This window comes from Triticum aestivum, chromosome 1D, assembly GCF_018294505.1.
Source record: "Triticum aestivum cultivar Chinese Spring chromosome 1D, IWGSC CS RefSeq v2.1, whole genome shotgun sequence".
NCBI classification, from domain to species: Eukaryota; Viridiplantae; Streptophyta; class Magnoliopsida; order Poales; family Poaceae; genus Triticum; species Triticum aestivum.
The window spans coordinates 7585886-7648329 of NC_057796.1; the positions used below are offsets into that span (position 1 = coordinate 7585886).

Genomic DNA, 62444 nt, shown 5'->3' on the forward strand with positions numbered 1-62444 from the left:
ATGTGTGGGTTGTTAAGATATGCTCTATTATTAAAGCCTTACATGTGGAGGGTTCTTCTAGACTCAATTGTTTCTTATAGAACTAACATTGTATTGTCCTTTAAGATGGTAAGATAAATTGACACCTATAGAGCATGACACGACTCATCGAATTCCCTTTACATGTAAAGGATTGTAATTGCTTACAAGTCACTAACATATATCTGGTCCTAACTCTAGACACATCATCATCAGTTTGATCTTTGTGTTAAGGATTTTTATTTGATCATATCATTCTTTTGGCGGACTAAGTTTGCAATATTGTGCAAATATTTCAACGGGCCCACCTGGTCTCTTTTACTAAATCTTTGGGGCAGGAGGTTGATATTTATTTGAATTGTGTAGAATATTTACATTGGTAACCTATTGGAATTATTGTATGTTCGTTATACTATGACGACAACATATATAGTTTGGTTTACTGTGGTTCATGTTCAGGTGTACAATAATGAATTTACTATATCAAGGTACTTTATCAACCCAAAATAAAAAATTCCAAACATTTCAACATTTTTCATGAACAAACCTTTAGAACCTATTCGCGACTATCCTCCTAGATCATGGACAACCAGCATATTTCATTTGTAGGATTTTGACAAGGTCTTGATTGTTTCCCACATAAAATGTTCTAGATTGTTTCATGGCAACTTGTTTGTGCCCGACTATTTTCAAACTTCTTATCTAGGCCATACTTATGTTTTTCTGTCATTAATCTATTAACTGCTGAATGAGGTGGTCCCAAATGATAAAGAAAACTATGTTAGGAGTATGGGCATCTCTTTCAATAAAACCAGAGGATTTTATGATTATGATTTGGTTCGAAATATGTTAATGATATGTGCACTCGATCTGGGCCCTTATCCGATGAATTGAAAAGTGTTAAATGGCCCATGCATAAATCTATATTTGTTCACAAGTATCAGAAATCTGGAATGGTGACACTACATATTCAATTCAAATTTGAAAATACATCTGATCCCAGCTATAAAGGTCGCCATGTGTCTCAAAGGAGTCTCCATGGCAACTCTGGCCGTCTGCAATTACACTAGATGGCATGCTAGTCTGCCATCCATCGTGGGGATCCGCCGACAGGACAGGTCAGAGTTCCCGCGGTTGCAACTAGCAGGTTATTCATCCAATCTCTGTTCGTCAGTTAGTGCTCGATCCTAGAGTAAATGGTACTTGTATGGATATATAGTTGCAGAGAGGAATTTCTTTGCCTAGTGTTTGATCGGATTGCTAGCTGGATTGGTGGAGAAATCACTACTTCTTCGTGGTAGGGTAGCAGTGGACAATTAGTACAGACATACCTGGCAAAAAATTCTGGTGTGTTGAGAAGTATATTAAGTGGAGATAGTACTAGATCTGATGGCTGCCGGAGATAGTAGTAGATGTAATACTACACACTGGCACAGTATGAGGTCATTATATTGTTCTGTACAAAGTCTGTCACTGAGATGTACATATATGAGTTACAGCCGTATATATATTTCTTGCAAAATCCATGCTTCCTTGCAGGTGCCCCCGAGACAGAGCCTATTCCCTATTTGGTACGGTGAGTATTAAATCGAAACTCAAAATATGCATTTATCGATTTGTCAATCTCACATTATATGCATCTGATAGGAGAGGTTATCGTCAGAGGTTGTGGAACAATCTGAAGGACACTTGTGGTTAAGCAGCAACAGCAGCAGGTGAAGTGTTTCATGTCAGTCAGTTGGTAGTCAGACTGGCACTTGTTTAATTTGGATGATACAGTTTTTTATTCACTTTGGTAAATGCCAATGGACAATGACCAATTTGGATGATACACGTGAGGAATAGACTACAGAAAGACTAGTTATGTGGTCACCTGGGACTCTAGAGTGTTTTTAGGTGCCATGCAGTCTTGTTTTGCTGTTATAGACTTGATAAATGCTATGAGCTATTTTTGACAGCACCAGTGTCGTTTCATTGTTGGTTTAGCAGGTGCTTTGGCTAAAAGAAGAAAAGAAAAATGTTACGCACGCCTAGGTTATGTCATGATTGTTATTGGCTTTGACAAACTTTGACCTCTGTCTTCTTCAGATATCTGTATCAGTGCTGATGGTATCCCAGCAGTGCTGGTTACTGGGGAAGTGTATGCGGCATGTCGAATCATTCTTCCGCAGGAGGCCCCTAAAGCTTCAACTTGTTGAGAAACTGTCTGCACTCCGCAGTTTGGAACCTTGCGGCATGATGCTGTGAATTTCTTGGATAGTGGGCTTCCCTGATGGCTGCTCTGCTAGTGCTAGCTCAGGGAATGGCCTCTACAACTGAACTGTACTGCAGTCGGTCTTGACCGAGAATTGTTGGGGCCTATGGTGTAGGGCGACTGCTTGGCGTCGAGTTGAGCTGCAACGCTGAATCAAACCCTGGCCGACACAGACAATCAGATCTGGATTTGGTTTGCTGCTCGTCCTTTGGGTTCGTGCCCATGATGGGCAAGGTTCACCAGCAGTTTACTATCATCCATGGCGCTTTAACCCTGTGGTGTTCTACTTATCTGAACAACTTCTTGTTTTTGAAATGTCAACCGGGGTGTGTGTGTGTGTGTGTGTGTGTGTGTGTCACAAAAAGAGGAAGTCCTCAGTTTGTGATCATACAGCAGAGGTGAATAGAGGGGCAGAGGGCCACACAGTTTTTTTTTAGAAATGGAGGCGTACCCCCGGCCTTTGCATCATAATGATGCATGCAGCCATCTTATTAAAGAGTCTTGAAGTAGCACAAAGTCAAAAAAGTATTACAGCTCGCAAGCGAAGCGAACCAAAAAAAAAAGTACATGCCCAAAATCACTACCGGTAAGGCAAAGTAAAAGATAAGCTCCCTATACTCATATCCTGTTCTGCGACCGCCAACCGAACCGGTTGAATATAGCCCGTGCTACCATCTCCCACTGGTTGCACCCAGTAACCAAAGCCTCCCTGGAGTCCACAGGAGTGAGTAAGGACCACGTATGGATCAATGCGGTAGCTCTAAAGATGACCAGCAAGAAAGTTAAAATGTGTTGTCTGTTAAAAATCATATCATTCCTACAATTCCATATAGCCATAAAAGCGCACATACTCCAATCCGAATACGAGATACAGTAATATGCTCAACCCCAGCTAACCACATTCCAAACAACAATTCAATGTCAACTTGAGGATTAAAGTTAAAGGCTATATGGATCATTCTCCAAAGCAATTTGGCGAGTGGGCACTCAAGGAATAGATGTTGTATTGTTTCATCATGATCACAAAAACAACAACGTCAACAACCTACCCATCGCGTCTTTATTAAGATATCCTTGATGAGGATTACTTGCTTGTGGACGAACCACATAAATATTTTAATATGCAAGGGAACCTTAACCTTCCAAATATGTAACGATCTCGTGATTGGGCCAGAATTAATCAGATCCATGTAAAACGATTTCACCGTAAATGCCCCATTTCTAGCTAACTTCCAGTGCGTCCAATCAGGTTGGTCGGATAATTGAACATCTATCTGAGTTGTCATTTGATTAACGGGATCACATCATTAGGAGAATGATGTGATTGACTTGACCCATTCCGTTAGCTTAGCACTTGATCGTTTAGTATTCTGCTATTGCTTTCTACATGACTTATACATGTTCCTATGACTATGAGATTGTGCAACTCCCATTTACCGGAGGAACACTTTGTGTGCTACCAAACGTCACAACGTAACTGGGTGATTATAAAGGTGCTCTACAAGTGTCTCCGAAGGTACTTGTTGGGTTGGCGTATTCCGACATTAGGATTTGTCACTCCGATTGTCGGAGAGGTATCTCTGGGCCCACTCGGTAATGCACATCACTATAAGCCTTGCAAGCATTGTAACTAATGAGGTAGTTGCGGGATGATGTGTTACAGAACGAGTAAAGAGACTTGCCGGTAACGAGATTGAAATAGGTATTGAGATACCGACGATCAAATCTCGGGCAAGTAACATACCGACGACAAAGGGAACAACGTATGTTGTTATGCGGTTTGACCGATAAAGATCTTCCTAGAATATGTAGGAGCCAATGTGAGCATCCAGGTTCCGCTATTGGTTATTGATCGAAGACGTGTCTCGGTCATGGCTACATAGTTCTCGAACCCGTAGGGTCCGCACGCTTAATGTTCGGTGCCGATTTATATTATGAGTTATGTGTTTTGATGTACCGAAGGTAGTTCGGAGTCCCGGGTGAGATCGGGGACATGACGAGGAGTCTCGAAATGGTCAAGACGTAAAGATCGATATATTGGACGACTATATTCGGACATCCGAAAGGTTCCGAGTGATTCGGGTATTTTTCGGGGTACCGGAGAGTTACGGGAATTCGCCGGGGAGTATATGGGCCTTATTGGGCTTTAGGGAAAAGAGAGAGGGTAGGCTGTGCGCCCCCCAAGGCCTAGTCCGAATTGGACTAGGGGGAGGGGCTGCGCCCCCTCCTTCCTTCTCTTCTCTTTTCCCTTTCGTTGACTCCTACTCCTACTACTCGGAAGAGGGGCAATCCTACTCCCGGTTGGAGTAGGACTCCTCCAGGGCGTGCCATAGGAGGGCCGGCCCTTCCCCCTCCTCCACTCCTTTATATACGGGGGCAGGGGGCACCTCTAGACACACAAGTTGATCTGTTGATCTATTCTAGCCGTCTGCGGTGCCCCCTCCACCATATTCCACCTTGGTCATATCGTAGCGGTGCTTAGGCGAAGCCCTGCGTCGGTAACAACATCATCACCGTCATCACGCCGTCGTGCTGACGGAACTCTCCCGCAAAGCTCTGCTAGATCAGAGTTCGTGGGACGTCGTCGAGCTGAACGTGTGCTGAACTCGGAGGTGCCGTGCGTTCGGTACTTGGATCGGTCGGATCGTGAAGACGTACGACTACATCAACCGCGTTGTCATAACGCTTCCGCTTTCGGTCTACGAGGGTACGTGGACACACTCTCCCCTCTTGTTGCTATGCATCACCATGATCCTGTGTGTGCGTAGCAAATTTTTTGAAATTACTACGTTCCCCAACAGTGGCATCCGAGCCAGGTTTTATGCGTAGATGTTATATGCACGAGTAGAACACAAGTGAGTTGTGGGCGATACAAGTCATACTGCTTACCAGCATGTCATACTTTGGTTCAGCGGTATTGTTGGATGAAGCGGCCCGGACCAACATTACGCGTACGCTTACGCGAGACTGGTTCTACCGACATGCTTTGCACAGAGGTGGTTGGCGGGTGTCAGTTTCTCGAACTTTAGTTGAACCGAGTGTGGCTACGTCCGGTCCTTGAGAAGGTTAAAACAGCACCAACTTGACGAACTATCGTTGTGGTTTTGATGCGTAGGTAAGAACGGTTCTTGCTCAGCCCGTAGCAGCCATGTAAAACATGCAACAACAAAGTAGAGGACGTCTAACTTGTTTTTGCAGGGCATGTTGTGATGTGATATGGTCAAGGCATGATGCTATATTTTATTGTATCAGATGATCATGTTTTGTAATCGAGTTATCGGCAACTGGCAGGAGCCATATGGTTGTCGCTTTATTGTATGCAATGCAATCGCCCTGTAATTGCTTTACTTTATCACTAAGCGGTAGCGATAGTCGTAGAAGCAATAGTTGGCGAGACGACAACGATGCTACGATGGAGATCAAGGTGTCGCGCCGGTGACGATGGTGATCATGATGGTGCTTCGGAGATGGAGATCACAAGCACAAGATGATGATGGCCATATCATATCACTTATATTGGTTGCATGTGATGTTTATGCATCTTATTTTGCTTAGATCGACGGTAGCATTATAAGATGATCTCTTACTGAATTTCAAGGTATAAGTGTTCTCCCTGAGTATGCACCGTTGCAAAAGTTCTTCGTGATGAGACACCACGTGATGATCGAGTGTGATAGGCTCTACGTTCAAATACAACGGGTGCAAAACAGTTGCACACGCGCAATACTCAGGTTAAACTTGACGAGCGGAGCATATGCAGATATGGCCTCGGAACACTGAGATCGAAAGATAGAGCGTGAATCATATAGTACATATGATCAACATAGTGATGTTCACCATTGATACTACTCCATCTCACGTGATGATCGGACATGGTTTAGTTGATATGGATCACGTGATCACTTAGAGGATTAGAGGGATGTCTATCTAAGTGGGAGTTCTTAAGTAATATGATTAATTGAACTTAAATTTATCATGAACTTAGTACCTGATAGTATCTTGCTTGTCTATGTTGTTGTAGATAGATGGCCCGTGCTATTGTTCCGTTGAATTTTAATGCGTTCCTTGAGAAAGCAAAGTTGAAAGATGTTAGTAGCAATGATGCGGATTGGATCCGTGATCTGAGGATTATCCTCATTGCTGCACAGAAGAATTATGTCCTTAATGCACCGCTAGGTGACGGACCTATTGCAGGAGCATAAGCAGACGTTATGAACGTTTGGCAAAACTCGGTATGATGACTACTTGATAGTTTAGTGCACCATGCTTTATGGCTTAGAACCGGGACTTCAAAAATGTTTTGAAACGTCACGGAGCATATGAGATGTTCCAAGAGACGAAATTAGTATTTCAGACTCATGCCCATGTCAAGAGGTATGAGACCTCTGACAAGTACTTTGCCTAAAAGATGGAGGAGAATTCCTCAACTAGTGAGCATATGCTCAGAATGTCTGGGTACTACAATCACTTGAATCAAGTGGGAGTTAATCTTCCAGATAAGATAGTGATTGACAGAGTTCTCTAGTCACCATCACCAAGTTACTAGAACTTCGTGATGAACTATAATATGCAAGGGATAACAGAAACAAGTCCCAAGCTCTTCGTGATAATGAAATCGGCGAAGGTAGAAATCAAGAAGGAGCATCAAGTGTTGATGGTCAAAAAGACCACTAGTTTCAAGAAAAAGGGCAAAGGGAAGAAGAAGGGGAACTTCAAAAAGAACGGCAAGCAAGTTGCTGCTCAGGAGAAGAAACCAAAGTCTGGACCTAAGCCTGAAACTGAGTGCTTCTACTGCAAAGGGACTGGTCACTGAAAGCGGAACTGCCCCAAGTATTTGGCGGATAAGAAGGATGGCAAAGTGAGCAAAAGTATATTTGACATACATGTTATTTATGTGTAATTTACTAGTGTTTATAGCAACCCCTCGGTAATTGATACTAGTTCAGTTGCTAAGAGTAGTAACTCGAAACGGGAGTTGCAGAATGAACAGAAACTAGTTAAGGGCGAGGTGATGATGTGTGTTGGAAGTAGTTCCAAGATTGATATGATCATCATCACACACTCCCTATACTTTCGGGATTAGTGTTGAACCTAAATAAGTGTTATTTTGTGTTTGCGTTGAGCATAAATATGATTTGATCATGTTTATTGCAATACGGTTATTCATTTAAGTTAGAGAATAATTGTTGTTTTGTTTACATGAATAAAACCTTCTATGGTCATACACCCAATGAAAATGGTTTGTTGGATCTCGATCGTAGTGATACACATATCCATAATATTGAAGCCAAAAGATGCAAAGTTAATAATGATAGTGCAACTTATTTGTGGCACTACCGTTTTGGTCATATTGGTGTAAAGCGCATGAAGAAACTCCATACTGATGGGCTTTTGGAATCACTTGATTATGAATCACTTGATGCTTGCGAACCATGCCTCATGGGCAAGATGACTAAAACTCCGTTCTCCGGAACAATGGAGTGAGTAACAGATTTGTTGGAAATCATACATACTGATGTATGTGGTCCAATGAATGTTGAGGCTCGCGGCGGGTATCGTTATTTTTCCGCCTTCACAGATGATTTGAGCAGATATGGGTATATCTACTTGATGAAACACAAGTCTGAAATAGTTGAAAAGTTCAAAGAATTTCAGAGTGAAGTGGAGAATCATCGTAACAAGAAAATAAAGTTTCTACGATCTGATCGCAGAGACGAATATTTGAGTTACGAGTTTGGCCTTCAATTAAAACAATGTGGAATAGTTCCACAAACTCATGCCACCTGGAACACCACATAATGGTGTGTCCGAACGTCATAACCGTACTTTATTGGATATAGTGCGATCTATGATGTCTCTTACCGATTTACTGTTATTGTTTTGGGGTTATACATTAGAGACTGCTGCATTCACGTTAAATAGGGCACCATCTAAATCCGTTGAGATGACGCCTTATGAACTATGGTTTGGCAAGAAACCAAAGTTGTCGTTTCTTAAAGTTTGGGGCTGCGATGCTTATGTGAAAAACTTCAACCTGATAAGCTCGAACCCAAATCGGAGAAATGTGTCTTCATAGGATACCCAAAAGAGACTGTTGGGTACACCTTCTATCACAGATCCGAAGGCAAGACTTTTGTTGCTAAATTTGGCTCCTTTCTAGAAAAGGAGTTTCTCTCGAAAAAAGTCAGTGGGAGGAAAGTAGAACTTGATGAGGTAACTGTACCTACTCCCCTATTGGAAAGTAGTTCATCACAGAAACCGGTTTCTGTGACATCTACACCAATTAGTGAGGAAGCTAATGATGATGATCATGAAACTTCAGATCAAGTTGCTACTAAATGTCGTAGGTCAACCAGAGTAAGATCCGCACCAGAGTGGTACGGTAATCCTGTTCTGGAAGTCATGTTACTAGACCATGACGAACCTATGAACTATGAGGAAGCGATGATGAGCCCAGATTCCGCAAAATAGCTTGAGGCCATGAAATCTGAGATGGGATCCATGTATGAGAACAAAGTGTGGACTTTGGTTGACTTGCCCGATAATCGGCAAGCCATCGAGAATAAATGGATCTTCAAGAAGAAGACAGACGCTGACGGTAATGGATCTCCAAAGGCCGCTAACACTGTGTGTAAGCTCCAGCGATCCATTTATGGACTGGTGCAAGCATCTCGGAGTTGGAATAAACGTTTTGATAGTGTGATCAAAGCATACGGTTTTATACATACTTTTGGAGAAGCCTGTATTTATAAGAAAGTGAGTGGGAGCTCTGTAGCATTTCTGATATTATATCTGGATGACATATTGTTGATTGGAAATGATATAGAATTTCTGGATAGCATAAAGGGATATTTGAACAAGAGTGTTTTCAATGAAGGACCTCGGTGAAGCTGCTTATATATTGGGCATTAAGATCTATAGAGATAGATCAAGACGCTTAATTGGACTTTCACAAAGTACATACCTTGACAAAGTTTTGAAGAAGTTCAAAATGGATCATGCAAACAAAGGGTTCTTGCCTGTGTTACAAGGTGTGAAGTTCAGTAAGACTCAATGCCCGACCACTGCAAAAGATAGAGAGAAGATGAAAGATGTTCCCTATGCTTCAGCCATAGGCTCTATCATGTATGCAATGCTGTGTACCAGACCTGATGTGTGCCTTGCTATTAGTTTAGCAGGGAGGTACCAAAGTAATCCAGGAGTGGATCACTGGACAGCGGTCAAGAACATCCTGAAATACCTGAAAAGGCCTAAGAATATGTTTCTCGTTTATGGAGGTGACAAAGAGCTCATCATAAATGGTTACGTTAATGCAAGCTTTGACACTGATCCGGACGATTCTAAAATCGCAAACCGGATACGTGTTTATATTGAACGGTGGAGCTGTCAGTTGGAACAGTTCTAAACAAAGCGTCGTGGCGGGATCTATGTGTGAAGCGGAGTACATAGATGCTTCAGAAGCAGTGAATGAACGAGTCTGGATGAAGGAGTTCATATCCGATCTAGGTGTCATACCTGGTGCATCGGGTCCAATGAAAATCTTTTGTGACAATACTGGTGCAATTGCCTTAGCAAAGGAATCCAGATTTCACAAGAGAACCAAGCACATCAAGAGACGCTTCAACTCCATCCGGGGTCAAGTCCAGGTGGGAGACATAGAGATTTGCAAGATACATACGGATCTGAATGTTGCAGATCCGTTGACTAAGCCTCTTCCCCGAGCAAAATATGATCAGCACCAAGACTCCATGGGTGTTAGAATCATTACTTTGTAAACTAGATTACTGACTCTAGTAAACCCTTTGAGTGTTGGTCACATAGCGATATGAACTATTGGTGTTAATCACATAGTGATGTGAACTATTGTTGTTAAATCACATGGCGATGTGAGCTAGATTATTGACTCTAGTGCAAGTGGGAGACTGAAGGAAATATGCCCTAGAGGCAATAATAAAGTTATTATTTATTTCCTTATATCATGATAAATGTTTATTATTCATGCTAGAATTCTATTAAATGGAAACATGATACATGTGTGAATACATAGACAAACAGAGTGTCACTAGTATGCCTCTACTTGACTAGCTCGTTGATCAAAGATGGTTATGTTTCCTAGCCATAGACATGAGTTGTCATTTGATTAACGGGATCACATCATTAGGAGAATGATGTGATTGACTTGACCCATTCCGTTAGCTTAGCACTTGATCGTTTAGTATTCTGCTATTGCTTTCTTCATGACTTATACATGTTCCTATGACTATGAGATTATGCAACTCCCGTTTACCGGAGGAACACTTTGTGTGCTACCAAACGTCACAACGTAACTGGGTGATTATAAAGATGCTCTACAGGTGTCTCCGAAGGTACTTGTTGGGTTGGCGTATTTCGAGATTAGGATTTGTCACTCCGATTGTCGGAGAGGTATCTCTGGGCCCACTCAGTAATGCACATCACTATAAGCCTTGCTAGCATTGTAACTAATGAGTTAGTTGCGGGATGATGTGTTACGGAACGAGTAAAGAGACTTGCCGGTAACGAGATTGAACTAGGTATTGAGATACCGACGATCGAATCTCGGGCAAGTAACATACCGATGACAAAGGGAACAACGTATGTTGTTATGCGGTTTGACCGATAAAGATCTTCGTAGAATATGTAGGAGCCAATATGAGCATCTAGGTTCCGCTATTGGTTATTGACCGGAGACGTGTCTCGGTCATGTCTACATAGTTCTCGAACCCGAAGGGTCCGCACGCTTAAAGTTCGGTGACGATTTATATTATGAGTTATGTGTTTTGATGTACCGAAGGTAGTTCGGAGTCCCGGATGAGATCGGGGACATGACGAGGAGTCTCGAAATGATCGAGACGTAAAGATCGATATATTGGACGACTATATTCGGACATCCGAAAGGTTTCGAATGATTCGGGTATTTTTCGAAGTACCAGAGAGTTACGGGAATTCGTCGGGGAGTATATGGGCCCTATTGGGCTTTAGGGAAAAGAGAGAGGGGAGGCTGCGCCCCCCCCCCCCCAAGGCCTAGTCCAAATTGGACTAGGGGGAGGGGCTGCGCCCCGTCCTTCCTTCTCTTCTCTTTTCCTTTTCCTAGACTCCTACTCCTACTACTTGGAAGAGGGGGAATCCTACTCCCGGTGGGAGTAGGACTCCTCCTGGGCGCGCCATAGGAGGGCCGGCCCTTCCCCCTCCTCCACTGCTTTATATACGGGGGCAGGGGGCACCTCTAGACACACAGGTTGATCTGTTGATCTATTCCAGCCGTGTGCGGTGCCCCCCTCCATCATATTCCACCTCGGTCATATCATAGTGGTGCTTAGGTGAAGCCCTGCGTTGGTAACAACATCATCACTGTCATCAGCCGTCGTGCTGACGGAACTCTCCCGCAAAGCTCTGCTGGATCGGAGTTCGTGGGACGTCATCGAGCTGAACGTGTGCTGAACTCGGAGGTGCCGTGCGTTCGGTACTTGGATCGGTCGGATCGTGAAGACGTACGACTACATCAACCGCGTTGTCATAACGCTTCCGCTTTCGGTCTACGAGGGTACGTGGACACACTCTCCCCTCCCGTTGCTATGCATCACCATGATCCTGTGTGTAGGAAATTTTTTGAAATTACTACGTTCCCCAACACTATCATCCTCCGGACCAAGTGCATCGAGGCAGTCCATCGCTCACCAACTAGCGCATGTCAGAACTGAATATTCAAGGGAGTCGTTTTTAATACTGTGCCTACGTAATCCTCCTTACATTGCACGATGTTATAAAGGGTGGGATGTTGTACGCCTAGGGGCGTCTCTCCTAACCACGTATCCTTCTAAAATCTTGTTGACATCCCATTGCCAACCAAGAATTTGACCCTACGAAAGAACAAGTCCTACGTTCTCATGAGTCCCTTCCAGAATGGCGAGTCAGTTGGTCTCACGGTAACCTGGGCGAGCGTTTTTGACTGTAAATACTTATTGCGTAGAATCTGTGCCCACATACCTTCCGGCTCTGCCTCTAACTTGTAGAGCCATTTACTCATAAGACATTTATTCTTAATTTCCAGGTTCTCAATACCGAGACCCCCCTGGTCCTTGGGTCGGCAAAGAATATCCCATCGGGCGAGACGGTATTTCCTCTTGGCCTCATCAGACTGCCAGAAGAATTGAGATCTAAATAAATAAAGTCTCTTCCGCACCCCTTTCGGTATCTCGAAGAACGATAGCAGGAACATCCGCATACTAGTACGTACCGAGTTAATCAGCACTAGCCGACGTCCATACGACATAAGCTTGCTCTTCCAACTACTAAGCTTTTTTTCAATTCGATCTTCGTTGCACTTCCATTCTATATTAGATAACTTACGGTGATGAATCGGTATGCCCAAATAACTGAATGGCAAAGAACCTAATTCACACCCGAATAGTTGTCTATACATGTCTTGCTCTTCTTTGGCCTTTCCAAAGCAGAACAACTCGCTCTTGATAAAATTTATCTTTAATCCAGACAATTGTTCGAAGAGACATAATATGACTTTCATATTTCGCGCTTTTGCAATGTCATGTTCCATGAATAGGATAGTGTCGTCAGCGTACTATAAAATGGAGACTCCCCCATCGACCAGATGAGGGACTAACCCCTCCACATGACCGTTTTGCTTGGCCCTACAAATAAGAATGGTCACCATATCGGCCATTATATTAAATAGGAGAGGAGACATGGAATCCCCTTGTCTCAATCCCTTGTGTGTATGAAAGTAATGACCAATATCATCGTTAACCTTGATTCCGACACTACCCTTCTAGACTTGAGAACCCACTTGGTTCTGCCAGGCCTCACTAAATCCTTTCATGTGCATTGCCTGCTGAAGGAAAGGCGATTTAACTTTATCATATGCCTTCTCAAAATTCACTTGGAAGATAACCCCTCCATCTAGCTTCTTCGAATGAATTTCATGCAGGGTTTCATGTAGAACGACCACCCCTTCAAGTATGTGTCGCCCCGGCATGAAAGCTGTCTGGCTCGGTGGTACCACTGAATGAGCAATTTGTGTCAATCTATTGGTACCCACTTTCGTGAATATTTTGAAACTCACATTAAGAAGACATATTGGCCTGAATTGTTCGATCCGAACTGCCTCTTCTTTCTTTGGCAACAGTGTAATCATACTAAAGTTAAGATGAAACAGTTCTAAATGACCGTTAAAAATCATGAAACATAGGCATAAGATCATCTTTAATAATATGCCAACATTTCCTATAGAATTCAGCTGGAAACCCATCTGGTCCCGGTGCTTTATTCAGTTTCATTTGTGAGATTGCATCCAAAACCTCTTTGTCAGTAAATGGTGCAGATAGAATATCATTCTCCTCTACTCGAAGCTGAGGGATATCTCCAATAAAATATTCATTAAGGGACACCGTGCTTGCTTCCGGAGGCCCAAAAAGTTCTTTGTAATAATTAGAGATATAAGCTTTCAGATTCTCACGCCCTGCAATTGTCCCGTTGTCCTGTTCAAGCTGTATTATTTTCTTCTTCCTATGTTTACCATTCGTGATCATATGAAAGAATTGTGTATTGTCATCCCCTTGGACAACCTTAAGCACTTTAGCCCGCAATGCCCACTTGAGCTCCTCTTCTCTAAGAAGGGCTCGTAAGCCTTGATGGGTTTCGGACTTGGAGCTCTGCTCATCAGCCGTAGGAAGGTTAACTTCAGCTTTTAAATCTAGCGCATCTATTAATTGGGTGAGTCGCTCTTTTTCTTGTATGTATATGCCACTCTCGTTTCTGGCCCAATCTCGCAAAACTGTCTCAGTTGTCTAATTTTATTTTGCCGTCTCTCAATAATTGTTCGTCCACTAACAGGGTTTGCCCATTCGCGTGCAATGATCTCCAAGAAGTTTTCTTTCTCGAATCAACCTAGTTCGAACGAGAAAGCATTCTTGTTTGCAATATGTGTAGCCTATCCCGAGTCTACTAGTAATGGTGTGTGGTCTGAGATCGCCCTCTGCATCGCATGTACCGGCACTAATGGGTATTTTTGTTCCCAATCCACACTAGCGAGCACCCTATCCAACTTCTCATAAGTTGGAGTGGGCAACGAATTGGCCCATGTAAATTGTCTACCGGTGAGCTCAATTTCTCTCAAACTAAGACTCTCAATAATCATGTTAAACATCATAGACCAGCGTCCATCAAAATTGTCATTGTTCTTTTCATCTCTCCTCCGAATTATGTTAAAATCCCCTCTGACTAGGATTGGAACAGTCTCGTCTCCACAGATCCGCACCAAGTCGGCTAAAAAATCTGGTTTGAGTTTGGGTTGTGCTTCCCCATATACAGCAATGAGAGACCATCGGAAGCCATCCAATTTCGATCTCACCCGAAACTTGACAGCAGAATCCCCCCGAACCACGTTAAGCACCTCAAGCGTTTCGCACCGAACTCCTAGTAATATCCCACCAGATCTTCCTCTAGGAGGTAAAACGTGGCAATCAAAATCAATTCCTCCGGATAAAGTTCCAAGGAACTGTGAGGTGAAATTATCCCGTCCTGTTTCGAGTAGAGCAACGAAATCTAATTTTTTTCTCAATCGTTGTCTCTGCCAAGAACTTTCGTTTAGCCAAGTCAGCTAGACCTTTGCTATTCCAAAATATCCCTTTCATAAGTCATCATTGAATTTTTTTTCTTAGCCTTAACCCTAGCACTTCTATGAACTGCCGAAGTAGGATAAATTTTCTGTTTCCAGGGTCTCCTGGGCTTCTCCCCATCGCCCTTCGGGAACGTAGGATCGACAGAACACGAGACAGTGCCCTCCATCATTGGAGGCTCTACAGTGTCCCCAGTCTCCAACCCCTCCTCATCTTCGGCCTCCACATTAGGCAAGAGATTATCACATATGTTTTCAAGAGCAGCCATTCCTGAATTTTTTATGTCACTGTCATTCATAGGTTTGATTGATGCGAGATTCCGAATTGTTTCAGAAGCCCTCTCCGCTTCTAAATCTAAAAGATCATTTACAGATTTCGCAACCTCCTTCTCATTCAAACCCAAAGATATACCTAAGTCGTTTGCCTTATCAATAATTTCATGCTCGATGAAATGCAGAATTGAACAACTCTTATCAAAAGACATACCTTTAGTTGCCTCGACATCTCGAAGCTTGGCCGCCCTCATGGCGCGCGCTAGCTGCAGGTCATCAGCATCTAGTTGTCCCTGGATCCGGTTGCTGACACGCCTACCAGCTGTTACCGGATCCGGGATCCCACCGAAAGCGATAAGCTCCTCTGTAGTCATCTCCCGAGGCGTGTGGTCCCCGCTCCCACGCCCTTGCCTTGTTGCTGGTGAAGAAGGGTAAGGCGCGGTCGAGCGGGAAACGCCAACCGAAGTAATGGGAGAAGGAGACCATGGAGCCACCTGCTCGAGAGTCCCACTCCCCCCCCAAACCGTCAACGCGGCGTGGAGTCGAAACGGGAGAAGGGGAGTTGTTGGCCTCCTGCCCATACCCCTGTCTGTGCCGCCCGGAGCTACCCCGTGGTGAGAGGGCGCCGCGGGCTTCCTGCCCGCGCACCTCCCCAAGGTGGCCAGGGACCGCCGCGGGTGGGCTGGTGGTGCGAGCCTCCTGCCCACACCCCTCCCCCCCCCCCCCCCCCCCCCCGTCCACATGCAATCTGCAGTCCGATGCCCGGCGAATCCTTCGGCCCGGAATCAGCCCTCTGAGATGAAAGTACCTTTGTCGACACAACATCAGGCAGCATCACTGGCGGTAGCTCGATCTCCCATGGATCGTCCGCTTCAACTCAGTTACTCCATAACCGGCTAGGCGCAGACCGCGCTCCAAAAGAGCCAAACCGAAGTGTATTCATCGGTTTCATGGAAGACGACGCCTCCTTGGCAGACTTATCCGCCTTGTCCGACTGCGACTTCGGCCCCTCAGCCGACTCTCGTGGTGTGCTCTCAGGCCCCTTGTCTTGATTCCCGGGGGCTCCATCTCCCTCAGGCGTATCCATATCCTGATGCTCATCCCCCTCCTGAGGTATCGGTGTATCCTCAATCTCAATCTCAAGCACGTAAGTGACCCCGGCATGCGTCCACTTGACCACATCCGGCACGAACTCAAGACTGGTCACACTGACAAGTAACCTCGCAGCTCCGTGTGCACGAGTGAAAGGCATGTCTACCTGTTCCGTCTTACCAATGGGCGATCCCAAGCTTCTGGCTACCAAGAAGTGCTTAATCAGTTTGGGTGGTGCATCATAGAACCGTACCCAGACCTTCTCTAAAGGTGTACCCTCGGGCTCCTTCTGCTTCCACTCATCAAAAGCCATGATAATTTTCGTACTCGGTACTCTGCACATGCCAAACTTAAGGATATGGAACTGATCCTCTTTAGTGGGAAAATCGACCTTGAAAGTTTGGTTCTCCAACTTGACAAGGTCCCATTGATGGTTGCCTGGTACCAACTCCCGCAACTGCCGCACAATCTGTGCCTCTGTCATGATCCCATTAGTAACCTTGACAACTGCAGGAAAGGAGCTCTCCATCACATGCGCCATAGGTGCCACATCAGGTGACTCAAAAAACAATAACTCCTGACAGCAAACCCCGCAAATATTGACCACCAGCTTGGGGCCTGAAATAAGCGGGCACTCACTGGACACATGCTGCGATCTACAACAGTAATTACATAGCTCTGTGGTACATTCTGCCACAAAATGTCCCGGCTCGCCACATCTGTAACACGGTAACTTCTTCTTCTTAAGAGTCCACTTGGATAACTTTTCACCATCAGGTTTGTCCGATCCCTTGTCAGAACCTCCGTCACCGGCCTTAGCAGCTCCAGTGTTCATCACCGGAATGCTAACCGCTGCCAAAGCCTAGACCTTGTCTACAACCACCTCGGGAAGAGCAGGTGAGGCCATCTCCACCGTAGTAACTAGCTCGGCTTGGGCCACAACACCCACAACAACAGGCGGTGGTGGAGGTCACGGTGGAGGCAGGCGCCGACCCCTCCTCTCCCACCACGGAAACCACAATGACTTCCCCGGTTATATGGTTATTAGGGCCGGCCACCCCCTCGACGAAGTTGTCGGGAGGTCCTTCAAAACCGCGTCTGGTTCCTCCGCCATTGTACCACGCGTATCCGCCCCCACCTCCAGTGGAGGATGAACCGCGGTGCTGTCCTTCGCCATACGCATCATATCCATCGTCACCCCACTGTCCACGGGGCGGGTAACCATAGCCGTCAGCGCCGGAGTACTCACAGCCACCGCCATATTGGCCATCGCGGCCCCGGCCAAAGTACTGGCGCCCCGCAGCCGGTGCAGCAGTCGGCAGCCGCGCGTCCCGCGCTGCCTTTTGGTGCCTTGAAGCTCCCCATCCCAAGGGGTGGAATCGCCGAGATCCGCCTCCTGCGGCGGCGCGGGAAGAGACGGCTTCGAGGAGGGACCCTACAGCGACGGCAGCACACCTGCCGAAGAAGACGGCGGCGGCAGCAGGGCATCCGGCGGGTGCGGGCTGTCAGGTGGCAGCATCGCCTAGCAAGTGGGAGACTCTTATTTCTTCTTCAAGTAATAATGGAAAGGCCTTTCAGAGATTACAAGATGCACAGAGAGGGCCACGCAGTTACACAGAGATTACAAGATACATAGAGCTGCCAGGTGGGGCATCAGCGAGCAGCGTCGCTAGAACGATCTGAATAACTTGCACCACATTTGTTCTAAAGTTCCTGTTTTTTTTTTTACTACCAAACCTGCAGCTTTGCGCCTAACTTTGAAAAGGTTCCATATGACGATGCAATCCAAATTTGCCTTTTTGATCGACTACTCTCAGATGTAGTAGATTATACCAATGACAACAGCTGCAGATTTATATCCCACAAAAAACATGTTGGTTACTGAAGCTAAGTCGTAAGCACTTTTCACGGTGAAGATCCAGGCTTTTCCTTGTTTCCACATTATTACCCGAGTTGAATGATCTGCATTTCTCAGGCATCGCTTGTTTCATACAGGTCCACGACTCCACATCACCATTGTTGGTTTGGAGAGGGAGGAAAGGAAGAAGCGGGAAGGGCTCCTTTGTTCTAGTGGAGCTATGTCCGACTAGTTAGGGGTCATCCTGAGATGAAATCAAAATGTCAAAGGAGAAATCCGATGACTGTGTATGGGTGGCTCCATGAAATTTTCCTTCTTCTCTCGGTGCGTTGAGTCAGTGTTGTCGCCGCAATGCCGGTTAGTTGTGAAAAGGGTGGGCGCTTGTAACCTTGGTCTGACAAAAAATTTCTTACTAATATGTTCGTTCACTCAAATGAAATGTCCCAACAACCGCTAAAGATTGTTTAGATAGATAGAGAATACATGAAACATGTTGATGTATTTAAAGAGAAACAATCACATCTCTAGTTCAAAATGTTCTCTAGCCCACCGTGGTAAATTGTATAATTGTCTATGCAAACCATAAAAATTGATATCTAAACAAAAAATTTAAGTGAAGAAACCGCGGTTTAGCAAATGAAAAATTACAAAATAAATTAAGTGGTTGAAAACATAAGATTTGTTTTAAAGGGAGAGACACGGTGAGTGGGCCCTAAGTCCACCTTAACGACTTGTCAAAAGAGTCTTTAAAATTTTATGCCACATCAGCTTGATAGCCGCCACCCACGGATCAATTTCAGCATCAAATGCTAGTTATCGGCCTATCCCTGCAATTTGAAAATTCACTGCTGGATGCCAATTCTGTTCTCCGAATAAGTGAATGCCGGTGGTTTTTTGAAACCTAACCCCAATTATGGTGGTTACTTGCAATCTACTCCTAGAGCTTAAAGCACACTTTTTGGGCAGTAAGTTGGATATATGCATTATAATAGTGACACTGATCAGATTAGTAGTTCTGGAAAACAAATAGATGTGCAGATGCCATGCCAAATCATGCAAGTTAGTAAACATTTTTTTTAAACGAGTGGCTGTGTGCATCACACTGGTGCAGAGGCCTGGAGTTAACCTCCTTTTCGGGGGGAAATCCATGTTAGTTAATAGTTACAATCAGGTTAAGTAACTGGAGAAACTGGAAGATGCCCCGCGCGTTGCTGCGGGACCATTTTCTACAACTATATTGTCATATAAAGAAACAGGAAAAAAAGATATAATGTAAAGTCAATGACCTATGTAATCTAGCATGATGTTCACAAAGATTAAATGATGCCTTAGAATTGTCGATAAATAGAATATTGGTGATAAGAACACAATACATATGCGAAATGAACTCCACAACCAATGACTAAATCGGCGGGCACCTGCAAATGAGCCACTAAATATAGGTCTCTCTAAATTCCTGAAGCCAATCTTTTGAATGACACAAGTGAAGCACTGAAATTAGTACTGGTCTCAATATCTGGATGAAAAAAGTGATATCAATGGCATGGTTTCCTGACCGTTCCTACTCGCGATGTTTAGGTCCACCAAAACTAAAGGATCGCAAAAATTAGGGTGCGTCTACTCAGTAATAATGATCTAAGTGACATTATCAAGATCTGCTAAAAGAACATGATGTGGAAGCCTGGACGTGTAACAGAGGACAGAAGATGTCCTTGGCAACTCGCATGGCTCCAGTAAATTGCTGCTCCAAATCGGCCAATCTTAGTGGCGCGTGTTGTGTAGAATGATGGAGATGCCGCAGCAATGTATGTGCAGCAAGCGGATGGGTCTGTCACCATTTCTCTGATGATCTGTACGCGATACCAGTATGTCCACCCTGTGTAGAAGACAGAAAAATGAAATTGTGAAAACAAAATAGTTGCCTCACATATATGCCTACCTAAATTCATCCAAGCCTATCTTTTTGAATGAGTGACAATTATGACTTACTTGAATAGAAGGGATAATGAGATTTCGTCCTGGGTTGTTGTAGATGATTTGTTCCAACCAATGCATTGCATGCAATGAAGGGAATCATATGCATAACGTACTGAAACAAATATAAGATGCATGTCATGTGTTCATCCAGTTCACATAATAAATTTTATAGATGGGATGATTATGTACTAACTCGAGCGGTAGGAAACCTATGCAGGAAGAAAGCACAAATAACCATCGCCATCTGCAACAAATCATCGATCAACTTGTGGACAAATCTGACAAAATAAGAAATCAGATAAAAGATTGGATTAGACGAAGCAAAGAGGGCTAGAGAGGGACCCAATCACTCAGCGCGTACATGTTGGGAAGAGTAATCAAAGATCTGAGTCCAGTTGTGGTGGAAGATGATTCTCTTCTTTCAGAAAGGATAAGCGAGCGGTTCAGTTAGCTCCTCCGCATTTGTGTCATTGTGTGGTGCCGCCGTTCGTTTCTGGCACATTTGCAGGAAAGGAGATTGTGGGGAAGAGGAGACGATTAGGCAGAGTGAAGAGCCGAACAGGCACAGGCACGAGAGAAGACAGAAATCCAACGTCGTGCCATAGTGGGCATTTATTTTTTTTAAACAAAGTAGAGACGCAAGCGCTCATACACACGCGCATACACTCACCCCTATGAACGTACACACGCACATCCTACCCCTATGAGCACCTCCGAAAGACTAAGCCGGCATATCATCTTGAAATTTACGAAGTCACCACAGGCACCTCGTCGTCGACGGGAACGTCTCCTCCCACTGAATGCGCATCGCGGAAAATCCTGAAATAAATCCAGAAATAAATGCTTGAACCCTAGTGGACTGGGGATACCGCGGTCCTCTAACCATCCAACCACAGGTTGGTTCGCTAGTGGGCATTTATTCTGGCATGTATTCGTAGATGGGCCAATAAGCTGGCCTACTACGAGTTTGTATATGCAGCAGACCATGAGGCATATGGTGGCCTGGGGTTGCGGCGAGGTGGTGGCAGTGGAGGAGGAGCATCGATTCCTATGTGCATTGTTGGCAGTTGTGCGGCCGGCTAGCCGGCGCGGCCGGCCAGGGGAGATAGGCGACCCTGTGTGGACGAACAAAGAGGTTGTGAACGAAGACGCATTTGTTCCTCTTCCTATTCCGTAACTGACTAGAGAAATAAGAGGCCAGTCCTTGGCTCCCCACTTCTCATATGAAGTGGGCAATAAGTAATGATCCATGGTATGGGAGTATGACTATTCATATTCACATTGACTACACAAACCAAACTTTATTATCAGATCCACACTGAAAAGATATGATCCCAAACACACAACCAAACATATATCATAACTATAACAAACAAATGGACATGGATTTTTGGATTAATAGAATATCCTAGGCTAAAAATCCACTGATTACTTGAAAAGGAAAACATTGACAAGCTTGTATAGTTCCTTTCATAGCTACCCGTATATGGGTAGCTACAGCCCAACCTAGTTTTTGAACATATTATTGGATGGTGGCGCCAGATGTAGTGTCCTGCAAAAAAAAGGTATAATCAACATCACTACATACCAAGAAACCAGTCATTAAGGTATTGATGGAAATTTGTCAGGAAAATGTAACAATCATAATGCCAGATGACTAAAACTAGCTTTGAAATTTATAGGCTTATTTGTTAAATAACCTTAACTACGTCCAATTGTCAATACCATGACGTTTAAATTTCTTTCAGCTGGACAAGATATACATGCTAGAATCAAGAAGAAAAATATATACAGACTAAGTAGCTGAATGTATGTACTTACAGAAGGTTTGGCGTAGAATGCATGGATATTAAGTTCTTTAATAGTTTGAAATGTAGGGGGGTTGGCGGGCGTGTTATACTTGATGACCCCACGTGCCACAGCAAACTCCCCAGTCCCACCCATAATGGCCATCTGGCCTTGGCCTGTTTGAAAATTGATCCCCATCGCTTCGAATGATGATCCATTGTACATGATATAGTTTTGTACGGCAATATCATACTCCCTCCGTCCGAAAATACTTGTCATCAAAATGGATAAAAAGGGATGTATCTAGAATTAATATACATCTAGATACATCCTCTTTTATTCATTTTGATGACAAGTATTTTCGGACGGAGGGAGTATATCATATGAAATTGGAAAATATTTAGTATCTGAGACCTTTGTAACTAAGCATATATGCTATGTAACCAGGAAAACTAAAAACTTATACTAGTCCAAAAGTATATAAAAATAACCTAGAGTTCTTCTCGAACACCATGCTGAAGTAGTTGAACCAGCCTGGACCGGCTATGTCAGCTTGCACTTGCATGCCTTTGGTACGGGCAACAATGGTGGCAGTAGCGGGGTTTTGTCCATCAATTACAGTCCAGTCGGTAACGGAAGTTAGACCAAAAACAGATCGTTTGCTGGAGGTAACAATTACTACCTGGTTGGTGCCCGGCCCAGAGGCGATTTGGTGCAATTACAAGTGCAAGTTAACCTCGGACTCACGCTGAAGAACACAGGAAAGGGATGCAGTTGCCATGGATAGAATGAAATGCAGGATTAGGACCATGGACAGGACTACAAGGCTAGGGCTGGCCATGCCTAGCTAGGGTTTTGGCTGGCAGAAGATGGAGTAATTGACAAAAAACTACCACATTTCACGTAAGCGTCCCACAGAACTACCTTTTTTGAAAACTGACCAAAAACTCCAGTTTATTGCTGATTTCGTGATAAAAAACTACCACATCGCGTTGATGACCGTTTCAAGCGTTTTAAACGTCTTTCTGACAAATCGGGCCCACCTTTCAGGACGAAGGCCGCGCTAACGGCTAACGGCGCTCGCCTGGCGCCCGTTAGCCGTGCGCGTCGGTCGGCCCGGTCGGACCAGGACTAACCTGGCCGACCGGCTGGCTCGTCGTCCCCCACCACCTCACTCTCCCCCCACCCCCACCCCCCCCCCCCCCCCCCCGAGCTCACTCGCTCACTCACTCTGCTCCTCTGCTCTCCACTGCTCCTATTCTTCTTCTCGCACTCCGGCGACGCCGCGACCATGCCGTCGTGGCCCAACAGCAACGAGACCTCTGACGATGACGAGTACATGAGCGAGTTCAGTAGCATGCAGATGGAGTATTTTGTAAGTCAGCTCAATCTCTCCTCTCCTCTCCTCTGCTATGGTTAGGGTTAGGGTTTGAAGAAGGATATGGATTTCTCCATTTAAGTTCATGTATGCGAGCTGTAGTTGATATATATGTGTTTCCTGGTGCAGCAAACTCCAGACACTGTGATAGATCCAAGCTTTTCTGGGCTTGTGACTGAATCTGACCGTAGGTGCATCCCGCACAGGGAGAGGGCTGGCAAATTTGTGGCATTTGAAGGCACTGACACTGGCAGGAGATTCGTAGGATGTGTAACTGAGGTAATGAACCAAGTTGTCATGGCTGTGATTGATTCATTTTGTGCTTTTTTGAATAATGCTGCTGCTTTTCTCATTTTTGCTTAATTATAAGAGCAGTGCTCTGTCTAAATTATGTACTTATAGCAAATAGCAGCAAAGAGCAATGGAACCAAGAGCTAGTGTAGTGTAGCTACATTTATGAGTACTGTTTATGATTTGTTATTGTGAATATGTTTGTTAATGAAGAATAAAGCTCACTTCAAATTTAACTGAATTTTCAGGATGGTGTGAACTGTTGTGTTTTAGAGTGGGTAGATGCCCCTTGGCCTGTAACTTTGCAAAGGTGCTTAACCAAGCTCTGGGATATGTATCATGAAGAGAACCTTGGTAGAGTCCAAGACAAAGAGGCTCATGAGATAGAGGTTGAGAAACTGAAGAAGGAGTTGGATTCTCTTGGCAATCAGTACAGTCAGCTTGTGGATGATGTATCCAAGCTGTTTGATTACCAGGATGGGCAGAAATCCCATGACATGGATTACACAAGCCAGGCAATCAATGAACTTAAGGAGAAGAAGCATCAGCTTGAGGAGAAGGCAAAGATTGAGATTCAAATGGAGAAGCTTAAGCTCAAGAAAGAACAGAGGTGCATCCTGCAGAGTCAAGCTGATATCATTCAAAACACCAGGAAAGCCATGAAGGAGATACAAGTTGAGAGAGACCTCCTTAAAGAAGAGAAGAAGAAGCTGGAGCATATCATTGTTGGGCTCTTGAAGGCAGGTCATGGGTGCAAAGAAAAGCTAGACAAGATCAAAGAAGTTTTCATGGAGGAGTGAAGTGGTACCTAGGGTTGGTAAGTGAATATGAGGCATATATATATAACTGGCCTAGTACTAGAATCTGATGCAGATATGCATCTTAGTATTAATATGAACTCCCTATTAACTGCCTATGGTTTCAGATCATTTTGGTTGTGTTGTTGGGTGATGTAATGCCCCTGATCTGTAATGCTCTAAGATAATCCTATTTCTAATGCCCCCTGAACCATATTATCCAGATGTTGTTATATCTACATCTGCAATTTGTTGCTGCTAGGTAGTTGTTGCTAATACTTACACTTGAATCTAGTAACACCAAACAACACTGAAACTGAAAATGAAAATGAAAATGAAACTGAAACTTGCATTACATAGGAGGTAGCATAGATAACACATATTGTCTAAGGATGCAACATAGATAGCATTACATAGATAGATAGCACCAAATAGTCTGAGGATAACTGAAACTAGCCAACACTGAATAAGACTGACGAAACTGAATGTGAAACTAAATAGTTTCACATTCAGTTTCAGTTAGGCGCCTGCCCTGCTAAACGGCCTGAGCATCGTACCTCCTGGTTCACTTCGGTGGGAGGATTCGGCAGCTTCTGCACCTCCTGTTCTTCTTCATCGATGAAGATGATGGGAGGAGGGCGGCGGCGAGCCTGCAGTGCTGGTGGTGCGATGATCTGGATGTCGTCGTCCTCGTCTTGGTGCTTGTTTGCATTTGCTTCAGCCGTAGATTATGCTGGAGCGACGTAGTGGTGGTCTGCCCACCGCTGCCTCTGCCCAGCATCGGCGGAGCCCGCCTCTTTCATTGCCCATAGCAGTATATCTATGGCCAGGATCCCCTTACCTCGGTTTCCATATTGTTGGTCCATGCGTTGCTTCTCCTCACTCGTCGCCTTCTTTCTCACTTCGTCTGCTCCATCCACCAGCTCTTGAACGCTGGTGTACCTTGTGGCGACCTTCATGTAGTCCACGAAGAGGTCGTCGTCGCCGCGCGCTGAACCATAAAGCATGGCAACCCATCCCTTGCCAGTTGGGAATGGGTTGAGCCATGGGTCCGAAGAAGAGGAAGAAGCAACCATGGTTGGAGCAGGAAGTGGTGAGTGCAGTGGTGTTGAGCGAGGTGAAGTTGTGGTGATGTGAGTAGAGTAGCTGAAGAAAGAGGGGGGTAGTTAAAGAGAGGTGGAGTGAGGTAGTGGAGAAGTAAAACGTGTGCAGTAGTATTTGACATCCATCTCAATATAAGTGTCTCGACTTTGTACTAACTTCAATAGTTCCACAACACCATAAATTTCACCAGTCTTAAATAGTTGATGATCGCAAGCTGCACAAAATGAATATTTCACACCCTAAGCTATAAAATGCATTGAAAATACATTAGTATGCAGTACTAGAACATCAATAAAAATTCTCTGTGGGTCAATCAGATATTAGAGAACATTGAAGTTGCTCTCTGAACTGTCACCTGAGCTCGCTAGTGAAAGCAATCATATGGGTCATTAGCAATTTTCATTTGTATATTGCTGGTAAATGTACTCAACTGTTAGAAAAATATGTTCACAAAAACTAAAGCTGCTGATGGATACATAAAAACCCACCAACCATTTTAGAATAATTTGGGGACAACGACTCTCAAATCATTAAGCCCCATATCACACGGATCACAACGATGCGTAGTCCTAATATTAGATAGGAAAAAGCATGTGCTCATAATAAAAGATCAACAAATGTACTCAACTGTCATACCACCAATACTTTTGAGTATTTCTTGGAAAATAAAATATAAACAGTACTGCTAAAAATATCAAATCAATGTGCCATTATCTCCTACAAAGATCCAAAGGGGAAATCAGTAGAGAAAAAGTGGTTCTGGAGTAAGAAAAAAAATCTCATCTGTTTTGCTGACTTGCATTGCACGTAAAGTTATGCCCAAAATGTAATGCTTGACCTGGGAATAATTTAGTTTTGTAGTATACTGCGAATAAATCATGCTCAATTGTATTGGAACCCAATATACTCCCCAAGACCCATGTCGCCAGAACTAAGTTCTGAATGAACTTTACTACATAGTCATCAAGCTGTAGCATTTTTTCGGTATGTTAGCAATGCAGCACATCAGGTATTTATGTGTTTGAACATCATGTGAATTCAAACCGGAATTCCTTCATTCATGAAATGGAACATAGCGTAATGGAGAGATCAAGAATGAAAAAGACTTACCATGTTATATTAGAGATGCAAATCATGAACTTTTTGCGCATGCAAGCAGGAGCTGGACCTCCAAATATGTGTCATCCCCACAAACCTGCACGCAATACCTGATAAACATTCTGCTTAGATTAAGGACCAGTTAGGTATACAATTTTCTGTACTATACACCCACCATTAGATCTGAATTTGAAAGAAATAACGATTCATCTACTTGTAGAATTAAAACTTGCTGCAATGAGATATCACAATGAAGAATGAAAAGAACCCCCTTCCACATGTTTTATTATTACAGATGTAAGAAATAACAGTCTAGAGAATAAAACTGTCCTCTAAGCTAGTAATAGTTATGATGTGAGTGCTAATCACTAATAAGCACATGCTTAGACAGAGAGAAAAGAGAGCAGAAGTACACAAATTACCTAGCGAAGATGAAACAGAGATGCAACCTGTAGCTAGGCAAGGGAAGCCGCCAGTGTGGTTGCATTGGTGTCCACCACCTGCCGTCAAGTGGCGGCCACAGTGGTGTACGCAGTGACATGGGTTGGTCATCCAATAGGTGGGCGTTATATACTCCTAAAATAGCGGTCCAGAAAATTCGGGAAGAGGCGTTTGAAGCTGTTGCCAATAAAAACATAATGAACATCCTAACCCACCATAATCGCAAGATGAATGTGTAAATCATAATTCATACCCCTGCTCCTCCCCCAAAATTACACGCGTCGTCACCCAAAAATCCACTGAGACGCTGAAATCAACTCTAATAAAAGGAGAAATTGATTCCTGGGGGAGATTGAATTTTACTTATTGTCTCTTATCTGCATTTCTACATAAAACAAAACAAGCAGTGCACAATAATTACTACTCCCTCCGTTCCTACACATAAGTCTTTTTAGAGATTTTAATATGGACTACATAAGGAGAAAAATGAATAAACCTACACTCTAAAATGTGTCTATATGCATCCGTACGTAGTCTATATTGAAATCTCTAAAAAGACTTGTATTTAGGAACGGAGGGAGTAGTAGCTAATATACAACCGAATAATAAGTTAACAGAAGCGAACAACTTCCCTCCGATTGGCACTGAACATTACCACTTTACAAGATGAAAAGTTCATAGTTCAGTACTAGTTACTGGTTAGTAGCAGGCCAACACTGTTTGACAGATAAAAAATCAATCGATTATGTACTGTGATGATCTGAACATGAACGCACAAATAAAAAGAGTGTGTACTGTGTAGCACTAGCAGACAGAGGAGGACGGTCGCAGGACACCCTGGAGCTGCACGTACGAACGCACGAGGGCCAGTGATGGTTCGGTGCCTGTGGAAGGTGAGGCAGCAAGCAGCCGAACAGGTCACGCGCCGTTACTTTGATCGATTGATGGTAAAAATTGTAGAGGATATATGGGATTCAAGGGATCACCTGCTTGACGTGCCAGAGACTGAAGATGCTTGCGGGGCGGTGCATCGACGGAACACGCAGTAGATCTTCGGGTGGCGGATGACACCAACGTGGATGCAGCTAGGTGACGGTGAGGACAACGTCGGGAGGAGCTCGACATGGCGACGGTGAGGACGACCGACGCCAACGTGCTCCAACTACCGAGGTTGCCGATGGACGAGAAAGGGATTCGACGGTGGGCGGAGCTACCGGCGGAGGGTAGCCCTTCGGGGAAGGGCTGCTGCCGCACGGTGAAGGTGAATGGGCGGCGCACGAGGTGGGCATTGATGCCGGCGTAGATTTAATCTGGAGGTTGGGAGCAGGCGGCGTGGGAAAAATATCTTGGATTAGATGGAGGGGAAAAATTGAGAGACGTGGGAAGTCTTAGGCGGTAAAGAAAATCTAATTTGCCGCGCCAAATTTCGTTAAGCAAAAACAGTTTAGGAGCCCCAAACTTGGGAAAGCGAAAAACAAATCCCAAGAAAATGGAGATTTCACCAATTAAGAGCATCTACAGTCGGGCGCCTGAAACCGGTCTAAAATGACCGAACGACCCGCCTCATGTTTTTTACCCAGCCGGCACCTCAAACGGCTCTCAAACCCCCGAGCTTTCCGGCGCCCCTTATATCCAGCCCAAATATGGGGCGGATATGGGGCGCCCGGCCAGGTGCGCCCGGGCACACCCACTTGTTGTAGTAGATAGTTAGGAAGTCGTCGGGTTAAGATCCAATAGGACTAGCGCATCAGAACAATAACAGCAACCCATAAAGAGGAACATAGAACCGAAAGATGTAATATGAAGACATATGAATATAGACGAACGAAGACCGATCCAAGTGAATTCATAAAAGACAAACGCTGACTGAATCCCACGACATCCGTCGGAGACACACCTTCACACGCCCTCCGATGATGCTGGACACATCGCCAGAACGTGGCTAGGCGGGTATAACCTTATTCCAACTTCAGGGAGTTGTCGCCGTCTCGTCTTCCTCGGGAGGGCACAAACCCTAAACATACACAAAAAATATCTAGAAAATAGAGCAAGTCCTCCTGTCGGCAAGCGCTGAGATCCACCTCGCGCTCCATAGCTCTAAGGTCACATAGGACGAAGCCAATCTACGGCGGCATAGACGGGGAGCATGAAATCTCATATAGGCCTCGGTGCAAGACGCACGAGCCGAAGGGTAACTTTATTGGGTAATATACGTATCAAAGTAATATCCACAAAGTTTAATAAGTATAAAGGCAGTGAAAGATTGAAGGGGCGAAGTGCGACTCGCAACAATAAGGGTGGCATTCTCAAGCCATGGGTGTGACTTAGGCTGGACAAAGCGACCGGGCTTTTGGCCCGCATGTGGCTCCCTCTGGACCAGACCGTTTGGTCCTACCTGTGGTTCCTATTTAAAGCGGCGATCGACAGTTGTCGACCAAACGTACAATCCCCCTTGGTCACTACCTGTATTTGGCCCGGCCAAAATAGCGCACGTTCCCTATTTTTTCTTTTGCTTTTTTGTTTTTGTTTCATTTTTATTTTATTTTTCATTTCTTTTCCTTTTCCTTTTTCTATGGTTGTTTTTATTTCCTTTTTTCATTATTTTTTCCTTTTTCAACTTCAGAACAATTTTCGAATTTTGTGAGTCTTTTTAGATTTCGCAAACATTTTCAATTACGTGATTTTTAATTCTTGAACATTTTTCCAATTAAGGAGTATTTTATGAAATCCCGAACATTTTTCAAATATGTGAACATTTTATGAATTGATTGACATTTTTCAAATTCATGAACTATTTTTGTTATCAGGAACTTTTTTGAAACCCTGGTCATTTTTTCGAATTTGAGATTCATGAACAATTCTCAAACTAAAAAATAAAAGAAACATAAAAGAAAAAACGAAAGAAGGAAGAATGAAAAACAACTACAGGAGCGCCCAACCCTTACATGGGACGGCCTGAAGTGCACGAGGGCACCGGGGTGCGCAATTGGTGGCTATTGGTTGACGGGTACCCCTATTTGGCGGGTTGGGCGCCCGAACTCATGGAAGCGCGGCCACCAAGCCCCCCCCCCCCCCCCCCCCCTTGCAGGTTTGCACCCTGTTTGGCCAGGCCATGCGCGGGGAGGGAGGCTCCCTTTTTTTGTTTTCATGTTTACCTTTCCTTTTTTATATTTTCTGTTTTTTATTCTATGTTAAAATAATTCAGGATTACAAAACGGTTCTAAAATATCAAAAAAATGTGAAAGGTGAATTGTCAAAAACAATTCTTTATTTCAAAAATATTTGTGATTTTACAAGGACGAACATTTTTATATTTTAATGATCTTTTAACGTGCATTTTTATAATTATTAACATTTTTGTATTTAATAAAGAAATTCAAAAATAGATTAACATTTTTTGAACTTGAAGAACAAAATTTGCATTCAAGAAAAAAAGTAAAATAACGGAAGAACAAATTTGAATTTTATTAAAAGTTTTTGAACCAATGAACAAAAATCAGATTTTATGAACATTTGTTTAGTACGATCAACACATTTTTAAATTTAATGAAATTTTTGAAAATCGGATAAATATAAAACTGAATTCGATGAACATTTTATGAATTGTTGAACATTATCTTACACTTATTAACGTTTTGTTGAATCAATGAACAAAAAAATGTTTGCAAATTTGGAAAGAGAATCGTGAAAAAATGAGAAAGTAAAGAAGAAAAAAGAGAAAAGAAAAGGTAAAAGGAAAGAAAAGAACAAAAAAAAGAAAAAACGAAACAGAAAGGAAAACGAAAGGAAAAAACAGGAAAATGTATGGCCCATACGAACGCCCAGTGTGCGAGTGGGGTTTGCGCAAGCTCGTTCGCAACAACTTTTGCGGAATATCTTATTTGACGCGCACCGCGTCAAACTGCCGACGCTTCGCACAGGCGAGCGACCGACCAGCAACGGTGCTCATAAAGAAGAAGAAAATTCGTTTATTATAGTTGTTCATAAATTTTAGAAAAATTGGAATTTTCATAAAATGTTCTTGTTTTTCAGAAAATGTTGCGAATGTTTTTTTTAAATCACAACTTTTCAAATTAAAAAAATGTTCCCATTTTCGAAAATTGCTTGCAAATTGCCAAAAATGTTTACGTTTTCATTTTTCTCAGAGTTTCAAAAAATTGTCCCAGTTTCATAAATGTTCACAAGTTGGAAAAAATATTCGTGTTTTCAAATTTTATTCAGGAGATTCAAAGTATGTTCGCGTCTCCAAATTTCGTTCTGGAATGTGGAAAAATGATCCCGTTTCAAGAAATCTTCATGATTTTCAAAAAAAGTTCCTGGATTCTCCAAAATGTTATAGTTTTTTTTTTAAATTTGTTTACAAATTTGGAAAGTGTTTGAATTTTGTACAACATTCCATTTAAAAAATGCTTTTAAATTGCTAATATAATTCGGACCCGCACGGCCTATTGGTTATATATTGTTGACGCTACCATATGCTCTTATACGACTGCTAGTTCAACTTGTAGTAGCAGGTTATGTATAGCACTTGATCCCTTCTTTGAGTCCCTGTGATAGCGATTTTTTTTTTGCACCAAAGTGCGCGTTCAATGTCGGTCTCGATCTTCATGGGCCGGCCTAGTCGTTGAGTCGCCTATGCAAAACGACAACTCTTTGCCGCAAAGAGCAGCCTATAGAAGGTCTCGACCTGTGCGCCATACAGGATCCTCGTCGGGTGACCTACACACATAATAGGGTTTCCCATCCCAGCCCGCTAGCACAATTAGCCAATCTAGGTCGTCCTATTAGGCCCAACAGAACACCGTCCAGTTTGGTGTTTGACCGAGTCTTCTCGGTCGGACCAAGAACAGGTCCAAGCCCACGCCACAACCACTCTAGGCTAGGGTTTGGTGTTTAGAAGTTTTATTCAAAGTTTAGTACAACTCATTTAATAGCTATTCAACTTAAAAATATGATTATTCAAAGATTTCTTAAGTCTTTTTCTGTTTTTTTTTGCGGGGAAAAGATTTCTTAAGTCTAAGATAAGAATAGAGTCGCACACTAAAACGTCTCACAAATCGTCTCTAAGTTAATTAAAATTAAATGCTTATTTTCATAAAGGCTAATTATAAGTAATAGCTTGTGGCGCTTCATAAACGTCTTAAGAAGCGTCTTTAGGTCGCTAGTGTCCATGGGCATAGAGACGAATATAATAACGTCCCACAAAAAGCGACTATACATGGTGTTTTTGTTGTAGTGCGATCATATTCACATAGTGCTTAGGCGAAGCCCTGCGCGGATCACTTCACCATCACCATCACCACGCCGTCGTGCTGACGGAACTCTCCCTCGACACTTTGCTGGATCAAGAGTTCGAGGGACGTCGTTGAGCTGAACGTGTGCAGAACTCGGAGGTGTCGTACGTTAGGTTCTTGATCGGTCAGAACGAGAAGAAATTCGACTACATCAACCGCGTTAACAAACGCTTCTGCTTTCGGTCTACGAGGGCACGTGGACACACTCTCCCCCTCTCGTTGATATGCATCTCCTAGATAGATCTTGCGTGAGCGTAGGAATTTTTTTGAAATTGCATGCTACATTTCCCAATAGAGGCATCAGAGCCAAGTCTATGTGTAGATGATATGCACGAGTAGAACACAAAGAATTTCAAGGTATAAGTGTTCTCCCTGAGTATGCACCGTTGAGACAGTTCGTCGTGCTGAGACACCATGTAATGGTCGGGTGTGATAAGCTCTATATTCACATACAACGGATGCAAGACAGTTTTGCACATGCGGAATACTCGGGTTAAACTTGACGAGCCTAGCATGTACAGACATGGCCTCGGAACACTAGAGACCGAAAGGTCGAACGTGAATCATATAGTAGATATGATCAACATAGAGATGTTCACCATTGAAAACTACTCCATCTCACGTGATGATCGGACATGGTTTAGTTGATTTGGATTACGTGATCATTTAGATGACTCGAGGGATGTCTATCTAAGTGGGAGTTCTTAAGTAATATGATTAATTGAACTTAATTTATCATGAATTTTGTAGATCAATGGCCCGTTCTACTATTCCCTTGAATTTTAATGCGTTCCTAGAGAAAGCTAAGTTGAAAGATGATGGTAGCAACTACACAAACTGGGTTCGTAACTTGAGGATTATCCTCATTGCTGCATAGAAGAATTATGTCCTTGATGCACCGCTAGGTGTGTCACCCCCCCAACAACTGCAGACGTTGTGAACGCCTGGCAGTCGCGTGTTGATGACTACTCGATAGTTCAGTGTGCCATGCTTTACGGCTTAGAATCAAGACTTCAAAGACGTTTTGCACGTCATGGACCATATGAGATATGCCAGGAATTGAAGTTAATATTTCAAGTAAATGCCCGAGTTGAGAGATATGAAGTCTCCAACAAGTTCTATAGCTGCAAGATGGAGGAGAATAGCTCTGTCAATGAACTCATACTCAAAATGTCTGGGTATCATAACCACTTGACTCAGCTGGGAGATAATCTTCCAGATGATAGTGTTATTGACAGAGTTCTCCAATCACTGCCACCAAGCTATAAATTCATGATAAATTAAATTCATGATAATCTTCCAGATGATAGTGTTATTGAAAGATTGTTTATCTTTGTGTCAGTACTCAATTTTTGAAGTTGATTGCACACATCCTAAAATGACATCCAAAGAAAATTAGAGAGAGTAAATAGTTAGCATAGTGAAAAGTCTGGACAATATCATGTATATGGGCTTATCAAGCTATCATGCAGAAAGATTCAGTTTTCGTACATTTGCAGGTTAACTTGCCATAGAACACCCTTGATAAAATAATCATTAAGTTTGTCAAGTGAATCCTCAGTGAAGATGATACTAAAATTGACAGACTTAAAAGTATTAAATGCCATCGATTGCAAAACAAAATTATCTGAAATCCAGCAAGTTTTACTACCTATTTTTGTTGTATAGTTCTACTTGCTTGAAAAGAAGCAATGCACAACAGTCACCACAAAGAATGCAATATTGTATCAAGATGCAATTGACTCTTTTTTTACTTGCCACATCACCCTGTCCTGCGGGACCCACCTGGCATAATGCATGCCTGTACCTGCAGATTATGCCACATCACACATTGTCGGATTATGGGACTGATGGCCTGCGGATGCCTCCGAAGCCGTTTTTGCGATTAAGGGCCCAACCATGCTGAGGACTCTTAGCCATTTCACTTCCGAGCTGACGGTGGCGCAGTGTCGGGCGAGGAATTGAGTGCGGTGTCGGAGGATGACAATGCGTGAGATATACAGTGTGCGATCTAATTTATGTATGTTTTTTTTTTTCAAGAAAACTTCTAATCTATTCATGTTTAATCATGACAGTACAATGAACACCAGAAATAACAAAAATTACATCCAAATCCGTAGACCACCTAGCGACCTACAAGCACTGAAGTGAGCCGAAGGCGCATTACTGTCATTGCCTCTCTCTTGCCGGAGCCGGACAAAACTTGTTGTAGTAGACAATATGTTTACATGTATGTATCATGGAGTTATGGTTAAAACAGTACCATCAAGTATTAAATGTTTGTACAAACTGCGTCCTTGTTGTGCACTTGTTGCTGGAGAAACAAACAAAGTAGCTTCAAATACCGAGTAAGTAAGAAGCTAACTTACATTCGAAAATTCATTTCTGATCCGGAGCACAGCTGAACCCGAAATCTCACGCATCCGTTCGCATCGGGATGTCTGCAGGGCTGGTATTTCCCGTCGAACCTCGCTCGCGTATATGCCACGTATATAGAAGGGCAGCTGGCGCATTAACTCCTGGTCCAAACGGACGGACGTCGTGGTACAGGAGATGGCCCGATGGACCGGAAACTGTTCTGGGCCGACCTTTTTCCAGGACGGGCGACGGGTCCAGCTAACGGCCACCCAACTGGAATAAATATCCCTTGCCGTTCCCCTGCCAATCCATCAGCCGCCACCCAAAGGCCAAAGCAGCAGCCATGTCTGCGTCTGGGTCCTCCTCCTCCGCCCAGCCGCAGGAGCACCTCCGGCTGTGACTGGGACGACCAAGTTAAACCAGTGCGGGAGGTCCAGAGGAAAACGAAAACACAGCTTATTTCACTCACCTTCGTTTTCTGGTCGGGAGCGGAGCGGGTGCGCGATCGCCAGAGCACTCCGCGCCAGTCATCGTCGCCGATGCTGCAAACACGGCAGCAACGCTTAAGTCAGTCCGGGCGCTCCACACCGGCACCATTGCTGCTAGCAGACTAGAACACATGGAGGATGAACCTGACGCCCAGTATCCACCACAGCTCTTATGTGACGGCACACCCCATCCCCCGATCACACATACAAGTTTTGAATTTCTATTCGAGCAGGCGCACGCGTGTGTACACTGCAAGTTAAAACCACCTGACGCATGGACGCCTCCAGCTTGGACATGCATACATATTTCCTAGTGTCAGCACACAAACACTCCTGAAGGAAATCAGCAGAGACACGACCGGTTCAAACTTAGGCCTACTGATCATGTGGATGCCTGCACACACGACCGCACTCTCAGAAATTGCAGTGTTGCCAGCTAGGAGGGATGCACACGCAGATAAATCATGGATGCAAACCACATCTCAAGAACACAGACAGGGAAATTGTCACATTCAAACTCATACTACTTTAGTTCTACAGTCATAACCACAAAGAACTGACACACATTCCATACCACGCAGCTCCCAACTCTACCCCCAGATGTGAAACCTCAGCCAGGCAACTTCTACATTTACTCAGACCCTCGTAACGCGCCTTGTCACTGCTATTACTCAGTCTGCTGACCCCACTATGCTTATATGGAGCTGCTAGACCTTCAAGGGCATTCACACAGATTTCCCCCCACTATTGCATTTGTCAGCACCGTCGCCCCCCACAAACGCAACCTCTCCATTGCCAGGCAATCTACCAGTGGCCAAACCTGCTATCCGATCCTCAAACCCCAAACCATCCCTCTTCTCAGCTAAAGGTGCGACACTCACCAACAAAGCTTCCAGACCAGCAAAAGTGTGCTTGAATTATTCTGCATTCAAATCGCCCATCTGCACGACTTCCATGGCTTTCAGATATAACATCGAGTTCCTGCACGAGAACGACAAGTTAACTGAATTGTCCTTCTGATACAGTGAACCAGGTGTGGGGAAGCATGTCCCTCGTGTCCTTGGTCCACCTCTTGAGTATATTCACAGGGATCTCCAGATGAAGTATATCCATGACCCGTGCATTACACTATGTTTAAATTTCTTGTACAGAAATTCAATTTATGTGCAGCAATTTTTTTGTCAGGTTTAGTTACCCTTAAGACATGGCTGCATGACATCCCAGTATGCTTGAACTGGCCACACTCGCACGTAAACTCTGACTGATCCTCTGCTTCATTTTTCCATTTTAGCTACATTGTTGTGCTTTGTAACATATTTCCTCATCTTCTCTACTTCCTTGACATTGTACGACGTCCCTTCGATTAGGAGGTGACCAAACTCCTCAAACATAGCCCTGGTGTAAATTTTACTTGCATGCCGCTCTATCGCCAAATTGGTCCTCTTGTCAACTCCACCCTGTCATAATATAGTTCGGTTTTTCTGTCCGTTAGTGGTTCATGTAGACAAATGCCTGACATATATGAAGTGTACATCTATTTCTGTCAGATACTCAAATTGTACACACAAAAAATGCTTACAATCATCATTCTCTTCTCCTGGTAGCTTTCCTCATCCTCGTGGTCAACTGTAACCTCATGTAATGCCCGACAAAAACATGCATTGGGCTTGACGGAGGTATGTATGTCTTCAACGTGTGATTCGTGACTTATCTCTTATCTTCCTGCAAATACTTCTTAGGGTCCTCTTCATGAAGGGCACCTTCTTGACCGAACCAAAGAAGCTCCCAATTATGTTGTACACCTTCCCAAGGTTCAGATTGTTTTCCCTAAGTTGCTTTATTAAATCTTGTGTATGCGTCGATGAGCTTGTGTGACGGCCAGTGCACCTTCTCACCCATTGTTAAGGACATTGAATGGTTGAGGCTTTCACGGTGCTCTGTGATGTACCAGCTGTTGTCCGTCGCGCGCGACAGCCTAATCAGCACTGGACACTCGCATCTGCATGACCTACTATCGGCCAACAAAACATAACATCAGACACTACCGCGCTTGGAGAGCACATCGACAACACAGCAAAACACATTTACTCTGAAATGTATTATATTTCAGCAAAAGCTCGTTACTCACCGAGCAACCACGATCTCCTGCATGCATTTCGTCCTCTCGGCATTTAGTTTGCTTTTACCAAATCTGATACCAAAGACATTCCAAGAATATAGATTGTATAGAACTCGTATGCCTCACCAACTGAATCGAAACTCGGGTAGGGCGTACTAAATTCTTTGTAGGTTCCTCTGTGTTGCGAATCAATTTCTCCAGAGCGCTCGTCCGAGAGGGTCATGATGTCCTGTCTGGTGGCGCACTGCCCAGCCATAACCTGTTTTTTTGCAGATGTTCAGCATTCACTCTACGTACGAGTTCAAATACAAGAATAATTCTGCCAAGAGTGTCTCCCGTTATAAGTATAGAGATTCATCAAGAAAAGAATAAAAGGGGTATTAGGAATGTCGCATGGACATGCTCAGAAAGGTCTCTAAAGTATGCATGCGAGAAAACCTACGCCTATTCTTATAGTCAAGGGTAATGGAACTGGAAACTTTGGTGTTCCAAAAGTTAATGAGAAAAGATTGAAAATGGATATGGTGTCATATGCTTCAGCTGTTGGAAGCTCAATATATTACACAGTTCACGTATCCGGGTTGTTTTGGCAATGTCCAGTCCATATATAGATCACTGGAATGGAGTCAAGAATATCGGCCTCATGCTGAAAGAAATAAGGGCTCTCAAAAGATTGTGAGTACAAAGACAGGACTTCTGAAATGTATAGCGAAATCCACAATTGTCGCTAACTTTCACACTTGGGAGTTTTTTGTGTGGAGAAACTCCAAAGAGTGAAACAATTATCATCAATGTGATGCAAAAACATGTTAAAGCTTGATATGAGGCCGAGGGACAGGCAAAATGGTTAAGGACACCTGTACCCGGAGCTGGCAAAATGGTTAAGGACACCTGTACCCGGAGCTGATAATGGTTGACAACAACGATAACCATTTTAAGTTTTTCGCTCCTATGACAACGAGTCAAGTGTTGATGCCAAACACACTGACACAGAGTTATGCGTTGTAAAGGAGAAAGTCCGGAATTATGTAGAAATGCTTGAAGCATAAAAGCAACAGACAAGTGTTTGCAGATCTGCTTATTAAAGACTTACCGCCCAGTGTGTTCGGAGAACACACAGTCGACATGGGTTTTATGGTATAGTCTATGATTTCCGGACAATAAACGGGCCCAAGGTTAAAGAGTCTGTTTCAAAACAGAGGAGTGTATTGTAGGTGTTGATTCCATCGGGATAGACCGTGATGATGAGACATGCTCTACATGCAAATCTGTGATGAAACGAGTACTTTGAAAAGAGTTATTTCAAAGTATAAAGTTAAAAGTATATGATGAGATCAAGGGGGAGAATGTTAGATTGATCTCTTCCCCAATGGGCCCAACGACCCATTGGACCCTTGACCCACGCCCTGATCAGGTGCGTCCAGCCCAAGCAAGGCTGGTGGGCCCCTATCGCGCAATGCCATATAGAGGAGATGGGGACCACGGCACAAAGTACGCGGTTCGCCGCCGCCACTGTTCCCCACTCCTAACCCTAGTCCGATCGAGAGGGAGGCGCTGAAGCGATGGGAAGCGCAACCAGCCACTTCACCGTCGACCTCTACGCCGAGCTCCCCTCCGTTCACCACCAGCACCAGGAGCTCCTTGAGACAAAGGAGAAGGTAATCTCCTAACGACACCATCAGTCCTAGCCTACCCGATCCCACAGCGACCTATCATCCTCGCCTCTGCCACGTCGTGGATTTTACTGTCACATGTATCTACCCTACCCTAGATAACACCTCCCCACGGTGACTTCTTTCCTTATCTTCGCCACGAAGGCAGCCCAGCATGCGACCTCCATGTCTCTCTCGTTTCCTCTCCCATGTGGAGGAGAGGAAGCGGCTACGATCACACCACCGGCGCTGGGTCGATGGTGTCCTGCCTCGGCAACCAGGATTGGGCAAGGTAGATGCGAAGCAGCGGCGCACCCTCTCCCCGAGCTCCAAATCCATGGAAGCAGCAACGAGGTGAGCAGCGGCAAAGGCGCCTCCGCAGAACTGGCGGTCGGCGTCTGGCCTCTGGCAGAATTGTGTGGACTAGCAGCGGCCACAGCGATGCAGAGAAGGTGGAGGCTAGGAGGCGGGCAAGAAAAAGGGGATGGCGAGGCAGAGGAAGTGGTGGGCAAAGGCGGAGGGAAGGAGATCGGACAAGCTGCATCGGGAGATGAGGAGGAGATGGGTCGGAAGCATGCAAAATGAGGAGGAGCTGGGCGGCGAGGTCATGGTGGCCGGAGGAACCAAGATCGACACCTCCCCATCTAGATCTTCCGCGAGGGAATAAGGTATGTCTCGCACATGGATTCCGGAAGGATGTTCCCATTTCTATGCCTAAAATGTCTCTCTCATCAGTGCACTTGTACCATCTCAGCCAGGCGAGAAAATTGTGACATATCCTGTTCGTCCAGTAGATACGTCAACAGATTTTGAAGGAACAAAACGCCTTCAACCAACTCAGCCAGTAATAGAAGCTCTGTTTCTGCCTAAATCTTAATTTTTCAATCTCTAAGAATCAGTTTTGACAATGACATGAAACTTGTAACTCATATCAGTTCATTTTCAGCCACTACACTCTACTCATGCATCAACATGTTCCATAGAAAGCTTATAGAGAACTGAACCAAAAGAAGCTTCTTTCATTTTATGAATTTGTTGAATCCTAAAAAATGAGAAATCTATCTTAGGAAGTGTTTACCGCATCGACACACAGCGTGTGCTTAGTCACAATTTTACATACGTCATTGGGCAGTCACCATCATATAAACTGATACCATTTCATTTTCATTCCCTGCACTCTATCTTCCTGTTTGATCCTACAATTGGACTCAATCAATGTACTATTACCTATTCTTTTCACTGCGAGATGCATGCCTCATTACCTATATGTGCCATTCTGTAAAGGGAGTCCAGTACTAGCTAATTCCACTTATAGTACAAGATGTATGCCTGATTATCTGTATGCGCAATTTGTGAAACAATACACTCTGTTAAAGTTTTATCACTGCTCACCCAGTTACTCTCCTCTCAGACTGCATAACTGTATAAATTGTCATAGTTTTCATAGTTTTTCATAGTTTTCTTTTAACTGGCACATATATGTATTTTCCTATATAAATTGCCACCACAAGCATTCTTTCTCCATGGCTAACATGACACATTTTACCTGTTAGGTACTCCATCTGGTTGGATAGCAAATTGCGTTTTAATGCTGATTCAATGCTTATCATTAAGTATTTCTTATGGAGAAAGAAAGCAGAGTATGCCATTTCAGCGCACTACGATCGCACCTGCGTCTGGGAGCACTGGTAGAAAATGGGCCTTTAGTCCCGGCTGTGCAACCGGGACTAAATTTGCGCGACTAAAGACCCCCCCCCCCCTTAGTCGCGCCTCTTACGAACCGTGACTAAAGGCTTTAGTCCCGGTTCTCGTGGCTAACCGGGACTAAAGGCCCGTCCACGTGGGCGCCAGGGGTCCATCGGGGCGGAGGACCTTTAGTCCCGGTTCTCGTGGCTAACCGGGACTAAAGGCCTCCTCCGCAGGTTTAGGGTTTTAGCCCCCCTAAACCTGGTTTTTTTACGAATTTTTTTAATTTTTTTTATTTTCAAATTTCTGAATTATTTTAACCTCTAATTTCTAATCACCACCCTCATCACTGCTCAATTTATCCTCTAATCTCTAATCACCCCTCATCATTCCAAATCATCTAACTTCCCGGACGGTCACCCATCCTCTCACTACTCCAGCCTGAGCACGCTTAACTTCCGGGTTCTATTCTTCCTCGTTTCCAAGTCTGCACTTGTTGTTTTCCTCACAATAGTAGGATGTCAATTCTATTAACCCTCAGGAATTTAGCTTGAGCATGAAGTGACACATTTCACTGTTTGAGTTTGAAACAATTGTTTTAAAAAACAATAATTATTTAGTAACACTAATATTTCTGGAATAATTAGTTTGACCATTGTTTGACCACAGTTTGACCACAGTTTGACCAGATTTGACCAAAATTTAAAAAAAACTGAAATAATTATTTAGTAACACTAATATTCTACAATAATTAGTTTGACCATTGTTTGACCACAGTTTGACCACAATTTGAATTTTTTTTTGAATTTTTTTGCCTCTCCAGATCTTAAAAGCCCCGTATCTTTTTTTCTGTTAGGTTTTTGAGGATTTTGAAAATGTTTAACGGGGTTCCCATTTTCTGTTAGGTTTTTGATGTAACTTTTCGAGTAGATGATTTTTCATATAAAAAACTTTTTCATCCGAGTTCGTATGCAAAAGTTATGCCCATTTTAAGAAATTCCAGAGAGATTTTGCAAATAAAGTCGAAATTCATATTTGTTAATTTTCCCAACAACTAGACCACATATCACATGAGAAACTTATTTTATTTTATTTTTTTGACATTTCCATCATTTTCTTTTGGTTTTTCTAAAACTGAAAAGGCGGTCCACGCGGGGGGGGGGGGGGGTGTAGAGTTTGATGCGCCCTTTAGTACCGGTTGGTCTGGTCCTTTAGTCCCGGTTGGTCTGCCAACCGCGACTAAAGGACTAACCTTTAGTCCCGGTTGGTCTGGCCAACCGCGACTAAAGGACTTCGGGCCAGCCTGAGGACCTTTAGTCCTGGTTGGTCTGCCAACCGCGACTAAAGGACTAACCTTTAGTCCCGGTTGGTCTGGCCAACCGCGACTAAAGGACTTCGGGCCAGCCTGAGGACCTTTAGTCCCGGTTGGCCAGGCCAACCGGGACTAAAGCCCCTCCCGTCCGCCAGCTGTCGACCGAGCGCGCTGGGCCCAGATAGTTGGTCGCGGGTCTCCTCCCGAACCGCGACTAAAGACCCCTTTGGTCGCGGTTCGATTATTTTGGGGACTAATGGGGGCGTATGGAAGCCTCTTTTTCTACTAGTGGAGGAAGTTCTTCAGAACAAGCTCATAAACAAGTAAAATCACACTGCTATCGATGAGCAATTTTACTTTTATTAGTATGAGTGCCTGTGAAGTTTAATGCCTCTGGCCAAGATCCAGTTCTACCGAGTTGTAAGTAGCATTTACTTATGTTTGATAAAATCTCCTATGAGTAAATGAATTGGTCAAGTGTAGAACAATTGTCTCGGAGCTTAATTAGATGTACACATCGTCCTCTGCTTTTCAAACAAATTTGATCATAAGCTTTTATACAAACAAGATGGGTCCCAAATGCTATTTACCGTATATAGAGATATATAGCACGGGAATCGCCCACAAAGCGACAACCGACATACATGGACGGAGACACATTTTTTGTGTTGGCTGTATTGGTTTTCGGTATTTTTTTGGTCTTTTCTGGTTTATCCTCTTTTAGTATTTTCAGTGTTTTCTTCTTACATTTTTTGGGTTTTCCCTTTTCTATTTCTTTGTCCTTATTTTCTTCCCTTTTCCAGTTTCTTTCTAACTTTTATATAATAGAATATAGCATTTATTGACAAAGGACATGAATCTTTTTAAAAATACATGAGCACGTTTTGAAATTATTTGAACATTTTTTAAGGACATGAACAATTGTTTTAAATTAGAAGAACATCGTTTCCAAATAGGCCCGTGGACATTTAAGTCCCATGTGGTCGACTGCTTGCTTTCTATCGCTATAAGCGGGGTATACTCGGAAAATGCCAACAGAGGCCGAGCTCCAGGGAGCTCGGTATTTTGAAAAAAAAACAATCAAAACTAATCATTTCAAGTTTCAAAATAATAATTAAATCGAAGGACAATTATACGATTTTCGTACGCGCACGTGAAAAAATCATTTGAATCTTTTGTGATTTGTAGGCTGTACCAAAAAAAATCTGGCCACAAAAAAGATTGGCCCATTTTAGAAATACACTTTTGTCTTTTTTTTCTGTACGCTATGTGTGAAAGTATATGGTTATGAATTTTTGCACATACGCAATACAGATGTGTGAGATTGTATACAAAAAATTTCAAATTTTGTCATGCTGTTGAAATTCGTATTTTCAAAACGAGTTCCGTGGAGTTCGGCCTCCAAAAGCCCTCACTCGGATATATTCTCTTTTGTTGAAGGGGTAAGGTGCAAACCCTTCTCAACTCTCACGACGTCAAATTGTAACATGCATTTTTTTTTGTTGAGAAACTTGTAACATGCATTGGTGTGTTGTCCTGGGCCTGACTAAAGAAGCTCGAGAGACGACCACGAGGTGGAGGCTGAGTGCTCCATGATGGGTTTCTCTTTTCTTTTTCTTTCCCCTCTTTTCTTCCCTTTTCTATTTCTTTTCTCTATATATTTTTTATGTGAAAGAAGTATACACAGTTATCAAGAAATGCATAGATATTTTTGTAAATACATGAACACGTTTCTAAATTACATGAACATTTTTTAAGGACATGAACACTTGTTAAAATTATAAGAACATATTTTTCTAACTGCTCAAAATCTTTTATTTACATGATGCGTGAACACATTTTAGAAGTAGATGTTGTTTTCTTCTGAAAAAGGCATGAACAAATTTGAAAATTATATTAATACATTTTAATATACATGAACATTGTTTCAATTGCGTTAATTATTATTTTAAATATTAACATTTTTAAAAGGAAAATATGTTTTTATGTGTATAGATTTTTATAACAAACGGATATTTTTACTCCTTTTTTTATTATGGATTGGATTATAATATTATTTTTTTGATAATCGGATTGGATTATAATTTATATTTCTGGCGGTGGCGTCTCCTTTCCCGAGATCGGCGGTGGTAAGCCTCTGATCGACCGTTGATGGCCTTGAGGATGCGTCCCCCGCCGACGCTGTACTACGCGAGGTCCAGCAGGAGTCGCTCCGCGTCGTCCTCGTTGAACTCGGCGACGGCGAGCCTCGGGCAAGCGGCTCGAGGATGCGTTATTTGATTCGTTTTGGTTCTTGTCTCGTGGTGCCATGGGAGGAGGAAATCATGGGTATTTGTGAGGAGGAAATCGTAGGGGCGCCCATGGCTTCATGTTGGAGTAGGTCTCGTATGAAGATCCGATCCAAAATGGACAAACATTTTTGTCCACTTATTTACTGGATTGCGGGTTGATTATTTAATACTATAGGGGGCCTTTTTATAAAATGGACACGACGGTGAACCCGACGGAAACAATGCGTGCTTTATTAGTAGGTAAAGAAAAGATAAAGATTGGTTTATATTTTTTTTCTAAGAATCGGATTGGATTATAATTTATATTTTTAATACATTTCCAAGAAAGCAAAAAATATATCTATGTGAACGGGCCACAGTGGCCGCAACCCATTTGAGTCATGAGTGGTCGACTGTGGCGAGGATGGTGCGACATCAACGTCGGCCATGGGTTGAGGGAGATGACGATTTTGCCAGTGCCGGTCGACGGATCATCGAGGTGGATGGCGGCAATGATGAGGGTAGACGGGGATGCCGGGGTGGGACGAGATGTTGTTTCCTCGACTATTTGACACAGTGAGCTAAAAAAACATTTTGTTGAGAAGTGAGCAAAGTTGGAGATGAACAAGGAAACCTTTGGTCGTGGGCCAGGAAACGTGATAACCTCTGGCCCAACGGTTGATGGGCCGCAACGACGGATCCTATCCATTCTCATCCTTTCCAGCCGCCTCCACGGTTCTCCGGCCACCGCCGCCGACGATGACGCCGGCCGCCGCCCACTACTTCCGCAGCCCCGTCCACTCCCAACGTCAGCAAGCATGCGCCGGTTTCCACAACGCAGCAGCAGAAGCAACCGCAGCCGGCAGGGAGCTGATCCCGGCCGTCGCCCTCCACATCGGTGACTGAATCGGCGGTCAGGCAGCAGCAGTCCGCCATCACGTTCACCCCAACCGCAGCAAGCAGCAGCAGCCGCGATTCAATTCCTCTCACGGTCTGGGATCAAGAGGTACGACTGCCTAGGTTTTCGGTTCCTCCAACAGTTTCTGATTTAGTCTGTTGGGCTGAAATAATAAGAGAAGCTCGAATTGATGTGGATGTTTGATTCGTTGGTGTCATTTTATCCGAGTTGCAGATGAGCTCACGGATGGATCACATTCACTCTGTGCCGGAGAGCAAAGCTTCCTCAGCCACATGCCCTCTGGTAGATATCGGTACTAAGTGGGAAAGAATCAATTCAGTGAGGTCTGACTATGAGAGTGGAGATTAATGGACGTAACGTCCGAGCGAGGTAATCAACAGATTATTGTATTCTGCACAGCTCTATTGCAAGTTCTTGGACATAAATATGGAAGTAGATTGTAGTACTATATCTTGCAAACAACTAGTAGCACTATTACAGGGTAGTGTCCGGTGATTATTCATACATCTTCAGACCTAATGGACCGAAAGCATCAAAGCACAGTGGTTGCTATTGCAGCGCAAGTGTACACAAAGTACAACCTTGAATGTTTACAGAGTATGGTAGTCCGTGCGACATGCTTTAATTCATCCTCACATTCCGCAACCTCCCCGTTAGCATGTTAACGACCTTTGTCATCGATGGCCGGTTTCTCGGGTTCCACTGGATGCACCACAGTGCGACAATAGCAAGCCGCCTCACCTTTTCTTTCTCTTCTTCAGTCTTTTCTGCCATCACCCTCCAAATCGGTGACTGAATCAGTGGTCAGGCAGCAGCAGCCGCGCGTCGATTCCTCTCTCACGGTCCAAGACCAATAGGTACTAGTGCGCCACACCACTCCTCAGATTTTCGATCCCTCCCACAGTTTCTGATTTGGCTTGTTATTATTATTCAAGTAAGTGAAGCTCGAATTGATGTGGATGTTTGGTGCCATTTTATCGAATTGCAGATGCTGGAAAGGAAAAGCTCCGTCAGGCACATCGCCTCTGTTAGCAACGGAATATGCCAAATATGGGAGTTGCAAAGCAAAAGCTCCGTCATCAGGCACATCTACTAACTGCCAAGAGGAGATTCACTAACTCACAGATGCAGAGAAATATGGGAGACCGAATAAGGTAATCAACGGAATACTGAATTGCACACAACGCTATTCGCAACTTTTGGAGATAAATATTGGAGTAGCAATTGCGAATCGTGTATCTTGCAAATAATCAGTAGAGTAAGATTACAATGGTAGTGACCAGCGATTATTCATACATCTTCAGACATAGACTGAAAGCATCAAAACACAGTGGTTGTTATTGTTGCAACACACGCGCAGACAAAGTACAACCTTGAATGTTGACAGAGTATGGTAGTCCCTGTTTTGATTTATGGCATAGGTTCATTTTCATATGAGACGTAAGGCTTTGGGGGCATCTGCAGACTCTGCAACCTCCCTGTTAGCATGTTAACGACCTTTGTCATCGACGGCCGGTTTCTTGGGTTCCACTGGATACACCACAGTGCAACCATTGCCAGCTGCCTCACCTTTTCTTTCTCCTCTCGAGTCGTTTCCAAAGTAAGCACCAACTCCTCCCCATTGATAACTTTCTCGTAGATCCACTCTGGGAGGTAAACATCGTCCTGGCTCCCGATTCTTGGGTCTGAATTCCTCCTCCCGCTTACCATTTCTAGCACCAGCATGCCGAAACTGTACACGTGTGACTTGTACGATACTCCCCCAAAGTTCCGAGAGTATAGCTCTGGTGCAATGTACCCCATTGTGCCTCTTGCTGCTGTTAAGGTGACGATGCTTTGGTCCCTTGCGCACAGCTTTGCAAGGCCAAAGTCTGAGATCTTTGGATTGAAGTTGTAGTCCAGCAGGATATTGTGAGGCTTGATGTCAAAGTGGAGGATGCGCTGGTTGCACCCTTGATGCAAGTACTCCATTCCTCTGGCAATGCCTAAAGCAATATCTAGCAGCTTGTCGGGTACCAGAAGATGCTGGAAATTTGCAGAGTCACGAGAGAAAATATATTTCTCTAGTGACTCATTAGGCATGAATTCATAAATCAGAGCCCGTCTCATTCCTTCGGAACAAAATCCAAGGAGGCGGACAATATTGGCATGGTGGATTAGTCCGATGGTTGCAACTTCATTGATGAATGCTTGTCCCTCTCCTGTAGAGTTCTCTAGCATCTTGACTGCCACGGGCACTCCATTTGGTAGCTCGCCTTTGTATACACTTCCAAATCCTCCCTGCCCTACTTTTTCCTTAAACCGTCTTGCCATCTTCTTAACTTCAGAGAAAGTGTACCTCGTGGGTTTCGATGCTCCATATGTCTTGAGAAACATTTCGACCCTCAAATGTATCTCCGTATTATATCTTGTCTTGAGTGAAAGATAAAGCACAGTGGCCACCGTTAACAAAAGAACAACAAATGCGGCCACCGATGATGTAGCTGAATAAACAAACAATATATGACATCAGCATATTGCATTGGGAATTAAAAGCCCTTACTTAGTTTTATGTGGATAAGGATAAGAGGACGTCAAGGTTCAGAGTAGCCAACAATAGGGATTTGCATTATATAAATTTGGTAATTAAAATGACTGCAGTCAGAGTAGTACCTGCGATGACTTTGATACGGGAACCTGCAAATACAAGAACAAGAATTAGAGTCAGTTGATGGTTTAGTAAAAAGAAATGAGTTATACTTGATTTTGGTTTTAGAACTGTCAAATTCATTGTTTTCTACCATTGCTGCCATACACTCCCTAGCGGGGATACAATAGAGATTTTAATGTTCCAGAAACACATAAGCAGTGATATTTAGGCCATTTTGAAAGAGAAAAAATATTTGTCATAACTGACCAACCACATTTCATTTTTGTAGAGCATATAGGAGAACCATGCATGTTTATATCTAGAAGAGAATATCATGAACATACTGTGGTACTGGCCAAGCTTTACACTGAACTTTGACAAGGAGATTACTCAAGATCCCACTACAGAAGGAAACACACCCTACCAACTGTTCTATGTGTGCTTTGGTTGCTGGTTGTCTTTTTTTTTGGGGGTATTGTGTTATGTACAGAGGATGTGGTACCGGTCTTTTGCTGGTTTTCTTGCTTTCGGCCTGGCTCTGTAATGCGCTTCCTGGAAAACTTGGCAAGGGTTGGGCCGCTCACCTGAATGGGAGGCTTCATAGATAGAGAACTGGGCATGCTAGGCATTATCAGGCGGGTTCTGTTTTCTTTTGTTATTTAGAAATATTTTATAATATGTTTTGTATTGAAGTGGTTGTGCATCTCTACCAAAGTATTGGACTGATATCTCCAAAGGATTAGTTAGTGTTGTATAGATGAACATATTTTATAGGGCCAATGTTTAATAGATGAACAAAACATATTTCCTTCCTCTCGACAACTTCTCAGATTTTTTATGAGAGTTCAGGTGCATAGTTCAATGTGATTGCTCAAGAAGGCTACTAAAATAATTTGTGGTGCTATTTTAAAAGAAAAATATTGACAGAGAGTCTCATGGAGATTCAAACACCTGAAATTATGAAGTAAAATTTTAACAGACTTCAAAACTTCATTACAAATAAAATTGGATGATGCAATTAAATATGGTTCTAGACAGTTAGAATTGATCATACCGTCAGGCATACAGAATGCTTGATTCTGTTGTGAGCTGAACGCGCAGCGTAGCCCACTGAGCTCACACTCTCTGCAATCATCATCAGTCCAACACAGTGTGGTCTCAACAGAATTGATAAATGTTTTTGCAGCTTCCTTGAAGGACCGTGGGTCGTATATTTGGCCGCAACTCCAATACATGGGTTTCAGACGGCCACCGACACCATCTGAGACTGGGACGACCTTGCAGTCCAACGGAAGAAGAGACATGTCTTCATAACCAGCCACCAAATAGAAGAAGTGGGTTATGTTGCTAATGCAGGAGAGTGGGCCAGCAATCCTATCGGCAGCACCAGGTGCAAACTCTCTTGAACAGTGTACTAGGTTTGTAGAACTCCAAAGGAAAAATCGGTCAAGACTTGGCCTCTCATGGTTGAGAACATCAACCTGTGGAGATGATGAGCTTCTGGAGATGATGAGCTTCTGCTGGAGCACCAAACAGGTGTCTACAAGCGGGGTGATCTTCATGGAAGAACGCTTGTAATCTATGGCGCTGACACTGTATGGGCCAAAAACTGGGTGGACTAGGATGGTGTCCTGGCCAGAGCATGCTATCTTCCTGATTGTTCTGCCACCACATCCACATGATGATGATGATTTATTGCTTGATTCGAGGCAGAAAGGATACCTGATCTCTGGGCCATGCTGGCTGCACTGGGATGGTGGGCAGTATTTGAAGAAATCTTTATCATCCCATGCCGTTGCCAAGTAGGTTCCATGGTTCGTAAGAGGTAGCAGCAGGAGGACTATAGCAAGTAATTTACTCATCTTCCTGTAGTACTGTAATAAGGATGGAGAGGAAGAGGATGAAGAAGAAGATGCAGGCAAGTGCAAAAGAAGTAAAAAAGCAACAGCATTTATTGCTTGTCATCTATAGGTAAGCAGTCAGAGTCCTGCTTTACTGATAGTTAGGCCTGAGTATAACATTTCAGATGCTATCGCCTGCCAGTGGTTTGAGTGTGATTGCGAACTTGCTTCAGTCCAGTCCCTTGTTACATGAATAATAAATACATGCGGAAGTTCTTGTATACTGTCATTGTCATCTCTGGAGAAAACGAATTATCATGGCACGGGACAGGCTTCAAGCCCTGAGTGGTCTTTTGTTCCTAGCTACAGAATGGGACAGAAATATCTTCCTCTTCTTTTGTGTGTCGTCATATACCCATGAATTCACAATCAATTTCCCGGTCACACTATTAATTGGTATATACAGCTGGATATGATCAACTAGTCGATGCCGATCCCTTGCCTGCCTTAGTACTCTTAACAGAACACACTAGGATATCAAGTCCCTAGTGCATCTGTGAGAAAGCTTTTGTGGGGAACTCCGGTGCATTTTATCGTTCTATTACCCTATAAGCCTTCACTGTCTTCTCCTTTGTTGTAGTTTTTGCAGCAGATCATGTCCAGGGACGGGATGATGGGTGCCCACCTTTCTCCTGTGGGCATCTGGACATATCATATCCTTTCCGTCGGCGAGGTGATCCTCTTGAGTGCGGCGCTGGAGCATATGAGCTGGCTTGTACCACCAGTAGCAAGGCTACGATTCACATCAACACAGGAACATACTATGTGACTGCCATCAACTACACAATAAATATGTGTCAATTGGCATTTTGCATTGTGTGGAAGTTCATGTATGTTGTCATTGTCATCTGTGGAGAAAATGATTATCATGTCATGGGATAGAAGACTCCAAGCTTGAATCGTCTTCTGTTCCTAGCTACACAATGGGAGGGAAATATCCTCATCTTCTTTTGCCCGTCGTGTATGTACCAATGAAGTCATAATCTCTGGCAGCTGTCAGTGTGGAAAATCTCTGGAAAAAAATGAATTATCATGTGACGGGCCAGAAGACTCCAAGACTGGGTCTTTTGTTCATAGCTAAAGAATGGGAGAGAAATATCTTCCTCTTCTTTTGCGCGTCATGTATATACCAATGAAGTCATAATAAGTATCCCAACCGCACTATTAATTGGTATTTACAGCTGGACATGATCAATTAGTCGATGTCGATCCCTTGCCCCCCCCCCCCCCCCCCCCCCGAGTACTCTTAACAGAACTAAACTAGGATATCAAGTCCCTTGTGCATCTGTGAAGCTTTCATGGGGAACCCTGGTGCACTTCATCGTTCTATTACCTTACAATCCTTAACTGTCTTCTCCCTTGTTGCAGTTTTTGCAGCAGATCATGTCCAGGGAGGAGATGATGGGTGCACACCTTTCTCGTGTGGACATCTCCGAGACATATTGCCTCCTTTCCGTCGGCAAGGTGATCCTCTTGAGTGCGGTATTGAAGCATATGAGCTGGGTTGTACCAGTAGCAAGGCTACAATTCACATCAGCACAGGAACATACTATGTGACTGCCATCAACTACACCGGTTCCTACTTCTGGGTCATGGATCCCAACTTCAATACCAGTAGCAGCTGCCCACTTCCATTGTGGAATCATGTTCCTTACTTTGGATATTACGGCGGCACTGATTCAGTTTCACCACCTGGCTTTCGTTATTTGATCACTCAAAGCTACTACAGAGCATGTTTTGCTAATTGTTCACGACCAGTAACAGATAATAGTGCGTACAAGCCTGTTGCTTGCCTGAGTGCCAACAATTCACATGTTTATGTCTGGGTGCCTACTACAGATAATTGTGCGGTTGACCTTCTTGAACCTTATTGTGGATACCTGGCCAATATTCCATTTGGTAACGAGTTTGTTCCTGATTGGCGCATACACAATGCAAGTTATGCAGATATCACACAAGTCGTAAGTAAGGGGTTTACTGTCCAATTTCCTGTGGACACCATGGGGCCTTCTGTCTCTGTGAAGTTAAGAAAGAACATCAATATATGCCTCAACAATTCAATCAGGTGATACCCTCTGGTTCAGTTTCCTCCCTAATTTAGTTTCTCTGTTCTCTACTTTTCTCAAGAATTTATATGGGACTATTAAGCCCATCTTTAGTAGAGCACATTCACACTCGCCATTAAATTTTCTTTTACTTAAACAATTAATGTTAATTGCAGCAAAGGTTTGTTAATCAATTGCACTACTCCATCCATGTTGGGCACAGGTCAGATTATGTGAAATTTAGAAACAGCAGTCCAAAATACAACGCATAGTCGAATTATATGGTGGCGAAGTCAAACACTGTTGTTGTGTGCAAATGGGATTGAATTAGTAATACAAATGGAATTTACCCTATCTAAGAACCGTGCTCCCTTCTAAATTCATTTCTTTAAAATGGTATGATTTGCAGCTACTTCAAGGAGCAATCATCTGGTGCAAGCATCGTGAATTGGACTCATGTTTTCTTCTGGAGTGAAGTGCACTTCTTAGAATGTGTGGCTCAGTACTCCAACGATCACTACTACACAACACCGTTTCTTTTGGTTGTTGTGACCATATTATCTGTGATTGCTATTCCCAAGTTCTTTTTCGGTACGTGGGAATTATATGCCTTGTACTTCCAAAATTGAATTTTCATGCTTTTAATCATCATGGACACAATCTTGGACATAAGCTTATGCCTACACGTTCATCTAGCTTACATATGTATGTGTTACCTTGTTGTGCAGTACTGTGCAGGTTCTTGTTGGCACCCCTGGCTGTGTGGATATTCCTAGCCTACAAGTACTTGAAAACAAGGATCATAATTGATGCAGTCGAGAAGTTCCTCAGGATTCAACAAGTGATTGGCCCTACGAGGTATGCCTACACAAACATCGTTGCAGTCACAAGCCATTTCAGAGATAAATTGGGCCAAGGGGGCTACGGCTCCGTGTACAAGGGTGTGCTACTTCCAGGGGATATTCATGTCGCCGTCAAGATGCTAGAGGGCAACTCAAACTGCAATGGAGAAGATTTCATCAGCGAGGTCTCCACCATCGGCAGGATCCACCACGTCAATGTGGTGCGTTTAGTGGGGTTCTGCTCGGAGGAAATGAGAAGGGCCTTAGTCTACGAGTACATGCCCAATGGTTCTCTGGACAAGTACATCTTCTCTACCGAGAAGAGCTTCTCATGGGACAAGCTCAACGACATCGCTTTGGGCATTGCCAGGGGGATCAACTACTTACATCAGGGGTGTGACATGCAGATTCTACACTTTGACATCAAGCCGCACAACATCCTTCTCGATAGCAATTTCGTCCCAAAGGTCGCCGATTTCGGGCTTGCCAAACTGTACCCGAGGGGAGACAGTTTCGTGCCACTGAGCGCCATGCGGGGGACTGTCGGCTACATAGCCCCGGAGATGATATCCCGGAGCTTTGGTGTCATATCTAGCAAATCTGACGTCTACAGCTTCGGGATGCTGCTGTTGGAGATGGCTGGCGGGAGAAGGAACGCTGATCCAAACATGGGGTCCTCAAGCCAGGCGTACTACCCGTCATGGGTGTACGCCAAGCTGACCCGGGAAGAAGCGGGCGAGGAGATATCACCTGTTGCTGCCGACATGCACGAACTGGAGAAGAAGCTGTGTGTTGTCGGATTATGGTGTATTCAGATGAGGTCTTGCGATCGGCCAACAATGGGCGAGGTCATTGAGATTCTGGAGGCTGGGACCGACAGCCTGCAGATGCCTTCAAGACCATTTTTCTGCGACGAAGGGCACATCCATGTGGAGGACTCTTATCATTTCACTTCCGAGCTGACAGTGGTGTCAGAGGAGGAATCGACTGCGGTGTCAGAGGAAGACAATGTGTGAGGTATATATATACGATGTGTGATATATTTTGTGCATGTAATCTGCACTTATATGTATGTGTTCACAGAGTGATGCACTTAGCTAATAAAAGTGACGCAGTTTTGTAACAGTATAAATCTTTTGTGCAAACTGTCATCCTTGTTCCGCACTTCATTATTGGAGAAACAGGGCAACTTCAAACTAGTTTGAAAAAACAGGGCAACTTCAAATTAGTTTGAAATCTTACATCCATCTAATTTGTTTGTCTGTTCAGTACTGTTGATACAAATTCTGATTGAAAATATTGTTTGAACCATCTGTGAGAGGTGACAAGAACGCCTTTTCCTTGTCGGGGATCATTTTTGAGAGAAATTTGTGCTCTTTTTCCTAGGAAAAAAACTATGTATTTTATCATGGTGGCAGTAACAAACATGATGGATGTAGATTTTCACTGAGAAGCTAACTTATAATAGAATTTATTTGTTTTTGGATAAAGATTTGGTTGACAGCAACATCATTCCAGGCTGAGTTCAGCATGCCAAAGAAATTAGATAGGCAGCAAAAACTGCACGCATCGGCATTGTTACCTTCAAGAACCAGAGCAGAGTCTGATTTTCTTAGTGTTACATGCCATCTTCCATCCTAGGCACGAAATTCTTTTTCTTGTTCTAGTGGTTGCAATCTAGTTCTGTCAAATGCCACTTGTGCGTCCGACATGGGGACATTCCAGTAACGCTGACATTGCCCTCCCCTGCGTGGAGAAGAGTCTTCTTCTGCTCCAACTCCAGCAATGCTGATATGGTCCTGAAGCTGCTACTTTTGATGTCCTCTGCTTTGTACTGCTGGCAAGTGGCAGAGCCTGTACAAACCGCCTTCCTGCCCCAGTCCTCTGCTTTCTGTTATTAGAGGAACACAAATAGAGATATATCAGTTAAGTTTAAAGTATACAATTCCGGTCGAAGTACATGTTCGAACCAGTCCTCGGAAGGATTGTCCTTTTTTCTATGATGGGAGAGGTGAGAAAAAAAAACACAATGATTTCTTTTTGTAGAAGCAAATATTTTTCAGACAAAACAGGAACCTTGCATTATTGGAAGAACACTCAATCAGCATCACTGAGAAACCAACATTCATAGACAAATGAGACCGCCCAAAAAAGCGATAGACTTCGGTTCACAAGCTCAACCAAGTATCCCTCTGCCACTTCCTCCAATGTTTTGCTCTCATCTTTTTCTGTGATAAACCCTGCCGTGATCCACTGCCTCATTGTCTTCCTCCTCTTTAAAACATAATCTTCTGGGGACAATGCACAGTGTAGGAAACAATTCTTCAAATCATACTGAAGGTCCTCCAAGCTGACCTTTAGGATCAAATGAGCATGAGGGATCACATCTTTCGCAAACTGCGAATCCAAACACCTATACACATCCTCCCATTTGGCGGAATTTTGGGGTTTGCATGAGAGTAGGCGACCAATGCATGCAGTAGCAATAGGCAAGCCTTGACACTTCGCTATGAACTTCCGAGCCAATTCCTGCAGCTCCAATGGGCATTTTTTGTCATCAGCATTCCAAAATGCCCCTTTGCAGAACAACACCCAGGAGTGATGTGCTTGTAGTGGTTCCAAATGAACTGCAGATGCAGACTTCCTAGTTGACAACTCGGCCGGTACAGCTAGATGTTGGGAAGACATCCCTTATCTCTGACCACAAGCGCTCATCCCAAACATCATCCAGGACCAAGATGTACCTTTTACCTTGAAGGTAGTTGTCGATGAACTTTGCCAGGCCTCTCATCTCAATGTTGGCGACGTCGACTGTGATGCTCAACTGAGCGGAGATCTTCTTCAAAAGATCCTCAGTACGGTAACTGTCCGACACAGTTATCCACGCTGCAGCATCGAAATCCTCTTTCACGGTGTTGTACACATAATCAACCAGAGTGGTTTTACCAACACCAAGCATCCCCCACACTAGGGTGACTTTGCTGCTGCTCTGCTCCTGTCCTTCACCACCACTGGTTAGCCACTGTATCAACCTCTCCTTGTGCTCTTCGATGCCCACAAGGTCCTCATCCCTGGTGAAGGGCAAAGCTCTTCGATGCCCACAAGATTCGTCGATCTGGCAGCAGATGCAGATATGCCGTTGACGGCATAATCTCTCTTCCTCCGGTTGGCGTCCTGCAGCTGGGCCTTGTTAGCTAATCTAGGCCTTGTTAGCTAATCTAGACGCTGGGCTTAGGCTAGTTTGTTTTCTGTTGAATAAACATGTTGCATGAGCCGCGACGTGTGCGTGCCATGCAAGTAGCTAGCATGGGTCGGCTGGACGTGGTCACCGCGATCGGCCCGGTAGTCTCGCAGGTGGCTTAGGAGGCACGATCGGCGCTCGTGGGATGGCGCAAGCACGGCGGATCATGGCGCATAGATAGGATCGCTACCTGCCTCTCCTTCCTTGTAACGAATAAATAGCAGTGAAGAAAACGGGAAAAGTCGCAAGATTGCACGCGACGCAAAAACCTTCGTCTCCTCTGTGATCGTGAGTTGCGAGAGCCTAGTTTCCTAACAGGCTTCGATTTCTTGGAGCTTGGCTGCCAAGCGCCGCCAGGTCTTGATATGCTTGAGCCTCTTCTTTTTTTCATCTTGCCAGCAAACCCTCCGTGCTTGCAGTACTCCAGCTTGTAGGCCAGGCCCCTGATCTCGTCGACGAAGATGGTCGTGGTCTTGTCGTTGTCCTTGAATCGCTCTGCCTCTTGCAGGTATGCTTGCATGCTCTCCAGCTCCGCCTTGGACTAGCGGATCTTGCCGAAGAGACCCCTCAGGGCCGCAGCTTCCTTGCACAGCAGCGCCCCACCATAGGTTGCCGCCTCTTTCGCCAGCGCGGCCCCGAGAGTCATCACCAACTGCCTGACAACAGCCTCCGCCATGGTTTTTGAGGTTTTCTTATTTCTCAGATGATGGTTTTTGAGAGCAACTCCAACCAAGTGTCCAAATCTCACTCACCAAGTTCTCATTTGAGTACACACATCAAAAGATCATCCCCCTTATTTCTTTTTGCAGTCCAACCCATTCAGCAGATCTGACACACCTACATTTTATTTCATTGATTCCATATAACCATCAAACTTCCCTCTGTCTCTCCAAACACAGTAGCTCATTTGGCTGTATAAACCAGTAAAATCAGTAGTAACAAGAGCATCAGTGACAATAACATGAGTAACGAAACAAGTAGAGCAGCAGTGCAGCATTGATCTCTCCTCATTAATCATTGTCATCTCTCCCACTCTGCAGCGGCTTCAAGCAGCAGTCTAGTCTAGTCTCAGCCAAATCTCAACTCACCCTCAGAACAAGACAAGCACACACATCACCGGCAACAGCAGCAGCTAGCACGAGCGGGCCACCACGGCCTCGACACAGAGCAGCGCGAGAACCAACCTGTACAGTAGATCCTTCCCGCGCCTGACTCGATTTGCACGCGACACAAGCAGGGAACAAGTAATTAAGCTGGTTTGTCCTGCTTGCTCAATCTCCCAGGTGCTGAAAATTCATGTGCCTGCAAAACAACCACGCACCATGACTCCAAAATGAGATATCCCGACCTGAGGTGACCTGGGTGACTCCAAAATGAGAAAATCCACTTATCGGTTGAGAGAAAAAAAATCCATACACATTTATCCTTTGTAGGAAAACATATGGGTCGGTTTACTATGTCGAATGTGGGCTCCAAACAAAGAAAAATCATGGGGGGGGGGGGGGGGGGGCATTGATCCCCATGTCTCAGTCACTTGGCACTTCGTCAGAAGGCACTGACCCCTACCAAGTGGACCTATCGCATTGAATTTCATCAGCGTGATCTCCACCATCGGCAGGATCCACCACGTCAACGTGGTGCGTTTAGTAGGGCTCTGCTCAGAGGAAATACGAAGGGCCTTAGTCTACGAGCACATGCCCAAATGTTCTCTGGACAAGTACATCTTCTCTACTGAGAAGAGCTTCTCATGGGACTCCTTCTAGTCATTGCCAAGAGGATCAACTACCTATACAAGGGGTGCGGCATGCAGATTCTGAACTTCGACATCAAGCCACACAACATCGTTCTCAACAGCAATTTTGCGACAAAGGTCGCCGATTTTGGGCTTGCCAAACTGTACCCGAGGGGCAACAATTTCGTGTCTTTGAGCGCCATGCCGGGGACCGTCGCTACATAGCCCCCGAGATGATATCCCGGAGCTTCGGTGTTATATCCAGCAAGTCCGAGGTTTGCAGCTTCGGGATGCTGCTGGTGGATATGGACGACGGGAGAATGAATGCCGATCCAAACGCGGGGAGCTCAAGCCAGGCGTACTACCCATGATGGGTGTACGATCGGCTGACTCGGGAAGAAGCGGGAGAGGAGACATCACCTGTTGTGTCCGACATAAACGAGCTAGAGAAGAAGATGTGCATTGTCGGATTATGGTGCATTCAGATGTGGTCTCGTGATCGGCCAACGATGAGCGAGGTCATTGAGACCCTGGAGGCTGGGGTTGATGGCCTGCAGATGCTTTTGAGGCCGTTTTTCTGCGACGAAGGGCACATCCATGTGGAGGACTCTTATCATTTCACTTCTGAGCCGATGGCGGTCTCGAAGGAGGAGTTGAGTGCGGTGTCAGAGGAAGACGATGTATGAGGTATATATACAATGTGTGGTATTAATTTTCCTCCGTAAAGAAATATAAGAGCGTTTAGATCACTAAAGAGGGAGTCTGTATGTATATGTGCATGTATATGTATGTATGATGGAGTGATGCACTTATCTGTAAAAGTTATTGTTGTAACAGTACCAACCCAGTATTAATGCTTTGTCAAACTGCCTTGGTTGCTGTGCAGAGCAACTTCAAATAAAGATTGAAATCTTACATCCATCTATCTGTTTCTGTTACTCTCGATAAATTCTGATGAAAAATATTGCTTGAAGAGTAAATTCTTGACACAAATAAGTTTGTGACAGGTCACAAAAAGGCACCTTTTTCTTGTTGCGAAACATTTTTGTAGGGAAAAGTTGCATTTCATTCTGCTGGCAGTAACATACATTGTGGATGAAGATTGTCACTGGGAGCTAGCCTGCATATAAATTTTCTTTAGCATATGATAGATCCGTAACACCATTGGTTAACTTACCTGCAAACACATAAAGATTGCTATACATTGAACATTCTGAATCTGGTGCGACAAATAAGACAAGTTTTTTTTTGCGGGATAACAGAAGCACAACTCAGCTCCCCAATTTCATCACTCGTGCAGGTTCATTGAAATACAGTTTTAGTTCACAGCAACATCTCTCCTCTCCTGCAGGTTGACCAATAATCTCTCATGAACAAAGTTCAGCATGCCTGTCATATTTGTATTTGTTTGCATAGCCTGTCATGTTCCCTCCTTCAGGTCTGCGCACCCCCAAGCACGCGAACCTGTAGTTGTCTTTCTTCTCTGCAGCTAAGAAATCGTCGCGGTCATAGAAATACAGATCTAGTGTTTGATTTAATGGAACCATGTGCCGTGTTGTCGTGGTTTCATATACTTTGCTGCAACCCAATGCTGTCGAATGCCACTTGTGCGTGCAACAAGGGGTGCTGGAAATTCCAGCAACACTGACATTGCCATGCCTGGAGAATGCGTGGACAATTAGGAGTATTTTCTTTTGTAGAAGCAAATACGTTTGCAGACAAAAAATGAACTTTGCATTATTGGACGAACATTCAATCAACATCAGTGAGAAGCTAACTTACATTGCGATTCTGATAAAACAAAAAAAATTATATACCGATTCATCACAAATTCATCGAATGCACTCTTTAGTTTACAGCAGCATAATTACAGATTGATCGAGTTCCCAGCAGCATATGGCCATGAACGAAGTTCACCATGCCTGCTGAGATTGTGAAGTACTACTGATTACAGCTTATGTACATTACATTACAAATATAAGTTACCAACTTACATGCCAGCAGCAGTACACAAACTGAAAAGCCTGAAATATGGATCTGTCACATCAGGTATAAGCATGCATTCGTGCTTTAGATGAGCAGATTATGGCAACAGAAACTACCACTAACTGATGAGCAGATTATTCATTTCAGAGCATAATATGGAAGAAGACGTCATGTGTTGGCATTGTTGTCGAGCCTCTCGTGTTCTTCGTCCCCTTCACTCCTTCAGCATATATGATGGACTGCGCACTGCTGACTCACAGTTCTTTTTATTGTTTACATCTGCCATTAAGAATCCAACTGTGCAGAATCTGCCTTTAAGGAGACAAACAAGCTTGCCTGACAGTGGAGAATCTGATAATAATTGCAAATTCAGTCATTCAGTCAAGGGAGTGAATGATCTGCATCTTTTCAAAAGCTACTTAACTTAGGATAACTAGTCAAGTGTGAAAGATTGAAGAACACATCCTTTTCGACAAACTTTTAAGTTTAAACTAAGGAGCATGCACATAGTGGAAACTACATGATCAGTTACTTGTTTCTATGATCGACCCTACCAGTTCTGTCCTATGGAGTCAGGTGACGGTTGAAATGATAATGTAGAAAGACCATGTTAGATGTAGTTAACAAGCTCGTAATAAATTCACACTACTAGGAGCAGCTACTAGTTTCTTTAATTCTACCAATATATGACAAGGTATGGACTGTTATAGCAACCATTCTTCCGAAAAATCGTGATTGAAGAAATACATTGACATGATATGCCATTGACCATGGGGTTTCCTCTCGCAAAACAAAATAAAAGTTTATTCAATTGGAAGTCAACTTTGTGATTAAGGTACAGATCACCATGGCGCCATCCGCAGCTTTGATTACAATATAGGGTACATACTATCACCGTCCTGGTTTATAAGTCCCTTTTGTATTTTGTGTCAAATTTTGACTAAAGATTTTAACTAACAAAATATTAATGCATGTCATTCGTTGTATTCGTATTTGAACATAGTTTTCAATTATATTATTTTTTTATGACATGCATTAACAATTTTTTAGTTAAATTTAAGGTTAAAATTTGGCACAGAATACAAAGCGGACTAATAAACCAGGACAGAGGTAGTACATATTTAATCTCTGATAAAAGATTGAAATATAAATTCATTTCAAATTTCCAGGCGGTAAATGACCTAAATTTCGAGAATTTTTCCAAGGAACAAAAAATGATATCAAGAAAAGAAATCCTTGGTTGTATGTGGTTCTTTGCTTTACCATGACATTTTTGTGGCCTGTTTTTCCCTTTCTTTTCTTTTTAATAAATCGGAATGCATTCTTCCTTAATGTATATAACTCTTGACACCTTGACACCGTCATGCTGCAAACACCATGTGACTTGGTGTCACAACTGTAGTAACAATTATAAGTGAAAATTTTACCAATGTGGTGCACCTACAGGCTAGAGTGGTATCCATCACCGGTAACTAGAAAAAAAATACCAGTGAAGGATTTTCTGTAGGCCGAAGAGGCCTTTTCGGTTTTCTTTGAGCCAAAGACCAGCCGGGCTGGCCACTCTTTGGCCTTCACGCGGCCCCGAAGAGGTCGGGGACAGAGGCAAAAATTACTTCGCTATTGTGAACCATGCATATGTTAAAAGGACTCTCTCGACCTAATTAGGCATAGTCCTAATTAGATCGAGAGTGAATCTGACAAATGGGTTCAACAGTTGCTCCCGTGGCAGCTTTCAAGTGTGTATATCGTAGGTTTTATCACCGACGGTTCTCGTCATTAATAAGTCGAGCATTCGTTTTGACCAATCAATTCTGCCGACATATGGGTCCCGAAGATGCTGACGTGGCTGCTTACTTGTGGGACTACAGAAGGGTAACGACATGCATTTCCGTCACTATTACCATCACACGTACAAAAAAAAGTTATAGCTCATATATTGTTAATTTTCCCATCCAAATCTGTATTTAATTTTAAATTTCCAAAAAATAGATTCAAAATTTGAAACGTTGGAATATGAGAATTCAAACATTGGCAATAGATCTTTCATTTAAAGTGAAACATGACAATTTACAATGAGAACCATGGGACATAGTCTCGGACAGTAAACAAACAAAAATTATGTTGACTAAGCATCAGGCGGTTGGTGTTTCTCAGACGCTGTCTAGTGATGACTACGTGGACTTCCTTAACATGTGATTAGGCATTGCTTCCATATGTATGTGCTTTTTTTTCAAAGACAATGGTTTTCTTCTGCTGTCCACCTTTAAATTTGCAATCGCTAGCAGCTACTTCTTTTTTAGGTCTTTAATTTCTTCTATCTAGGGAAAAAGTACGGCATTCAGGTCTTGCTAAAACATATCACTTGCCTTTTTTCTGCATCTGCCTCTAAGTTACAATGATGTGTTTTAGCTCATGGATGTGTTCACGGGAGGATGAATTCTTCCTGGACGAGATGCCCATGATCGAAAGTAACATGCTTGATGATGCATTCACGAGAGGATGAATTCTTCCTGGATGAGACGCCCATGATCGAAAGTAACGTGCTGGATGAGCTTTTTTCCTCAATAATTTCTACATCGGGTATTCCTTCTGTATCAAGTTGTTTTGATGTTGTTTGTTTAATCATCGACTCATTCTGCAATATGATTGATAGCACTCTTAGAGCAGTGTTTGATAGTTTGGGTAATTATGGTCAGATTGTACATTTTTTGTGAGAAATTTCCAATCTATTTATCCTCAACCATGGCAGTACAACGAACATCAGAACTAAAGAAAAATACATTCAGATTCATATACCACCTAGCGACGCCTACAAGCACTGAAGGAAGCCGAAGGCGCGCCACCGTCATCACCCCTCCCTCGCAAGAGCCGGACACAATTTTTTGTAGTAGACAGTCAGGAAGCCGTCGTGCTAAGCCCCCATAGGACCAACATACACTAGTAGATAAA

General features: G+C 43.8%; 2 protein-coding genes, 2 long non-coding RNA genes and 2 pseudogenes across 6 annotated transcripts; 4 read left to right on the top strand and 2 right to left on the bottom strand.

The window, feature by feature from the left end:
• The first annotated feature begins 71 nt into the window (after nt 1-71).
• Nucleotides 72-2712, top strand: LOC123162350 (uncharacterized). The gene is made up of 3 exons (XR_006481239.1): nt 72-1594; nt 1666-1733; nt 2107-2712. It is a non-coding gene; the product is annotated as an uncharacterized lncRNA (long non-coding RNA).
• Nucleotides 2713-39081: 36369 nt separating this feature from the next.
• On the top strand, nt 39082-40252 carry LOC123162358 (uncharacterized). The gene is made up of 2 exons (XR_006481241.1): nt 39082-39600; nt 39687-40252. It is a non-coding gene; the product is annotated as an uncharacterized lncRNA (long non-coding RNA).
• A 1840-nt stretch (nt 40253-42092) lies between these two features.
• Nucleotides 42093-53781, top strand: LOC123179848 (rust resistance kinase Lr10-like). Of its 3 annotated transcripts, XM_044591738.1 has the most exons (7): nt 42093-45206; nt 45333-45488; nt 45881-45976; nt 46108-46273; nt 51018-51714; nt 52104-52285; nt 52423-53781. In XM_044591738.1, exons 5-7 carry the CDS (start codon nt 51242-51244, stop codon nt 53550-53552), a joined length of 1785 nt encoding a protein of 594 aa, XP_044447673.1. In that variant the 5' UTR covers nt 42093-45206; nt 45333-45488; nt 45881-45976; nt 46108-46273; nt 51018-51241; the 3' UTR covers nt 53553-53781. The 3 variants fall into 3 exon arrangements, with proteins under 3 accessions (XP_044447673.1, XP_044447674.1, XP_044447672.1); XM_044591739.1 differs by lacking the exons at nt 42093-45206; nt 45333-45488; nt 45881-45976; nt 46108-46273 and adding an exon at nt 49509-49719; XM_044591737.1 differs by lacking the exons at nt 42093-45206; nt 45333-45488; nt 45881-45976; nt 46108-46273 and having other exon boundaries at nt 50889-51714.
• Nucleotides 46384-49610, bottom strand: LOC123179849 (rust resistance kinase Lr10-like). Its single transcript, XM_044591740.1, has 3 exons — nt 48803-49610; nt 47772-47795; nt 46384-47602 (listed from the first exon to the last, which is right to left on the bottom strand). Exons 1-3 carry the CDS (start codon nt 49608-49610, stop codon nt 46530-46532), a joined length of 1905 nt encoding a protein of 634 aa, XP_044447675.1. The 3' UTR covers nt 46384-46529.
• Nucleotides 53782-54199: 418 nt separating the features above from the next.
• Nucleotides 54200-56453, bottom strand: LOC123156721 (disease resistance protein RPM1-like; annotated as a pseudogene).
• A 657-nt stretch (nt 56454-57110) lies between these two features.
• LOC123156727 (rust resistance kinase Lr10-like) lies at nt 57111-58195 on the top strand (annotated as a pseudogene).
• Nucleotides 58196-62444: the final 4249 nt, after the last annotated feature.

Bases quoted from the DNA above. Each gene is read 5' to 3' on its own strand.
- LOC123179849 (XM_044591740.1), bottom strand. From the start codon at position 49,610: ATGAGTAAATTACTTGCTATAGTCCTCCTGCTGCTACCTCTTACGAAC. The intron at 47,796-48,802 runs GTATGATCAATT...TTGTATTTGCAG, and splicing joins AGCATTCTGTATGCCTGACG to GTTCCCGTATCAAAGTCATC. The intron at 47,603-47,771 runs GTACTACTCTGA...TTGTTTATTCAG, and splicing joins CCGTATCAAAGTCATCGCAG to CTACATCATCGGTGGCCGCA.
- LOC123179848 (XM_044591737.1), top strand. From the start codon at position 50,948: ATGGGGAACCCTGGTGCACTTCATCGTTCTATTACCTTACAATCCTTA. The intron at 51,715-52,103 runs GTGATACCCTCT...TATGATTTGCAG, and splicing joins TGCCTCAACAATTCAATCAG to CTACTTCAAGGAGCAATCAT. The intron at 52,286-52,422 runs GTACGTGGGAAT...CTTGTTGTGCAG, and splicing joins TATTCCCAAGTTCTTTTTCG to TACTGTGCAGGTTCTTGTTG.